Source organism: Ictidomys tridecemlineatus, chromosome 3 (assembly GCF_052094955.1).
Source record: "Ictidomys tridecemlineatus isolate mIctTri1 chromosome 3, mIctTri1.hap1, whole genome shotgun sequence".
Classification (NCBI taxonomy): Eukaryota; Metazoa; Chordata; class Mammalia; order Rodentia; family Sciuridae; genus Ictidomys; species Ictidomys tridecemlineatus.
This window is the reverse complement of record NC_135479.1, coordinates 160672394-160744482: the sequence shown is the minus strand read 5'-3', so window position 1 is coordinate 160744482 and position 72089 is coordinate 160672394. Positions and strand designations below refer to the sequence as shown.

The 72089-nt window shown below is 36.5% G+C and overlaps 1 pseudogene; it reads left to right on the top strand.

Annotated features, from left to right (window-relative positions):
- The first annotated feature begins 13293 nt into the window (after nucleotides 1-13293).
- Nucleotides 13294-50316, top strand: LOC101967809 (serine/threonine-protein kinase PAK 2-like; annotated as a pseudogene).
- Nucleotides 50317-72089: the final 21773 nt, after the last annotated feature.

The window sequence follows — 72089 nt, the reverse complement described above, 5'->3', positions numbered from 1 at the left end:
ACGCAATGGAGGAATTATAAGGAAGAAAAAACTTAGATGTAATGAACAACAAACAAAACAAAAACAGAGAGAAACATTAGGCTGATGGAGTACTTGTGTTGGGGCGAGTGGACACTAACAGGGGCTGGGCTATGCTGATATGGGTCGCCAGTGTTATCAGATAAGAGAACCTTCCATTTAACTCCTAGCTCTGGGTGCTCAGGCTCAACCATGATGTGTGCCTCCCCCCCCCTCTTTTTTTTTAAGAGAGACAGAGAGAGAGAAATTTTTTTTAATATCTATTTTTTAGTTCTTGGCGGACAGAACATCCTTGTTTGTATGTGGTGCTGAGGATGGAACCCAGGCGGCACGCATGCCAGGCGAGCGCGCTACTGCTTGAGCCACATCCCCAGCCCATGTGTGCCTCCCTTGATACTACACATTTGGTATTGCTCACCATTGTATAATCCATGAGCTCTGTGGTCATGTCTTTTTACTCTTTTACTCAAATACCTAAACAAAACTTGATACTTCCTAAATGTTTCCTGATCAACTCAAAACAATCGAGAGAGGTCCTATAAATTCATCTTCACCCAGAAATCCACAAATTCCAATTTATAAAATTGTTATTTTATAAATTTTAATTTTTAATTTATAAAATAACAAGAATTACTTGGAACATGTTTATTTCCCCCTTTTGTCATTATTATTAGGGCTTGGCAATAATAATTCAGCATAACTGGAGACAAGTATCAAAATACTTGTATATCTGTAGGTAGTTGAATTTACTAAATGTCAAGAACTTATCAAAGATTGTTTCTACTAAAAAACAAACAAAAAATTATTGAGATATAAGAAGAAGCAAGAGTGTATAATATTTTTTTTCATTTGATTATTGCTTCCCACCACCTGCTTTTCAAATGGAAAAAAGCCAAATACAAATTCACAATTTTTAAATGAAAAACACAAAAATTAGTATTAAAAGAGTCAAATATGCAAGTCACAGGAAAATGCCACAATAATTTCTTGGTAATTTCAAACTCTATACAAATGGATAAAACAGAAGTACTAGTCTTATTGAAATTAAAGACAGTTATTAAGTTATCATGCAGTATCTTCTTTTGACTAAATAATTTTAGCTTCCTTAGCATTTTTAGAGAAGTCCTTTTCCTCCCTTGAGTCATTTGGTCAGATTTTTCTGAACCAGCCAATCTCTCCACATCCTTCTCACGTAATTTCTATGACTTTACAATAACTTGTGTTTAATGGCAGAGGGGACCCAAAGGATCAAAGATTTATTTGGCTCTTGTTGGCTTGTATCACAATAGCGACAGAATGTTCTGGCTTATAGACAAGAGGAAGCAATAAATATAGCATGTCTGACCTTCAGAAAAGTTTTGGATTCTATTATAAATGCTACTTTATTCAGAAAGCCAGAAACCTAATTGTCTTCATTACACAACAGACGGGGGTGGGGCAGGGCCAGGAGGCCTCAACTTTCCCTTCCAATTCTCATAACCCTGAACCAAATAGTTGAGCCCTTCTGAATATTTGGGGCAGGGACATTTCTTTCGGTGCTCTCTTCACACTGTGGCCTTTCTGACTTATCTGTGAATGATCCAGGTGTACTTTTCAGCACTGCACCCCTGCTGTTTTTCCAGATACTAGCATTCATTTTTATAAGTTTCATATAAGTTTTGCCCACAGAAATATGGGTACAGGGCAGTGGCAGAGGATAAAATAAATAGGAAAATTTTAAGACTATTAAGAAATTAACTCAGTGATTTAAATTTACAACCTGATAATCAGAAAATTTATCATTATCTTGATCTGCACCTAAAATGGTCCCCTTTGATATCATTGCTGGTTCAAGACAGACTACTGAGGAGAAATAGAGTTAAGATATTGAATGGAGACTTAATACACCAAAGTTATAATACTTACTTTGAATTGGTAATTAGGCAACTTTTCAGTTTTCAAAGTTTCATTCATTTGAACAACATACATGGAATAATACATGCACCATATAACTTCCTAAGCAGTTGACCTCAACAAATAAAGAAGTTGACTTTGAAGACTCCAAAGTTCTTTCTCTCTTGAAAAGTGCATGCTTTTTGGCCTTACTGATATTCAAGGCTAAAGAAGTTGCTTGGTATCTTCATTTCTTTTTTGGATATTTATTTCACTTTGCTCCTACTCTGAGGTGTTTCATTCTACAATAATCACAGATTCTTAACTGAACACATACTTTTAAAAGCTTACTCAATTTACATAGGTTCTATTCAACTAAAAACAGATATGTGGCCTTTACCATATCCCAATACACCGTCCATTTTTATATTCGTTATATTTAATGATCATGGGTGTTATGGTTTGGATGTGAGGTGTCCCCAAATCTCACGTATAAGACAATGCAAGAAGGTTCAGAGAAGAAATGATTGGGTTAGTAGAGGAGAGCCTTAACCAATCAGTGATTCAACCCCCTGATAGGGATTAAGTGAGTGGTAAATAAAGTGGTAGGTGTAGCTGGAGGAAGGGGAAATTGAGACATGGCATTGGGGTATATATTTGTATCTGGTGATTGGACTGTCCCTGCTTCCTCATTATGTGAGCCATGTCCTTCTGCCACACTCTTCTGCCAAGATGTTCTGCCTCACCTTGAACCCAAGAAGTGAAGGTGACTTTCTATGTACTAAGACCCATGAAACCATGAACCCCTAGTAAACTTTTCCTGTTCTACAGTTGTTCTGGTTAAGATTTTAAGTCACAGCAACAAAAAAAGGCTGACTAAAACAAGTGTAACCCAAAAGCTCATGAGAAAAATTATTATATCTTACGTTATTTGACAGTTTGCCTATATACAGTCTATTTTGTATTGGTCCTATTCAATAATCTAGGGTACAAACCAAGGCTGCCAGGATAAGATTTCACAGCCTCTAGGGTGAGGGGTTAACCTGGGTTTTCACAAGTTAGTCTAGGCAATGAATGTTTCCCATCTATAGGTACAGTAACATTTTTTTGCCCTATTATGTGGTGATGAATGAATTAAAACTTTTTCAAAATTAGTTTAGATGCTTTGTGCCACTTATATTATATGTAATTTGCAAGAAAAAGAACTTTTGGAGTCACGAAAGTACAAATGTGATGGCAGAGATTGTTTGGTAAGTTTAGATTAGAGGCTGTTTGCTATACCACTTGTCATTTTACTTAAGGATATATTTAATATCATGCAGAAAATGCACATCTCACCTTTTTGATGTAATAATATTTCAAAAAAATTTGATTTGCATGAAGTCAATACTGTAAATAAAACATGGATATTCTGCTTAATTTTTTTAAAAAGAGTGATGAATAGCTTTTCTTGAGCTTATTTAAGTTTCTTGAATTTAAAACTTACATAGCAGGATGAACTAGCATGATGGCAGATGCCAGAGAAAATTAAGATTTTATGGGCATAGAAGAGAACTCCACATATAGCATGGAAATAAGACAAACCACAGATTTTCAAATAAGTTGCTAATCTTATTCTCTGTTCATATCCACTCTCTCTGTTTATCCTGACCTGAAGTGTTTATGAGGTTCCAGTTTTATGCTTCACTAAAACAAAGACTGGCAGTAATGCTGAATCTTATCATATTGTATTATATTTCATTCAGGTAGAAAAATGGTCATAAGGGACTAAAATAAGAAAAATTTATATCTTAGAAAGCTACTATGAATAGGATTTCTAACCTAAAGACCCAGAACGGAAAAGTCAAACATTTTATAAATAAGTTTGTGTGCGTATGTATGTGAAAGAGAGAGAGAGAGAGAAAAGAGGAAGAGAGGGTGGGGGAAGACTGAGAGACAAAATAGGGCAGGGTAAATGTAGAGAAGGATGCTTCAAATATACTTGATCTAGAGGTTCATAATGAGAGCACAATTAGTGATAGACAATAACTGCAGTCATGAACCTCATTTCCTTACTAGTTAAGCAAATTGTTTAAAAACACATGTGCTAGAAAAAAATTACAAAAGCTAATAAGTTTACAATTTATGCCTATTAAGAAATATAGACATATACAAACACTTTGTTTCAAAAAATTTAGAGAAAAATAATTTATGAAGTATATAAAGATAATACAAATGTAAAAGCCAGTGATTAAATAAGATGACTTTGTGAATCAAACAAAAAGAACTTTATGTCTCTCTCTCTCATATATTCATAACCAATCCTCTCTGACAAAGACACAAGCTAGTATAATTGTCAAAATGTCAATGATTACTTTAAACCAAGAAACAATATGTTTCATTCATTCTAACTAAGAAAATAAATTATTATACTTAAAAATATAGCAACACCATGTGCAGTGGTGCACATCTGTAATCCCAGCAAATTGGGATGCTGAGACAGGAGGATCACAAGTTTAAGGTCAGCCTCAGCAACTTAGTGAGGTCCTCAGCAACTTAATGACACCCTATCTCAAAATAGAACATAAAAAGAACAAATAACAAAAATAAAAACTAAGGGGATATAGCTCAGTGTTAAAGAACTCCTGGGTTCAATCCCCAGTAACCCTCCAAAAAAAGTATAATGACAGAATGGATTAAATTCCCTTCAATACTTCATTTAATTGCTGAGGTAATTAAAGCTGGAATGTTGAGTAACTTATCAACTCACATAGTTAGTAAGTGACTGGTGTAAGATACGAATTAGTGTTCTGTTGTTCTTGAATTAGAGTAGCAAAGTGGTCGATCTGAGCAATTTGGTGAGAAATAAAGCTCAAATTGCCATTCAAATGTTTTAAAAGAATGAAGGCAGGTCAGTAAATACACTTTGCTGAATCCCTTCCAATTATTGATCACTACGTTAAAAATTACTTCAAAATGAAATGTCTTGAAATCATTGAACATTTTCTTTTGCTCACTCTTTTACAGATCAGAAGATCAGGAAGTACTCATGTGGGTGGTCACCTCTTTTCCATTTGGCATCAACTGGGGTCACCTGATGATGGAAGATCAAATTCTGAGAAGGCATTTTCATTCTTAGGCACCTTAGTTTTTCTTGGCTTTTATATCCCTAATGTGGCCTCCTACCCTCCAGGTCCCTCCACTTAAGCTTGGGTATGGGTAGCTGCACTTATTATATGGTGACTACTTTATGACAGCCACTTAAGGGTTGTGTTCACCACTGTCAGTCGTGCATATTCTACTGGTTCAATAGACACTAGGCCATCAGAGTCAAATATGTATAAAAATAACTTCTGCCTCTTGATGGGAGAATTGTAAGGACTAATTTGCAGATGGAGATATTTTGTGGTGACTTTGGAAGACAAACTGTCACAGGCCTCAAGCCCTGACATCCCAGATTGCTTTAATTCTAGCTTCTTGAGACATTTAATACACTTGCTGTCCACAAAAGGACTTAAGCTTCTGGTTATCCACAAAAGATTATTTTAACATTTACTACTAATACATCTACTTCTAATTTTAAATGCTAACTATGTTTGGATAAATCAATCTTGAAAATATAAATGATAAAATATGCACAAAAATACAAAACATGAAAATTACATTAAAAGATTACAACATAAAATATTAACAAATCATTAGAAGTAAAAAAAAAATTAAAGTTTTGGATACAGGGATAACAACAGATTAAGAATTGTAATCAGAAAAACCAAGAATTTTGTATTCTAAATGATACTACTAGAAGTTTGAACTTGAATAGTGTCAGACTTTACTCTGATGAGGACCCATGAAGGAGATAGTACATACAAAGTTCTCATAGAGTGTCTAGCACAAAGTTAAGTTAGGACCCAACAAATTTTAATTATATTTACTTTTTAACTTGGAGGATGGTCTGATACTTTCCAGTTTTGGGTGCAATATTTTATGTTTGTATATATAAACTTGTATCACCTAATTTTTAAAAATTTGTTCTAATTAGTTATATGTGACAGTGAAATGTATTTTGACATATAAACTTAAATGGAGTATAATTTCTCATTCTTCTGGTTGTAAATGATGCAGAATCACATAGGTTGTATAGTCATATATGTATAGTGGGTAATAATATCAGATTAATTCTACTATTTTTCTACCTCCATACCCATCCCTCCCTTCACTCCTCTCTACCTAATCCAGAATGATGCTATTCTTCCCGTGACTTGTGAATTAGCATCTTCATATCATACAGCCTTTGATTTTTTGGTCTTCAACAACCAGCAAGCCAGGTCTACAATTCTTTAAGTAGAAGTACTGGGTTTTAAATTTCATGTCTACCTTTGTACTTACCTTACCCCTTATATTTAATTGGGCTCAGTATTAGTACTGAGAGTCAGACTTACATCTTCTCTGTCCTATCAATGAAGGTCTAGCATCTCAAATTAACTCAGGTTGTTATATTGAAGGTTGTACTTGAGTAAGGCATCAAAAGAAAATATTATGAAGTTTACAAGAAAAATATAAAATGATATTAGCAAGAGTAAAACCATATAGAGTTTGTATACTAGCTACAATGCAAGAAGCATGAACCAAATCTTTACTTCAAACTTCAGTTTGAAGAACAACAGCTTGGTGATATACTCTTCTAAACCTTATATTTAAAATATTGTATACTTGAGAGAAATAAATACATCTAGTATACCAAGAAGCAAGTAATAGCACCATAATTACACTAATGTTTTTATATTAACCAAGTTTAGACTTAAAGAAAAATTCAGAAAATTTAATGTACTGTAATCCTCCAAACTAACAGTTGTTCTTTAACCACAGTTGTAGAAAATAAAATACTTTTTTTTTAAAGAGAGAGTGAGAGAGAGAGAGAGAGAGAGAGAGAGAGAATTTTCTCAATATTTATTTTTTAGTTCTTGGCAGACACAACATCTTTGTTGGTATGTGGCGCTGAGGATGGAACCCGGGCTGCACGCATGCCAGGGGAGCGCGCTACCGATTGAGCCACATCCCCAGCCCGAAAATAAAATTCTTAAGACTACTTTTTCTAAGTAATAAAACTTAACACAATAAATTATCTCGATAGATAAGAGCAGATTAATGTTTTAAGAAATCCTTGTTACTTTGACAAATAGAAAATTAAACATTGGTTTATATCAGGTCATTAATATTGGACCTTAGTCGTTAGCCTTAAAGAACTTAAACTGATTGTGTTAATTATATATAACCAATTTAGTTGCACACAAACTTTTTGAAATTTACCTTCACAAACTTTCTGCAACTCACTTAGGCAGTATATAACATTTCACTTTACCAAAAAAAGATTTGCTGATCCAGAAACATTCTTTTCTTGTACTTTCCATACTAAAATATTTTCCATACATAGAATCTATCTATATCTCTTCCTTAGTTTTTGCTCTTTTAAAATTCATATTCTTAAATAATATTTGTGAAATTTATGAATTTAGACAAATTACTTGATGGGATTTAAGAAGTCAAGAGAACTTGATTTTATTTCTAGCAGTTGCTGTTTTAGCACTATAACTATACAAGTTAATTAGATGTCTCAGCTAACCAGTACATTTATGACTAATCCCATTGATGTTAAATCTAATTTACTCATTTTTAACTGTAAAAACCAAGATATTAGGCAAGTGTACTTAACAGTATTAGCCTTCTCTTCCCTGTTGAGAAAAAAAGCTAGAAGCAATGGATATTATATTCTAGACATTTTATTGAAAGCAACACTCTGTTAATTGTCTGACCACCTAGGAACTTGTAATTTTTTTTCTTTTTCTTTTTTTAGTCATAGATGGGCACAATACCTTTATTTTATTTGTTTCTATTTTTATGTGGTGCCAGGGACTAAAGCCAGTGCCCAAATATTTTCCCATGCCATGCTAGGCAAATGCTCTACCACTGAGCCACAACTCCAGCCCCATGATTTAGTAATTTTAAATACATCATTCCTCTCATTGGTTTACCTAATTTAAATTGAACTTTTTTTAAGTCATGTGAACTAAAAGGTATTTGGATCCATCTTTCTTTTAAATTTTGATTTATGAGCACTCATTTATGAGCACTCATTTACCTATATTCCAATTTGAATACAAGGTACATGATGTATGAACACACACATATGTAGACACACGATACAAAACAAAATTGTGCACATATACATAAAACAGACACGAAAGAGAAATCTTGTATTTTTGTTGGAGATCTTCACAGGTATGAGAGAATGATACAGTTGTTTTTTAAAGCTTCTTTTAGATTTAACCTGTTAGAAATTAAAAGCTTATCAGACATTTACATTAGATCTTAAATTTAGGGCAGGCCTATACAGTTGGAAATGCCAGGCATAAAGTCTGACAACCATGGTGGGCACTGAAATCAAGGTTTTAAGTGGCCATCTGTCCTTGAGGGCTATCAGATTTATTGCCAACATCACCATGTGTATGTGGGGGCAGGGGAAGTTTGCTCACAGAAATCACTGGAAACAGCCAGAGCCCCCATTCCAGAACCTCTCTGATGTCACACTTGTCATCATGGCACTCTTGGTACAAACCCAGAAGAGCCATCTGGTGGCTTTCATTTGTTTGAGAGCAGGTGACCGAGCTATGACTGTCTCAAATCTTTTCTCACCCCCACCCCAAACACCAATCATACATGTCTGGCTTTTCCCAAGCCTTTTGGTTTCATCTAATATGGCAGCACTGGTCACTATGAGTGTCATATTTTTCACATTCCCTTGAGTATCCCATGCAAGCTGTCAGATTTCTTACAAAGAGCTAGAAGAGAAAATTGACAGTGATAGTGAAGAGTCAGGGAAGTGGAGAAAGAGAGTCAGGAGTGGGAAGAAGGATATATAGTTAGAAGCACAGAGATCTAGAGTGCCTGATGCATTTAGGAAACTATGGGTAATGCTAGTGACATTTGGTGGAATGTCTGTGATGTGTCTCTAGCCTAGATATTTAAATCTGTCCTTAAGGTGTGTGAATCCTGTCTCAGGTGTGCCAGGCCTCATGGGGCACTTTGGGTTGCCCCAGACTAGAACTGAGTCTGGCTATGTTTTCAGCTGCTGAACCCTGGCCCAGAATGGAGAGTGGACCTTTCCAGTGGCCACTGGGCTCCTCTGTCTCCTCTCTTTCTACAACCTCATTTCCATGAATATATTGGATCCAGGCATTTTGCACAGAGGTAAGGTCCCAGAATCTGGGAGGAGGAGGTGGCAGCCCAAGGGCTGAGGCCTATAGGGGTGATTTCTAAAGTGTTAATTCCACCTATGGCCTCAAATTCCCTTCTCTCCATGTCATCATTAATTAGGCCCTAGAACTTCATTTCCCAAGCCACTGAGGTATGATAAAATACAATACTGAAAGTTTTCCAGTTGCTTGTGACTACAACCACTGATCACTATTCCAAAGGGTTGAGCTCCATGCAGAGCTCTTCTGGCTGGAAACCCCCTTCTCTTTTACTGTCAGTCCATGTGAATGGTCAGCTTGCTCAACAGGGACCAGGATTCCTGTGTCCACCTCCTCCCTACCCTCTTATTGCCCGGTGATGCTATGGGACTTCCTCAAGCAGCAGAGTTCTGGAAGGGCCTCCTGCCACTGCCCAAATGTTTTCCCATGTCAGGCTCTGTCCAGCAGGACCCAGAGGCACCCTATATGGCACAAGTGAACAACAAATCTTTCCCAATGCCATAGTGTACCAAATGTAATTTCTACTGCCTTCCATGAATCTACCACTGTAAAACTTCTGACATCTGTGTGGAAGTGAGTACTCTTCCTCCCTGTTCACTCACCAACCCATCTATAGGTATCTGGCCAGGACTAGGAATCCTCCCATAATAAGGGGGCCAGGTGTCAGTATGAGACCATCTTCCCACACTGATAAAAGTAGCACTTAGACATTGTTGGTCACTTACATATGTCATCAGCTCTGTGTCTACACCTGTCCTGAGAGACTGGCCTTGTTCACAGGTGCTAACATGCAAAGGGCATCCCATTCATGGTGACCCGGTGGAGTCAGGGGGAGAATAGGCAGTGACTGTCCCATCCCCTGGTTTGCTGATACTATAGACCCAGACCTTTAGGCCAGATGATGGGTGTGTGCACCTCTGGGTTTCTTTGTGTGTCCACCTCTGTGTGTCCCAGCTGAAGGGTTTCCTGGGTTCTGAGTGCTTTTCTCTCATGTACACACCCTGCACAGGTTTACAAGTGAACAAGGCTGGCTGGGCAAGGGTGTTTCCTTCATCCTTATCCAGTATCTGAGAAAATAGAGACCCAGATTTATTCTACATCCTGTTCCAAGTGACATGGGCAGGTCTTGTCTCTAAAGACCTCAGTCATGACAGGTGACCTGATGAGCCATGGAGTCCTAACTGTTCTCTAGCAATGGAAATGCTGCTTTCTCCCTGGAGATGGGAGCTCAAGTGTAGGGCCAAGAGCAAGCGGCCCAGAGGGCTGGTTTGTGGGAGGCCTCAGGATTTGGGGGTGCTGGAAGCCAGGCCAGATAGACCCTCAGTGCTGCCTCCTCTCCCCTAGGAATTCAACCATCACTGCAGGTGGGTAAACAAATGTGTGGGGCACCGCAACATCAGCCTCTACATGCTGCTCCTCCTCTCATTGTGCCTCTACCTGGGTGCTGTGCTGGCTAGCTGTGTGGTATTCCTGGTACACAGGAAGAACATGCCCTTCATGGACCGAGCCCTGACGTATCCACAAAGTCCCAAGGGCCCACACTGGGACCAGCTCTGGTGGAGGGGAGAGAGAGGCTGACAGCCAAAGGGCTGGGTAACCGAAGGCGGGGCTGACTAGGCGGGGCTAGAGGGAGAAGACAGTTGAGAGGACCCTTGAAGGATACATTGAAGTCCAGTGAGATTGGAACATGATGGCCTGTGGAGTTGAGAATCCAGGGGGGCACTGAGTTGGGTAATGAAGGTTGAAAAGGGACAGGAGGGACCACAGTGTGGTGCCGTGAGGTTCAGCTTGCATTTACTGGACTAAATGTCCAGTCCAGGGAGAAAGAGCAGGTGGACTTGGCTAGGTGGGGCGCAACAGGGAGGGATGAGTTGGTGGAAAGGTGGGGCCAGGGAGGAACTGTCCCCTGCTTGTCTTCTTAGCCTGTGCACAGCTTCATAGTGGCTGTACCTTCCATTGGCCTCCTGCTGCCACTCATCCTGCAGCTGCTCATCAAGACCAGGGCAGTGAGCACTGCAAGGTGCCCCTATGAGGACCAGGTAAGCTGGATCAGTGTGTGTGCCCTGATATCTGGCTAGGAAGTGACATCCTGCACCTCTGCCACTAGGCACTATCTGTACTTTCTCCACTGCCCTTGGCCCTGATGGTTCCCCTGAGTCCTTCCAGACCCACCTCTTAAGATGCAGCTCAGATCTCTCCTCCCCATGGAGCTGGGTGGCCATGCTCCCTCTTAGGTGCATTGCATTGAAAACCTACTGTGAGCTATGCTGTGTGTTATTTGAGAGATGGGTATAGAGGTGAGTAAGTACATCCTGCCCTCGTGTGGATAAGCAGCTTGCAATCAGAATGACACCAGCTGACACCCAGGAACACTCGAAGAGATGGTGTTGGTCCTGAGTGTTGTAGCAGACAGGAAGAAACTGGGAGTTTGGCGAGGCATGTGCTGAGAATGTGCTAGAACATGCCACTCTGTGTGACCTAGGTGTGATTTTGGATTGTCAGAAGGCCGGATGGCATTGCCTGTGAGACGCACATCTATGCAAAAAAGGCATGGAAACAGGGAAGTAGGATGTTAATAGAATGATGAAGAAATGGATCTAATTGAAGCACAAGGTGGCATGGGCAATGAGGTTAACCCATAGGGTCAAAATTAGAAAGGCCCAGAAAATCAATCTTGGAATTTAGTTTTGATGAAGTACAAACCTGGAAGCCATGGTAAAATTTTGTAAAGATGTCATTTATTGAGGAATAATTTGCAAACAGATTTCCTTTTTAGACTATAGTTTGGGAATTTGACAAATGCATACCATTGAGTACTCCTCACCATGATCAACGTTAAACCAGTTTCATTATCCAGAAAACCCTTTCATCTCTTGTCAATTTCTCTCCCTACATCCTTATGGGTTTTTGCTTTCCAGAATCATATATAAGTGGAGTTGTGGCTTTTTAAATCTGGTTTCATTCATTTAACACAACACATTTGAAATTCATCTATGTTGTTGGTCATATCAGTAGTCTGTTTCCTTTTACTTCTGTGTAGTAGTGTATGGATGCCCTAACTATTATTATATATTCACCATTGAAGGACTTTTACAGTGTATCTAGATTTTGGAAGTAGTTTGTTATTGTTCTTGTTTTGTTTTGCCTTTATACATGTGCTCTTTGGGGGGCCATTACAATTCTTAATACACATATATACCACAATTTTTGTAGTTCTGTTTGTTTGTTTGTTTTTGCACCAGAAATTGAACCCAGGGGCGCTTAATCACTGAGCAAAATTCCCAGCCCCCTCTATTTTTTTTTTTAATTTGTTAAATTTTTGAGACAGGGACTCTCACTAAGTTTCTTAGGGCCTTGCTAAGCTATAGAGGCTGGCTTTAATCCTCCTGCCTCAGCTTCCCAAGCTTCTGGGTCTACAGGCATGGACCATTGGGCCCAGCTAGTTTAGGGGCAGTTATAAATAAAGCTACTACAAACATTGGTGTACAGGCATGTGAACACAAATTTTCATTTCTATTGAGTAAAGTTTTAAGGGTTCAATTGGTGAGTCATAAAGTAAAAGATGGAACTTTATAGGAAAAAACTGTACAGTTTCTTCTTTCTACCAGCAATTTATGAGAATTCCAGTTCCTCTGCATCTTCATCAATGCTTGACACTGTCATTTGTTGCTATATTTTGTTTTCAAATTGTAACCCTTCCAATAAATGAGTAGTCATATCTCATTAGGGCTCCAGTCTGTGTTTTCCCAATGAGTAATGGTGTTGAGCATATTTTCATGTCTTATCAGCCATCTGTATGTCTTTGGTAAAGTGTTTTCTCCAATCGTTTTCCCATTTAGAAAACAATAGGTTGTTTTCTTATTGAGTTTCAGGAGTTCTTTATACTGGATTGAGATCCACGTCTTGCAAATCTTTTCTCGTGATTTATCATTTCATTTTCTTCATAGCATCTCCAAAGAGCAGGAGTTCTTAGTGGTGTTGTTTTTCCAGTAATGGGGATTGATTCAGGGGTGCCCGACCACGGAGTTTCTTCCCCAGCAGTTGTTATTGTTGTTTCTCACTCTACATGGAACATCATGTCACCTGTGAGGAGCAGTTTCATTACTTTCTTTCCAATCTCTGAGTCTTTATTGCTTTAACTTTTGAGTGTGGAACAGGAATGAGAAGGGTGGTCATGACGGCCTCGGGACACTTTACTATGACAACAACTCCTCTAAAGGCTCCTTCAGGAAGACAGGTGGGCAGTACCACTGGGGGAAGGGGAAAGCTGCAGACCCAGGGACAGCTGAGAAGACAGAGGAGCCTGTGGGCTCAGCACTTCCCATCCTTAGTCACCCTTTCACCACAGCCATATCTGGTCCCCTCCCCCCTGTGACTCCTCTGCTTGGCCCTTACTCCTCAGCCCTGTGGCCTGCCCTTCTCCTCCTCTCTCCAGCTTCAGTTCATCATTTAGTTTTCCTGGCAGCATTTTCCCTTCCCCCATCCTGTGGTTCTTCTAGATCCAGGTCAGGCCTTAGGCCATTGCCCTTCCTCCTCTGCTCTGCTCAGAATGAGGCTCTCCATGTCCAGATTGCCCAGTCTCAAGGGACCTAAATGTGGCCTGCACTCTGGGATTCACAAGACAGGGCTCCTTTCCATTATCTGCAGCACCTGAAACAGGCACTAATTCCATGCTCCACCTTGCAGTCCCTTCCCTACTCCATTTCCTGACCAGAGCTCCTCCTAGAGCTGTGAGCTGGGTTGCCTACATGGGTCCCATGATACCTTCTTGCTGCATTACCTTGGCCACTCCCCAAGGTGCCCAGGGCCTCATGTTGAAACTGCCATTAGCACCCTGAGAGTAGGGTGGCCTTGCTGTTTAGTGTGTTTTCAACATCTGCTGTAGTAACTGGAGTTTATTTTTTTGCTATTGGGTATTGCACCCAGGGGCACTTTACCACTGAGCTACATCCTCAGTCGCTTCCATTTTTTATTTTGAAAAGGGGTCTCGCTAAATTGCTGAGTCTGGTCTCAAACTTGTGATCCTCCTGCCTCAGCGTCCTGAGTCACTGGGATTGCAGGCATATACTAAGATGTCTGGTTTGACTGAGGCATTTTTGATGCCCTGAAATATTTCTGGGTGGAGTGTATCTGAGTGTAGAGCATGTACTTTGGAACAAACAAAAGAATCAACATTTAAGATGGAAGAAAAGAGATAAAGGAAGAGAGAATCCTGATGCCCTGAGCCCCCAGCTTCAGAGGAAGAAGCAGAAGGAGCACAAAGTTGGGCAGAAGATAAACAACAAGAAGATACCACTTGATTTTGGTCCTGTTGATTATGAGGTCTTTTGAGACACAGAATGTGATCAGGAGCTCAGGAGTGGAATCAGCATGAGAGACTGCTCTGCCTGCCTCAGAATTGTTTGATTCTCTTCATGTCTGATAGTATTCCCTGGGGTGGTGGTGGGGGCAGTAATAGAAATTTAGTGCTCAGTTCTTAAAAATGCATTATCATTCCTTTCAACATTTTTCTATACATTTTGTGCAATCCACTTTTCTATATTTTATCCATATTTGATTAAACTTTTTTTCTCTAAATTTAAAAACTCATTTTTTTTAATACTCTGCCTTTTTTTTCCAGCAAGAAATATTACTTTAATGCAAAGGATTTATTCTTTCCTACATGGTAGGTACTATAACATTCCCTGGGAATACAGATATGAATAAAGTATGTTCACTCCCCTCAAAAAGTGAATAGACTGGTGGTGGGGAGTAGATGTTTAATTACAATAATAGCTACAAAGAAAAAGCCTTTTTTACAAGGCTTGTCTTAATTGATTCTTATAGTCTCTCACCCTCTCATCTGCTATATGTCTTTTTTCTCTTCTTTTAAATTTTATTACATGAGCTTTATTATTATTATTATTATTATTATTATTATTATTGCCTTACATTTCTTAATACACCTTTATACCACAATTTATCATATCTCTGTATACAGATTATGTTGACACCATAATTCACATCTTCATACATGTATTTTGTATAACAATGAGGGTCTCATTCCACCATCCATGCAATTCCCCTTCTCCCTCCCTTACCCTTCCACCCCTCTTCCCTATCTAGAGGTAATCTTCTTCCCATGCTCTTCCTCCCTACCCCATTTTCCCATTTTGAGTCACCCCCCTTATATCAGAGAAGACATTCGGCATTTGTTTTTTTGGGGATTGGCTAACTTCACTTAGCATAATCTGCTCTAATGCCATCCATTAATTAATTTATTTTTTCTGGTAGTACAGTTTGAACTCAGGAGTGCTTTACAACTGAAGTTACATCCACAATTCTTGATATATCTTGTTTGAGATAGGGTCTCACTAAGTTACTGTGGGCCTTGCTAAGTTGTTGAGGCTGGCCTTGAACTTGTGATCCTCCTGCTTCAGCCTCCCAAGTAACTGGGATTACAGGAATGCACCACTAGGCCTGGCAGGATATTAATTTCTTTAGTGCTGTGACCACCTTAAAGGAGGCAGAACTTCATAAAACATGATGGTTCGTGTTGCTGTTTGGACGCATTCCAGAGGTGTTCTGATGTGGAATCCTTTCCTTCTTGAGCAGAATAGTGTTGAAAACCACTGTTTTCATGTGTGCGCAATGGAAAGTTGGGGGTAAACAGAGGTGCTTCTGGGCCATTTCCCATTGTTCCAGAATATGTGCTAGCTAAAGCTCTTGAGGTAGGGGTGAGACTCAACCAGGTCTCGGAGCAGGAGGAGATGAGGCTGATGGATAAAGTCAAGGGAAAGAAAAAATAGAATAAGGGAGAGTAGAATCCAGTGAATGTCCAGGGGAGGATTTGACTTTGAGCTTGCTGTTTTCTGCTTTGAGTATTGAAGGCCTTCAGCCCAGGTTTTCCTGGACCATCTAATTTGTGACTAGGAAAATATGATTGGGTTTTCCTGCTAATACTGCCTTTTCAAATAGTGAGATTCAATGAAGGTACATTTTTAGAAAAAATCAAGAGGTGAGAAAGTAAAGTGGGAGCGGGATGGAGACACCATCTTTGCATCAGTTGAGCAGAGCAGCACTAGAAATGTCTTGAAAGGTATCTGGAAGGACATAGCGGGAGGACATGTGTGGCCAATGGACATAAGGCAAGGATGTGGCAAAGGGAGGTAAAAGGTGATGAGGGAGCCCTGGGAAGGCAGGAGATGTGGGTGCAATGTCAGCACCGGTCTGAAGAGAGCTGCTCACAAGTGGGTCGAGGGAAGTCACTCTTCCTATGAGCCTGGGAAGGCGGGAGGCCCTGGGTCACTCTTGGGCTCCCCTGCTATTGAAGTCTTGCCACAGGCCTGGGTTGAGTCCTGGATTAACTGACCACCTTAGGGAGGGTCACTGGGAGATGGCCTTGCCCAGTCTTGTTGATTCTGAGCTCCTCTTTCCATCCCCGTCTCCCTCCAGCATGACAACCCCTTTGACAAGGGCTGTGCCACAAACTGTTACATCACGATGTGTATGCCACTGGGACCCAAGTAAGTTGCTAAACCAGGGGCTCAAAGGGTGGACCCTAGGGTTGGTATGGTGGGTGAAGCTGGGTCATTTTCCTGTAGTCCTTTACCCCAGCTCCCAGGCCCTGACACTCATGTTCCTTTCCTTTGGGGTTTCTACAGGGAACTCTGGGAGCTTCTAGGAGTTTTACTCTTCATTGCCTTTAGAGGTTCTTGCCCCCCAAAATGGAGGGGAACTGTAGCCTAGATGAGGTCAAGGTGGATAGTGACCCCTTACATTTGGCCTCTTGTTCCACAGGTACATGTCAGAAACTGTGAGTCTCCAGATAGAGCTGGGGACTGAATTGGAGCCAACAAAGATGTCCTCCCCAGCACAACATTCCATAGAGATCCCTGGGCCCAGGTCTCCAACTCAGGGTCCCCCATGTGGTGTTGAGGCTGCACCTTTACAGGAAGTAAGGAGTAGTGGGTGTGCATTGAAATAGAGGGTGCCTGTGGGCTGTGCATGTATTAGAAGAAGCCATTCAGATTGGGCTGTCCCTGAAGCTGATGCCCTTGGAGCATAAGAAGTGGGATTGTGGACCTGGTACCTGGTCAAGATCATAGGGCTTCAGAGCTTTGGAACGTGTCCCTGGATAGACAAACAGAAAAAAATGGAAGCACTTTCTGATTGGCTTTGGGCCAGTCCTTTACCTTTCTAGAAACTATTTTTCTAAGCTATTACTGAGGACTGAGACTAGGGTAATAGTTGATGCTTTAAAGAAGATTCTAATTTTTTTCAATGGAAATAGTTACTTGATGTACCATGTGAAACATTGGAGTGAAGCATTAGGAATGCAGTGGGGTGGGTAATATATAGTGCCCCCCGCATGGGCCCTGGTGTTGACTTGTGTTCCAGCCCTTTCTTTGTTCTGTTTCCAGGCACCCAGGGACATGACTCTGAACTATGAGGTGGACATTATGGAGAGCCCCTATGTACTGACACTGTGTTTAGCTTCCCATCAGTCCAGTGCTGTAGTGGGAGGCCCTAAGAGAGGCTTGGCCTCCCATTCATGCTTAACACCCAGCAATGCAAGGATGTGCACCAGAAGTTCATCTCCTGAGCCTCACGTGGGGGCCTCTCATGCCTGAGTCCTCATTCACTCTCCTAGTGAGAATGCCAAGACCCCATGACTGTTATATACTCATGATTTTTCTTGTTCCTAGGGCTACTCTGCCTGTCTGCCCTAGATTCAGAGAAGTGTGTTTCCTGGGAGTGGGGGAAATGTCTGGGGGGATGGAACAAATCCCTCCTGGAAGGGAAGATCATAGCTTCCTGGAGACCGAAGTTCCTGAATCAATACTGCCTGACGCTTTGACCTTGGACCAGACATTTAGCATTTCTCTGATCCTAAAAATGTGGCAACAGTAATAATTGCAGTGACTGACCTTTTTGCCTTCCTGGCAAGGGCTGGAAAGGAGAGGAGAGAACACCCAACAGCCTGAATAATACCAAGTGCACCTGAAACTATTTCATAAAATAGAAAGGGAACTTACTTATTATTAGTTCTAATAGGCTAGTATATTAGTCATAAATTACAAAGTTTCAGTTAAACATAAGTAAGTTTTAGAGAGATGATGGTCAGTATGGTAGCTGGAATTAATGTATGGCATACTTGAAATAGAGTTGGGTGCAGGGGTGCACATCTACAAGCCCAGCTACTTAGGAGGCTGAGGCAGAAGGATCACAAGTTGAGGATCATTAACTTAAAAGAGAATTGTTTTGTTTCTCCAAATGAAAACTAAAACAAATCTTAAAAGTCCTGAGGATGTAAGTCAATGGGAAAACACTCTTGGATTCAATCCTCTGCAGTGAAAAAGAAAAGATAAATTGACAATCAGTTTTGTAGGATTTTTGTTTGTTTGAGATGGAGATCCACTATGTTGACCAGGCTAGTCTTGAGCACTTATGATCACGCAATGCTCATATATAAATGTCCTGCATGCTGGAAGATAGGTGTGTGCTACTGTACTAGCTAGAAAGTAGATTTTAAACTAGGTTTGGTTAATTCCAGCACCTCAGGAAACTGAAGCAGGAGGAGCACAAGTTTTAAACTAACCTCGGCAATTTAGCAAGACTCAGTCTCAAAATAAAAAAGGGCTGGGGTTATAGCTCAGTGGTAGAATGTCCTTTGGTCAACCATTCAGTACTGTAAATATATATGTACACATATACGTATACATATTCCATATATATATACCATTGTATAATGGATTTGGACAGTTGTTTAGATTTCTGCTTTTGAGCTACTAATATGAATAAGGATAAAAACTTGTAGCTTTGAGCATGCTAGGCAAGAGCTCAAACCATTGAGCCCGACGAACATCCCTATGTATAAATTTGGGAAATTTTCTCACTATTGGTTATCAGAGTATAGCACTTCCCACCCCCCTTTTGTTTTGAGCCTTTGGTGGGGATTCCTGTGATGCTCAGACTGGTCCCATAATTTTTGGCTCAAGTGTTTCTCCTGCTTCTGCCTTATGAGCAGGTGGGAGTACAAGTACATGCCACCACACTTGGCTGTATAATCTCATATTGATAAGACACTTTACATATCACAGGACATCCAGAATAAAAAAACAGCAATTTAAAATGACTGAGCACAGTGACATGCCTATCATCCCAGCAGCTCAGGAAGCAGAGACAGAAGGATCATATGTTTGAGACAAACCTAGGCAGTTCAGTAAAACAGTATCTCAAAATAAAAAGGGCTGAGAATGTAGCTCAGTTTTATAATATTCCTGCCTTCAATTCCCACTAATGCAAAAAAAATGATAATAATAAAATTAAAAATTGGAACATAAAAGCTTGATTTGGTGACACATGCCTGTAGTTTCAACTATTCTGCACACTGATGCACAAGGATCTCTTGAGTTTGAGTTTGAGACAAGCCTGGATAAAATGGTGAGACATTATGTCTCAAAAAACAATAAAATAATAATAAAAATAGTAACAATTGGTGAAGCCAGGCACTGTGGCTCACATCCGTAATCCCAATGACTTTGGAGGTTGAGGTAGGATGATCACAGTTTTGAGGCAGGTATTGGGATCTTAACAAGGCTCCTGTCTCCAAATTTACAAAAGAATCAGGGGACAGGGATGAAGCTCAGTGATAAAGCACCTCTGGACCTCTGGATTCAATCCCTGTTACAGAGGATGGGGGATGAAACAAACTAATTTGACTACATAACATTAAAATCTTGGGACTGGAGGTATAACTTATGGTAGTGCTTAGCATGTGCTTAGTGTGCTTGTAGCCCTAGGTTCAATCCCAAACAACAACAATAACAAAAATAAAAACCAAACAAATTAAAATAAAATCTTCAAGTATATATCCCAAGTCACAAATGAATTTGTTAGTTGAACCTGTATACCTTTTGACTCCAAAATGCAATTTTTAAAAAGTGTGTAGAACAGCATAGATTAAGGATTTTGTCTCATTATTTAGATAGCAAAAAGTAGCAAAAAATCAACTTAAATGTCATTAGCGGTAAATTGGTTAAAATATGGCATGACCATGTAATGGACTACTAGACCATTTTGAATGGATTTAGGGGGAAAATACTATAATGTGTTGCTTGGCACAATGGAGCATGACTCTAATCCAAGCAGTTTGGGAGGCTCAAATAGGAGGATACCATGTTCAAAGCCAGACTCAGCAACTGAGCTAGACCCTAAGCAATTTAGTGAGATCCTGTCTTAAAAAATAAAAAGGGCTGGGGATGTGTCTTAGTGGTTGAGTGCCCCTGAGTTCAATCCTTGGTTTCTCACTCCTCAAAAAGCTATGAAACAGAAAACACTGTATAAGTTAGGTTCCTATTTTAGAAGCTCTACCTACATTTTTATTTCCTGAAATGATGAAGTTGGAATGGGACTGCCTTCCTGTGTTCTGTATTTGTCTAAAGCCTAGATCAGACCCAGATATAAGCAAGCATCCTTTTTCCTGGGTACTGTACCCTGACTTTTGCTCTTGGATTAAGCCATTTAAATTAGGAGCCACTGTGATGGGTGAATAACAGGAAGACATACAGGTTTTATACTTGTCCCTCTCTTCTGCAAAAACCTAGCGCTCCATTCCCAGTACTCTGTTTTGTTTTTTCCTGCTCATTTGCAAAATAGATACAGAAAAGTAGACAGTTTAAAATATAGTCAAATCTAAAATTACGTATACTGGTTTGTTTCTTGTATTTTGGTATTTATCTCTGAAAATTGATTTTAATAGAGCAATTCAAACCATAAGACATTTATTAATTTCTCTTTATTTTAGGGTATGCCAGAGCAATGGGCTCGATTGGTACAGATCTCAGTATCACCAAACTAGAGCAAAAGGAGAATCCTCAAGCTCTGCTGGATGTCTTAAAGTTCTATGACTCCAACACAATACAGCAGAACAGTCTAACTTTTACTTCTCCTGGTAAGACATCAGATAGTGGTAAAAGACTGAATCACATGGAAAATTGTGAAGGACGGCAAAAGAAAAAGATTATTTCTGGAAAAATAAAAGGCTAAGCTACATTTTTGATTCCTACTTTCTCCTACATAGATTCTGCTTTTTGCAAACTGGTTGATCTTGAACATCATTTGGAGTCTAAGAATTACATTGATCTCATAGTTTTGTTAGAAATGGAATGTTTTTAATTTTTTTCCATAATTTTTATACATTATAATTAAACATGATAGTGGGATTTACATTTGTAATATGTTATTACCTTTATTTGGAGTTTTTTCCTTCCTCATTGCTTTAAATGATTTTCATTTCAGTAGGAAAAAGTCTGGATATATAGGCATGTTTATGCTAGAGATATGTTTATTGTCAGTGGCGTAAAATGAAGTTTTGCTATATAAATGCATTCACCTTGGAGTAAAAAAAATATTTTTCTACTAAAAAATGAACTAAAAGGATTTATACCTCATTATTAGAATATCTTTGGGTAAGAATTGGAAAATAATGGATTTTCTTTAAAAAAAATAGCTTGTTTAAATCAGCATCAGAATCAAATTCATGTGTTTCAGTTAGTTTAGCAATCTCTGGGATGTCTTTTGAGATATAGATTCCCCTTCTCCACACTGGTTCTCATGCTTTCTCTTCCTTGCATTGTACTTTAAAGATGCAAGATCCTTTGTCCTGTTTATCTCAGTGTAGATTTTGCCAATTACATCTCCCAATGTTTCTTTTATTTAATGTGTTTCTCTGTCTCTAAAGTCATATATCTAGTTTCTAAAAATAATATAATGAAGGGATGGGGTTTTAGCTCAGTGGTAGAGCACTTACCTGGCATATGTGAGTTTGATTCTCAGAACCACATAAAAATAAAGTAAAATACAGTTCTTGTATCCATCTACAACTTAAAAATATGAATATGTGTCTTGAATTAATTGTATTTTATATGTTTCCATCATCACAGAATCAAAGGTTGTGTTCAAAGAAGAAGTAGACTTCTTTGCCAAGTAATACTGATCCTGACCTTTTTTACTTTAATCTGGTATCCTTAGGAAATCAATTCAAGTTTTATCCTTAGACTTTTACCTAAAACTTTTGGTGTCAACTAGTAAGTAATTTACATTTTAGAAAAAAAAACATGTTAAAAATAATGCTTTTTACATATGCCATGTTTGGTGACTTTATATCCCCTTGTTCCTTGGTAGGCAATTCACTGGAGAGAGTATCTTAAACAATGAATGTTTTATTTTAATACAGATTTATAGGTATAGTTTCCATTACATTTTGGGGTAGGCCCTGGAGATTAAACTTAGTGGCACTCAACCACTGAGTCATATCTCCAGCCCCATTTTGTATTTTATTTAGAGACAAGATCTCACTAAGTGGCTTAGTACCTCACTAAATTGCTGAGGCTGGCTTTGAACTCAAGATTCCCCTGCCTCAGCTTGCTGAGCCAATGAGATTACAGGGGTGTGCCTCCACACCAGGCCTCCTTTACATTTTAATAACTTTATTGAGGTAAATTCTGCAGACCATAAAATTCAGCCATTTTAAGGATCAATTCAGGTTTTATAAAATGTATTTTTAAGGTTTCATTATGATTATAGCGTTAATAGCTGAGTTTCTTTTGAATGATATCAAAGCTTTCAGAGAAATGTAGAAATGAGAAATAAAAGAAGCAATCTGAACAAGAGAAAAGATCCAAGTTTTGGGTGGGGTTTGTACTGGAGATTGAACTCAGTGGCACACAACCACTGAGCCACATCAGCCAGGGGATCTTGAGTTCAAAGCCAGCCTCAGCAATTTAGTGAGGTGCTAAGCCACTCAGTGAGATCTTGTCTCTAAATAAAATACAAAATGGGGCTAGAGTTGTGGCTCAGGGGTTGAGTACAATCTCCATTGCCCACCCTACCCATTCAAAATAGATAGTCTTAAACTATCATTTATATTACTCTTACTGTCTTTTTGTAAAGAGGATTTAAAGTGAAATCAGTTTAAGAAATTTCATGTGCTCCTCTTTTATGATATTTTTCTTTTTTCATGAATTATTATCATTCTTTTTTTCATATTCAGAGAAGGATGTCTTCCTTTCGGGAGCACCAGTAGTAAGTTAAAACTGGATTTCTTATACTTCTTGCTCTAATTTAGGTTCCTGAAAACAAATCTGTTTTTATCTTGCTTTCTAAAATAAATTCAGCCATCAGAGGTAAATACTTATTTAATATATTTCTAAAGAGTATTTATCAAGAATAGTTATCAAATACATTTATTTCATGTATTTACTTTTCCATATTTTATAAAATCACCTTCATTTTTAATTTTATATTGGATCCAGTGAGGTTTAATCATTTAAAACTTAGCTGTTAAAAAATAACTTCTTAAAGTATGTTTATAAACAGAGAGCTGTTCACATTTTAACCTTTTAATTTTACTGGCTTCTCTTCTTTTGCTCGTGTGATGAATGCAGCTGAATACCAATGGCTCAGAAACATTAGCAGTAATAACAGAGGAAGTTTATAGTGATGAAGGGGCCACCCCTCCTGTCCTTGGCCCAAGACCAGATCATACAAAATCAGTGAGTGATTGACTAATGACCCATGTGCTTATCTGTGCATGTGTGTTTCTGAAAACAGATGTTTGCTTTTGACTTTCAGTGGTAATTTCAAATAGCCTTCAAATTTAAAATATTTTAGTATGAGAAAATTAATTCAAAATGAAATTAAGATTTTTACCTAAAGAGGACTCATCAAAAACTTACTCTTTTCAAAAATAAAAATCTAATGGTCTCTTTAAAAGTTAGAATACTTACTAGGTTTTTGCTTTCTATATTTTTCCCTCTTTTCCAGAAAAGTGATCTCTTTCTCTGGTTTTTCTGTTTCATAATGTGGATAACTATTATACCTACAACTTGGATCTTTCCTCTTGTCCAGATTACATATTTTATTTTTCATTTCTACATGTCTCTGAAAGCCTTGATGTCATTCAAAAGACAGATGAGCATGAAATTTCTCACCAGCTAAAGAGAATTTTGATAGTAATGACCTCAGATGGAGCCAGGAAGGAAGAACTACTAAAGAAACTTGCAGGGGACTGTGATGTGGTGGCACACAGTGCATTGCACGGGCAGAGCTTTGAGGACTGCCATGGGATCCTCATCTCATGACGGATGGCTATGTTTTTTTTTCATTCCTTACAATTGGCTTGTTTAGGTGAAAGGGAGGGTAGGCATTATATTTGTGTAAAATGTTTTGTGAAAATTAGTAACAGTTATCTCAACATTAAGGTTTCTCATTTTTGCATTTTATCTTTTTGTATTAAAAACATTATTTTTGAAGTGTGCTACTGATTTACTATGTTGTTATACTGTTTTTTAAAATTTTCTTACATTTTAAAAATGTTTTTAGTTGTAGATGGACGCAATTATTTTACCTATTTATTTGTTCTGTGGTGATGAGGATCAACCTAGTACCTCACACATGGTAGGCAAGCACTCTACCCTGTTATACTATTTTGGATCTGGGAACACATAAATTTTATTTATGGGCCTGTGATTTTGGCAGTTAAACTTTTCTTTCTTTCTTTTTTTTCTTTTTTTTAATTTTTTAGCATTGTGGATTGAAGCCATGGGCACTTAACCACTGAGCCACATTCTTAGCTCCCCCCAACCCCTGCCCTTTTTTTTTTTTAATTTTCAGACAAGACCTCACTAAATTGCTTAGGGCCTCATTCAAAGCCACTGAGGCTGGCTTTGAACTTGGAATTCTCCTATCTCACTCTCTCAAGCCACTGGGATTACAGGCACACACCACTGCATGCAGCTGCTGGTTACACTTTTAAATTCATTCATGTTATGGTAAAAAAAAAAAAAAAAAAAGTCTCACATTTTTTTAATACATGTTTTTTGTTTTCTGAAAGTACTGTGTGTTCTTTAGAACAATGAGATAACTTAGTTTTGGTTAAAAATTAAGGAACTGAATAGTGTGTCAGTAAGAATATCTGAAAATAATGAACTATATCTCTGTAGATTTCCACAGTCTGTAACTGACCCTATTCCTGCACCTCTTGGTGATTCAAATGTTGACAATGGTGCCAAGTCTTGAGAAAAACAGAAAAAGAAGACAAATTTGACTGACTAAGAGATTATGGAGAAATTAAGTATGTTACCTACATTTCATATTATTCATGAATTAATATTTCTTAAAACAATTGGCCCAAGTCTGGGGACATGGCTCAGTAGTAGAGCACTTACCTAGTGTGTGCAAGGCCCTTGGTTCTATCTCCTGCACTGCAAAAAAGAAAAGAAAATATCCACTTGGATTATAATATATGCCTTTTATTTTACCTTAAGTCAGAAAAAAAATGTTTCCCTATAGGAATAATTACTTCCATTAAAATGTAGTGAGCTGGGCATGGTGGCACATAGCTATAAGCCCAGTAATTTAGAAAATTGAGGCAGAGGATTTCAAGTTCAAGGTCAGTCTTGGTAACTTAGTGAGACCTTGCCTGAAAATAAATATAAAATGGGCTGGGGATAAAGCTCAGGAGTAAAGTGCCCCTGGATTTAACCCCCAGTACCACCCCAAAGCAGTGAAGTCAAAGTAATATTTATTTTGTTTGTCACAGTATTTGAAACTTAGTATGTATTCATAGTAAAGTCGGTCTCTTTGGGAGCAATACTTCTTTCCTATGAACCAAATTTCAAGGATATGTACATGGGTGTAGTTGGAAAACTTATCAAAGAGGTTTGTATATATTTGTCCAAACTGACAGCTTTTCAAAATAGAAATTTGTAGTAATAGGATATATTCTAAGGAAAAACATGTTTTCCTTGTCTCTTTTAATTCATTTACTGTCAGTGGCCTGAATCCAGCATTATAAATAATGTAAACAGTTCCATGAAGGAGTAACAATAAGGTTTGTTTACAAGGCTCCAGTAAGTATAAAGAACAACGTGAGGGCTGGGGATGTGGCTCAAGCTGTAGCACCCTCGCCTGGCATGCGTGCGGCCCGGGTTTGATCCTTAGCACCACATACAAAACAAAGATGTGGTGTTCACCAATAACAAAAAAAATAAATATTAAAAAAAAGAGAGAACAATGTGACCTAGAAGGCTCAAGGAAAAGTACTTTATACGTGGGTTCCTACAAGCATTTACGTGCTTAACATTTAATTGTTCTTAATTCCTCAGTACTTTACAATATGAAACTGCTTTGACTGCGGTATCCTATATATATTTGTATATAATATTCCTTCTCTTAGGAGGGCTGCTTTTATAAAAAAATAAACCTGAATATTATTTTGACTATTCATTTGTTACCATAGTTATCACATCCCATATTTTTATGCCCTTAGCTTCTTGGCTGGCACCTTAGTAGCTAATTTCAGATTAAGAACCTACATAAGATTATTCATGGGAGTTTCCTTGATATTGTCCATGTCTTCTTTGGTCTTGAGTAAGTAAAAATTTAATGTGATTTTCTTATGTTTTGACTTACTGGTCATAAGAATTTACATTATGTTTTCATATCCAACCTCCTAATTCTAGCATTTCTTGGCCTTGATGTTGAACATTCCTAAAATAGGTACAGGATTAATTCTTATTAATCTCTACAGTAGGAGGTGGTTTACTAAATATATTGAAAGGAGATATACTGAAATAGTCAGAAAAACCAGTTAGAGTTATTCATTTGGCTATCATTTATTACTACTGATTGAGTTTCATAACTTATCACTAGTGTTAAGACAGGCACTGGAGAAGGAAAAATAGGGTGAGGAATTTCCCATGAATTGCCAAGTTTTTGTTTATTTCTATTCTTGGGGTTGAACCCAGGATTACTTTACCACTGAGCTATACCCCAGCCCTTTTTGTTTTTGGTTTGAGACAGGATCTCACTGAGTTTCCAAGACTGGTCTCCAGCTTGTGATTCTTTTGCCTCAGCTCCTGAATAACTGGAATTACAGGCATGTGCCACCACATCCTGCTGGAATTGCCATTTCTTTTTTTTTTTTTTATTGTTGGTCATTCAAAACATTACACAGTTCTTAATAAATCATCTTTCACAGTTTGATTCAAGTGGGTTATGAACTCCCAACTTTACCCCATATACAGATTGAATTGCCATTTCTTTAGTGTTTTGTTTGAAACAAATTATTGTTGAAACTTGATGTGTTTGAAAACCACTGTTTTAAAATCAGTAGAGTTTATTAAGCAGGGTTAATGATACCAAAATTAATTTGTCTTTAAAATGCTTGAGTGAGCTTTTAATGTTTTGTTGTTATTGTTCTTTAAAATAGGAACTATTGTGAGCATTGGTGACCCTAAGACAAAACATACAACATATGAAAAAATTGGACAAGGGTAAGTATTTCTGATTGTATTGTCATATTGTTCACTATTTACAGGTATTCAGCGTGAGCTCCCTTTTTCCCCCTGACATTGAGCGCTCACTGTATTCTAGGAGTGGTACCTTATTGGATTTGTGTAAATACATAATGCAGTTATTAAAAACTCAAAACTCCTACTTGTTAGCAATGACTTTATATCATTGCTTCTTCTTGAATGTTATTTCTCATAGATGGCAAAGGATTGTGAGATTGAAAAATTGCTCATGATATATTTAAGAGACAATTTTATTGCAGGGTGATAGGCCATAAGTCATTGATTTGGGGCTGGTATGTAATTCAGTATAGAGCATTTGCCTAGGATACATGAGGTCCTGGGTTCCATCCCCTGCATTGCAAACAACAAAAGCAAAGCAAAGCAAAAACCCATGCCTTTAGCTTGTATGGTGGTACACACCTATTATCCCAGCAACTCAGGAGGCTGAATTAGGAGAATTGCAAGTTTTTAGCCAGTATCAGCAATTTAGTTAGATCCTGAGATAAATAGGATTAGGGAGTTAGCTCAGTGGTAAGGCACCCTGGGTTCAATCCCCACTACTAAAAAATAAATAAATACATAAAATAGCCTTGAATACTATCATTGAGTACTGATCTTTGAGTCTGCCTTTCTGATTTTGTTCAATAATTTTTTTTAAAGTATACTAAGCTCTTTCCTCCATTGCTTGAGAACAATGTTATTTCTAGAAAGCGTTCTGTGAATTTAGAATGAATTAGTAGAATGTAGAATGAGAACTTTTGGAAACTTGCTTATAAATTTCCTTTTAAAAATAAAATTCAGTTCAACACTAATTTTAAAAATAATAAAAACATTGAAAATCACCTGAATATTTTGAACAGGATAATAGATGTTATATGTTGAATATTAATAATGAATAAGAATAATACCTATGTATATGGATAGATATCAGAAATCCAGGTGAATTTATTTGTTTGTTTGTTCGTTTATTTATTTATTTTCTTTAGGTATTGTGTAATGAACTCAAGGTGCTTCACCACTGAGCTGCCTCCCCCGCCCTTGTATATGCATATGCCACCATACTCAGCCAGATAAATTTTAAAAAGCAAATTGCAGAGAAACACATAAACAGAAATGTCATGGTTTAAAGTATAGAAAAGTGCATGAAATGATGCACATCACATACAGGATAAACACCAAATTCAGGTTGCCTTTGAGTGGAGGGGGAATGCCATAAGATAGGACATACCAAGAACCTTCAAGTTTATTTGAAGTTTCTTGTTTCTTTATCAGGGAACTGTATTCATGAGTGTATTGCATTTATTCTTTACCTTTTACTCCTATATTTTTGTAGGTCTGAAATATTTCAAATAAAAGTTCTGGCTACAAGGATTGCCTACTCCTTTCCCTTTCTTTCTTTCTTTCTTTCTTTCTTTCTTTCTTTCTTTCTTTCTTTCTTTCTTTCTTTCTTTCTTTCTTTCTTTCTTTTTGTTGTTTTTAAGATGCTAAACCTTAAGTGTTCTTTGATCCTTTTTCAATTGTGAGAAGGGCAAAGTCTTTGGATATTATAAATGGTTGTGATTTAGACATCATAATTCTGACTGTGTCTTTTTCCCCTAGGTTTTCTGGTACATGTAGTTTTTATTGCGATTGATGTGGCTCTGGGTCAAAAGGTAGCAACTTTTTTCATACTTCTAGATGTGTATATTAGCTTTTTGTTTAGGAGAAAAACTAGATAAAGCTAAGCAAAATCAATAGGAATATATTTTTTAAGTTGGATATGTTGTAAGAATTAAACTATGTAATTTTATAACCATTCTCACATTAGGGGGAACAAATAAGGAATCATGTCATGAATATGCAAGCATTTAAAAAATATTTTTCCAGGTTGGAGTGAAAAGAGGATGAATTCCTGGCACTGGGCTGAGCTTAGGTTGGCTAATCAACTTCAAGAAAAATTAGAAAATATTTAGGGTCTGGGTAGTATAAAACACTGTGTATAGTCAGTGTGCAAGTAAAAATATTACTTTGTCAGTTATAATCTCATAATTTCACTATATAATAAATATCATGTGGTACTATAAATTCTTAACTGGTTGATGTTTGTTACTTCCTGAGAGAATGAGGAAAATCATTGATTTGTTTTTCAATTTCGTTTCCATTATAGGTTGCTATTAAACAGATTAATTTACAGAAACACCCACAGAAGGAACTGATCCTTAATGAGCTTTTGGTGATGAAAGAATTAAAGAATCCCAACATAATTTACTTCTTAGACAGCTAAATATGTTTGAGATTCTTTTAATCATTAGGATAAAAACATGGAAATTTGTATTCTGGTGGTTCAATGGAGGCTAGCCACTTTGAAGTGTCAATACTGAGAAGTTAACTTAAAAGAGAAAGAGAAGAGGTGAAAATAGCATATTCCAAATCAGAAGGTCCTTTTGCTACAAGGATATTATTTGGCTGCTGAGAAAAGGCAGGCTAAATGAAGGACATTGCTGATGGTGTGTATATTCATGCAAATGATCAGAAGCAGAAACATTAAGGAATGATTAGCTGAGATTCATGTCTTAACCCACAGAAGTGACTAAACACAATTCTTAAATGTTTAGATCAGTTTTTATATCAAATGCTGTTCTTTGTAGGCAAATTGTACATGTTTATAAGACACTCCTGTAGGCCAGGTATGATAGTGTAAGCCTGTAACCTTAGTGACTAGAGAGGCTGAGGCAGGAGGATCATGAGTTCAAAGTCAGCCTCCATAATTTAGCAAGGACCTAAGCAACTCAGTGAGACCCTGTCACTAAATAAAATACAAAATAGGGCTGGGAACGTGGTTCAGTGTTTGAGTATCCCTGAGTTCAATCCATGGTGCAACTCATGAAGTTTACAAATTGATGTTTAAAAGAAATAAAAAAAATGATAGAATGAAAAATTAAGTATAAAATTCAATACTCTACAAAAGTGGTTACACACATGAATGAAAAAATGATACTAGTGTTTGTGTTATAGGGTTACAGGTGATTTTCTTCCATATATAAGTTTGTTTAGAGTGAGGAATTGGTAATATATTTTGAGATTTTTTGACCTATTATTTGATCTGCATTCATGGAAATAAATTTTTAGGTACATTTATTTGCTTTCTAAAATAATATTTCAAGTCAGCATGGAATGCTGGTTAAAATAAGCTATAGGCCTTGGAATCATTAGAACTTGACTTTAGAAGCTGATTCTGTCACTTATTATGTGATCTTAGATTAATTAGTTAATCTCTCCAGCCTCTGTCTCTGTATTTGTAAAACAAGACCAATAATCTCTGCATTATAGGGTTACTTTGGTTGGAAAACTTCAAAATATACACCTAGACTACTATTATGGGCAATCTATGAAGTAAAAATCATAATGAATATCATAATGACCCTCAGATATTTTTTGTGCTGTTACATATTAACTTTCCAGTTTTCTTGTTTATTCTCAAAACTATCATCTCTGTCATTTTATTATTATGGTGCTTAACATTTGCACTCTTGAACATAGAGTGTCATATGTTCAAAAAAATAGAATGTCAGTTTTGTATGTTCTATTTTTAGTTACCTGGTAGGAGATGACTTGTTTAGTATCAGAGTACCTTGCCGGTGGACAACTGACTGATGTTGTTACAGCAACTTGCATGAATGAGGCATAGATTGCTGCTGTGTGCAGAGAGATGAGTTTGCTTTCATCAGGATAAAGTAGGATGATGTGGGGTTAGCAAGAGATACTTATAAAAGGAAGGTTTTCCTACAAGGGGAATTGTACACATTCTCTGCAAGTTATCCCATATTATTTCATCTCAGATGAGAGTGCCAGTTCTTAATATATAGGATACCTTTGGAATGAGTTATGGCACTTTTTAATTTTTTTGTAGTATTGGGGATTGAATCTAGTTTGCTGTACCACCAAGTTACATCCTCAGCCCTTTTTATTATTATTATTTATTTTGAGACAGTCTTAAAAGATGCCTAGGATGGCCTGGAACATATGATCCTCCTATTTTTGCCACTAGTGTAGCTGGGGTTACACACATTGCTGGTTAAGATTTTGAAGAATGAAATTCACCAGCAAATCTCCTCATAGTCATCATAATAGTTTATCATCCAGATAGGCTACTTCTGAGAATAGATTGGGGTACTTTAAAAAATATTCCACTCAGCGAGCTGTGGTGGTGCATGTCTGTAATTCCAGTGACTCAGGAGGCTGAGACAGGAGGATTGAAAGTTCAAGGTCAGACTCAGCAAATTAGCAAGGCCCTAAGCAACTTAATGAGACTCTGTCTCAAAATTAAAAATAAAACCTGATGGAGATGTAGCTCAGAAGTAAAGTTTCTTCATCCTAAAACCATAGAATCTTTCCACTTGTACCCTCCCCTGCGTCCTGAAAATTGGGAACTAAAATTATCACAGAAAAAGCAAGACACGTGTCTAACTTTAATATCAGTAAGTCTGCTTCTAGTTTCATTGAAGGTGAAGAAATTGATCATTTCTTATATTTTTAAATGGATTTCCAGATGTTCTGTTTCCTATGGCTAGTAGAATTTTCCAAATTACCTAAGTCTGAATCAAAAACAAGTGTTCCACCTGTCCATCTGTAACTTTTTCTATAGAGGAGACTTAGGTTACTAGTTTGCTTATTATCACTGAAACTAATATTATGCTCTCCTGATGTCACAGGGATCATTGTCATAAATAACAAAATTATAAAATTTTATGAGGAACTATTGAACTATTGTATAATACATAGTGAATTATTTTTGTTCAGGTAAAATTCTTGAAAATTTAATTCTAAGTTTTGTTCTACCTAAGAAGGAAGGAAATAAGAACTTTTCATAGTTCTGAATATTATGTCCCTTAACAAAGTAGGTTTGGTCACCTAAAAACTAAAACTTAACAAGAATTTATCTATTTAGACTTAATTTGTTTTTTTCATAGTTGATATAAAATCAATTTCAGGAATTGTTCTAACTGCATTCACTTGGGTCTTCTTTTCTGTGCCAAAAATTTTAAATTGTGACAAGTTAATTTCTACTTATTTGTACAGTACTTTTCTATTTATTTTTCTTAACAATCTGATTAAATGCCTCTAAATATAATATGATCATACCATATTTTTCAGTTTTTTTATAATAGTAGAATATTTTGAATAATAATTTTAGTAGTTACAAATAATGTGCAGACTTTGTTGTTCTATTCTGATGAGAATAGGAATAAAAATACTACAACTTTTCCCAAGTGTATGACTTATCCTTTCAGTTTATATTAAAAGACCATGGGGCAAAGAATTTTTTAAAATCTCATTCTTGTTTTTAAGAAAAGGAGGAATTTATTCTTACTTTTTTCTTTTAAATATTTTTAGTTGTAGATGGAGATAATAACTATATTTTTTTTTAATTGTGGTGGCTTTGTTAGTTTCAGTTCTGGGGAACAGACTTCGGGTCTCGCACATGCTAGACAAGTGCTCTACCACTGAACTCTACCAGTAGCGATATTCTTTCATTGTTGATGTCAGATTGTGGATAGAGCTTGACATAAAATCTACCAGAGAAGAAACAAAGAAGACATAATACATTCCATTGACAAACCCCTGGATGCAACAAGACCACCCTCTATTTTACCTGCTTCTCTCAGTGGCTCACATTGATTAGACTTCTGGGTACCTAAGGTTTCAACTGCAAATAACCACAAGTTTATTCTCTACTATTGAAATAATCTCTAAATAACTTATGCTTATTTACCTGCTGTGTACTATTAAGCATTTAAACCTGAAAAGGCCTAGAAGTATATGGACTCATCCAGTATTTTATAAGAAAGACCATTGAAGTCAAAGTTTTAAAAATCCATGGCAGAGACTGGGGATGTAACTCAGTGGTAGACAGTTTGTCTAGCATGCACAGTGCCCTGGGTTTGAGGCCCAGCACTGCAAGAACCAAAAAAAAAAAAAAAAAGAGAGAGAGAGAGAGAAAGAGGGGAGGAGAAAAGCAGAAAGCAATCAATCAGTGATAGATGAGCTGGACATGTGGCAGACGTCTGTAGTCTTAGTAGCTCAAGAAGCTGAGGCAGGTGGATCAAGTGAGGCCAGCCTGGGCAACATTGAAATGTGCTGTCTAATAATAATAACAACAACAACAACAACAACAATAATAATAATAATAATGGGAAATAAAGGACTTAATAAGACATTCTTTAATGATGTCTCTAGATGAGATCTAAGTGTAGGAGGAGATCTTCTTACTAATTAAGGGATTATATTGTCATAATACTGCATATGAGATTTTTTTTATAAATGTTAAGTATTGCAGGGTTTTGGCTGAATACTACAGGCAGTGCTCAAGCCACAACTACTATTATAATGATCCTGTGAACTAGTGAATGGGACTTTCAAGGACTGCTTCATTGATACCTGTTTTCTTTTGTTCAGTGTTTACTGGCATTAGAGTTTTCACATGCCAATCATATCATTCACCAGGACATAAAAAGTGATAATATGGTTTTGGAAATGAAAGGAGAAGTTAAACTTAGTGAGTAACAAGTGAAGAAAAAAACATTCATTTTTTTTTACTGTACTTTCCTACCTTTTATATATTAAAAAACCCTCATCTGTTTATATTTTTGAAAATTAATATATAGAAGGGGAAAGAATCTATTCTAGAGGCAAAGACTACAAACTAGGAACTAGATTGGATTTAAATAACAAACCTGCTATTACTTACTAAGTACTTTGGGTGATAAATCTCTGTCTCTCTTTTCTCATTTATTCACTGAGGAAGATAATAGTACCGATCTCAGGATTCTTTTTGGAGGTTAAAAATGTAAAGGACTAAGAAGCAGTGTCTAGGACTGTCCTAGTGTTGATGCTGTCTTAAAGGGATCAAGTTGAATTTGTTTATGCCATCTGTTAACATTGTTTTTTTTTTTCATTGTACTCTTCAGAATTCTCTAAGTTTTATAGAGTATAGCCTAATAACGAGAAGGTTATATGACCCTGACCTCAGAGATGACAAGAAAAATATCCCACTTTTCTAATGTTCTTCTGTATGAGACACAGTAGGGTCATAAAAAAACATCCTGAACTTCTTTCCTCTGTGCCCATAATCTTCGAATACCTTCCTGCCCTCTGGAGAACTCAGGCAGAGCTATTAAACTACATACTGTAAAGGTTACTCAATCAGGTCATGAAAATATAACATTCTATATTTAAATGATTTTAGTGGGCAATTGGAAATAGATAATCATATACATTTTGGTGGAGACATATGAAAATGGAATTAGACATATTGGTTAATGTTTTGTGGTGACTCTGACACTAGATGAATGCTCTTAGGTAAATTAACTACAAATATATATGCCTTGGATACCCATTTGTAAATGAGAATAATCTTAATAGTAAGCATACCTGGGGCTCAGCTTAGTGGGGCATGCCTGTAATCCCAGTTGTTTGGGAGGCTGAGGCAGGAAGATTACAAATTCAGAGCCAGCCTAAGCAATTTAGCCAGGCCCAAAGTAACTTAGGAAGACCCTGCCTCTAAATAAAATATTGAAAAAGCCTGAGAATGTGGCTCAGCGTTGAAGCACCAAGGCAAATTACCCAGAACCAAGTGTTTTAAAACTACCTATCTCATAGGGTATCATGAGGATTAGATGTTTTTACAAGGTACTTGGAACAGTACCTGGCTTTTATAAACACTGATTTTCATTATAAATATTATTTACCCTAACAGTTGCTCTTTTCTGTATTTACTCCTATAGAATTACTAAATTTTATCTGCAATATGATAAAGAAAAACTAAACTATATTAAATGTCAAAGAGTAAAGAAATGGAAATTAGGTGTGTATATACACTATAATATTTATAGTTTTTAAAATGAAGCAGATAATATATTAATATGAAAGGATATCTTCAATAAACAGTTTACAAAATCTCCTAGTTAGGTAAAACAAACAGGAGTTCATAGCTATTATTCATTCTTCTGTAAATACAAAAGAGTCTAAAGCTTACAGACCTGAAACCAGTAGTTACCTAAGTAGTTGAATGGCTTTAACAATAGAAGTGAAGAAAAGATTGTAAATTCTCATCCTGACCTTTCAACAAAATTACCATCAAGTATTAAAGTAGGTTTTCTGTTCCTCAGTTACAATAGAGACAGGTGGGGTAGATTAATGCTAGTGAGTACCTTGTCAGTACAATTGCACTCAACTGTGTTCTTTTTCTAAGCACTCTGCTCAGTTGTATGCTTAGGGATTCTAGCTTCTCTTTATTTTATTCTAAAGTAGTTTCAATGTCTTAACCTTTGCCTGATTCACTGCATTTAGATTTGGTATCCAACTTTGGTGATTTTCCTCCCTTTCTGGTAAAACATCTCTCAGTTTTACTAAAACTTGAAGAATAAAATGTATTATTAAGAATGAAAGCCCTTCTAATAATTTGTACTATGTTGTAGGAAGAAAAAGCAAAAAGTGGCAGTATGCAATGTTTTCTAAATATTTTAATCCCAGTCTGGATTACTTTATTGTTAAATTCTTTTTTTAAGAAAAGAGCCTGAACATTCAAAATGTAATTATAGCATCTGAAGTGAAGTCTTTTAAAAAACCTTCCCTAGAAACTATTAACTCTAAATGTTTTGTTTTTGTTTCTTAGCTAACTTTAGTTTTTGTGCTCAGATCACCCCTGAGCAGAATAAACGCACTACCATGGTTGGAACACCTTATTGGATGGCCCCAGAAATGGTTACGTGGAAAGCTTATGGTGCTAAAGTTGACATTTGGTCTGTAGGTATCATGGATATTGAGATGCTTGAAAGAGAGCCTTCATATCTGAATAAAGATCCCTCAAAGGTAAGACCAGTTTAACACCAGCTTTATTTTTTCTCCTTACAGCATAGTTCAAACTTCCTTGTGTTGTTCATTGGTCAAAAGTTTACAATCAAAATATGATTGTATTCTGCCCTTTTTATGTATCTACAAATCACACAGCTTCTGAGTTAGAGAGCTGAGAGTGTTAGCTGAAGAGTGTAGATTTTTACTGGTCAGCAGTGTGGTTTCTTGTTTTGGGTATAAGTAAGAACATATTCAGCTTTTTACATAGTTGAAGTACCCTAGTTAGTTGCCTTTTTCTATAGAGTTAGGGTATTTTTCTTACACATTTAAGTACCCTGCATATAGAAATGAGGTTATCCACTTTGAATGTCAGCCTCTTCACCCCAAAGTCCAGAAAAGAGAAAAGCAAGGACACACCTCTGAGAAAGGTATATAACTGAGAGTGTTCAAGCCCATTTTTAAACAGAGTAGACTTTGAACAAGTAAATATTCTTGCATTTGAGGTGAAGAATTTCAACCATCCTCCAATCTCCATTTATATTCCCATATGTGACACAACATCATTAGTAATTAAAGACATACAAATCAAAACCACAGGACACCACTTTCCACCTCATTTCAGACAATAATCAGCACTGTTGAGAATGTGGTAATATTGGAATTGTTGTTCAGGCACCGTGGTGCACACCTGTAATCCAGGGACTTGGGAGGATAAGGTTGGAGGATTAGAAGTCCAAGGCCAGCCTGGGCAACTTTGTAAACTCCATCTCAAAATAAAAAAAAAGGTTATAGCTTAGATGTAGCACACTAATTAGTTCAATTCCTAGTACTATAAAAATGAAAATTAAAAAAAAGTTTGGAATTCTCATATATTGCTAGTGGGAATGTATTATGTGGCACTGCTTTGGAAACAAATTTGACAGTTCTTCAGAAAATTACTATTAAGTTAACATATGACCTAACAATTCCACTACTAAGTATATATCAAGAGAATTGAAAACCTATGTCCATGGAATGGAAAATATAGATCAATGGTAGAGTGCCTAGCATGCACAAGACCCTGGGATCAGTCCACAGATCTGCCAAAAGGAAAAAGGCAACATGCCAACAAAAAAGGTGCACAAAGTGTTCATAGCAATATCATTTAGACTATAGAGAACTAGAAACAACCCAATTATCTGTCACCTGATGAATAGTGGAATATTATTTGGCCATAAAAGAGAAGGAAGTGCTAATACATGTGCTATATTGACCCTTGAAAGTATTATACTGAGTAAAAAAGCCAGACAACAGAGGGGATTGGATTTAGATATTCTTTGCTGAAAGATTTTTCAGAACCCTGTACTTTCATTTATTTATTTAGCCAATATTGAGTTTAATACCAGTCTTGTGCTAGGCAGTGTTTAAATTGCTGCCCAGAGAATCAACAAAAATTCCTGCCCTTGTAGAACCTACACTCAGATGAGAGGAAAGAAACAATAAGGTAAATCAGAATAATAAATTAAGCAATAGACTCTTTAAGTGCTAGATTGGCAAGGAGAGAGAGCGGCAGGGGAGTCAGGGATTTTCTTTTAAAAACAGTGCTTTTGGAGGGTTTCACTGAGGTGACATTTGGACACAGATGTAAGAGAGTGATGCTTATTTACCTAGGGAAAGGCATGACAACAATTACAAAAACCCTAAAGCAGGAATATTCCTGGGGCATTCAAAGATCTTGAAGGAATTTATCAGAGTCAGAGTGCATTGAGCAAACAATTGGCAATAAGGTAGTCAGTGAAATGAGGCCCTGTGTAGTGCTGTGTGGGGATTCTGACTTTTTATCTGAGATGAGAATTCTGGCTTGTGTTCTAAGATGGGGAAACCACTGGAAAGTTTTGAGCAGAGGCATAAAATAGTCTTACAAAAAATTTAACAGGTTCACTCTGGTCACTTTGTTAAGAGGAGATTCTCAAGGAAGGCAAAGGCAGAAGCAGGAAGACAATTTGGAAGCTGTTGCAATAATTCAGGCAAGAAACAGCAGCAATGTAGACAAGGATGTTTTCAGAGGTGGTGATAAAATAAATAGCTAGATCCTGGATATATTTTGAAAGGAGAGTTGATGTAAAAAAAAAAAAAAAGAGTTTAGTCTAAGCAAAGGGAAAGATGTTATTGAAGTTTACCTTAGTTGATATGGGAAAGACTGCAGGACAAGTAGAGGGGTTGGGATGGTAGGTGGGAATTTAGCTGACAACATTCTAACATTTTAGGCATTTTAAAGTTAAGACACCTACTAAGATGTTCAAGTGGATATATTGATGAGGCTGTTGGGAATGCAAGTCTGGAACCCAGGTTAGAGAGATCAAACTGAGGTTCTTAGCTACAAATGTTTTCTAAAGCTATAAGGCAAAATGACATCACAAGGTCCAAAAGGGTATAGACTGACAAAAATTCAGCTGGTACCCTGACACAGTCCATAAATAAGAGTTGATCAGGCAGACCAGCAAGGAGACTAAAAAGGAATGGCAGGAAAGATAGGGAAAACTAGATAAAGAAATGCCCTGAAATCTACATGCAAGAAGTGAGGGAGAGATCAGCTAGGCAAAAACTGCAGTTATTTCAATTAAGATGAAGACTGAGACTTGATCAATTTAGGCATAATGTTGGTGAAAACTTGAGGAATGGGAACATCTGCTTTCTGTCAAAATGAAGTAACACAGACCAGATTAACCCACCTTGCCTAAATGAACCCTCCAAAACAAGATTCTGTGAACCAGTACTTTTCAAGACACTGCATCAGACAATAAGTGAAGGGCAATAAGGAACAACTGAAGTGAAACTTATGGCTGCCCCAGTTGCCAGGCCATGTTCAGAGAGGGATGACTGTGATGGGACATTGCTGGAAAAGCTGTGAAAGAAGAAAAGATGAAGACTTTCAAGATCTGTGTGGAGAAGCCCCCCTTAAGCATTCAAAGGAGATTGGTATGAAGAGCCAATGTAAAGACTAAGATAATTATCTGACAAGATTGGAAAGGAATGGGTTGGGGTGTAGTTTAGTGGTAGAGTGTTTGCCTAGCATTTGCAGGAACTTGTTTCAGTCTCCATCTCTAGGAACAAACATTGGGGTTGAATGTGATGGTGCACATCCATCGTCCCAGATAGTTGAAAGGTTGAGGACTACTTGTATGAGGAACATAGTGAGATCTCCAGCTCAGAAAAACAAGATTGGAAGGAGCAGTTCATGCCACATTTGAAAGCTTGGGAGTAGTGCCTGTTTCTCTCAGCCACTGTGGAAAACCTTATCATTCACAAGAAGATGAGTAGAAGACATTGAATCTAATCTCAGTGATGGTAAATAACTACCATTAAGTTAAATGCTACTTCAGTTCCACCTAACAAATCTTACAAATGAGACCCAAATAGCTTAAAACTGCATCCCAGCACAAAGCCTAAGAATATTTACAGGGCCACAACCATAACCATGGTTATACTCAGACCTCAGAAAAGGATTTTCAGCATCCTCTGCCTTGGATCTGGTTGGACCCAGTGAAATCAGTCATTTCCCAAATGTCATTCAACTATCAGCAGATCCGGAAGATGATCAAAGGAGGGATTTTCATCTATGAGCTTGAGACTGTTCATTCCCAGGCTAAATCTGGAAAAACACCATGGCCTGAAAGAAGGGGAGTCATATGGGCATATGTTAGAAAAGGTAACCTGGATGAGAAGGGTAAGAATTGTGCAGTGGCTGCTCAAAAGATATCACGAATCTGAAAAGATTGACATTTGTACCAGAGCCTGTATCTTCAGATAAGGGAACATAGCCAAAAATAAAGCAGATTCTCATGGAACATACCCCCAAGCTGAAGGCAGACAAGACCTGTGAGAATCTTGACTGACCTGGCTGAGGTCCATGGGAGAAGGGAAGACCACTAGTTTTGTGCAAAGCACCACCAGGCCAAGAAAGACTGTCAAAGGATGAAGTTACCCAGAAATAAATAAGGCTCTACCTCCTGTGTGGCCTCCATAGTTACATAGATCAGTTGTTCAAATAAAAGAAGCCTTGATCTACCTGGAGAAAAGTAAACGAATATTGATACAAATCCAGATGTGACCAGAACCCAACAAGTATCCAGACATCCCATAAACATTTTACCAGAGAGACAAAGGAGAGAAAAATCTTGTTCATAATGAGGTAAAAATATTCAGCTGAATCCAACCTAAAACTAACACCAATCAAAGAATTAGTACAGAAGAATTCATCATTAAAATAATATTTATAATTGTGTTCAAGGTATTTAAAAGTCAGATATATCTTTAAAAGACCCAAATGAAACTTAATCATGTGTTATGGTTTGGATATGAAGTGTCCCTGAAAAGCTCCTGTGTTAATATTTCTTAAGTGAAATGATAGGATTAGGCCAGCTGTAATCCAATCACTCTATCCTAGTTTGAATGGGCTAGATGGAAACTGTAGGAGTGTGGCTGGGTGACATGGGTCACTGTAGGCTGCCCTCGAAGCATTTGTTTTCCTCGCACCCCTTTCTTCTTCTCTGTGCTTTCTGGCCACCTTGAGCAGAGCAGCATGCCTCCATCATGCTCTTCTGCCATGACATTGTGCTTCACCTTGAGCCCAGAGTATTGCAGTCAGTGCACCATGGATTAGCAAAATGCATGTTCCTCTAAGGTTTTCTTGTCAGGTGTTTTGGTCACAGTGACACAAAACTGATGAACACATTATGGAAACTAACATCTGAGATTGGGTTAATAGTAGATTATTATAGAAATAAAGAACTAGCCACAGTGAAACATAAACATAGAAATGAAATAAAATCAGTGAGCTGTGAGACCATTTCAAGTGTTTTAGTAATATATAATGAAGTTCTGAAATAAAAAAATCAACCCAGAAATCTATCTTTCAAAAGCTAAATAACAGCTATCTCAAAAACATTCCAGTTGAAAGTACTTATAACTATTTGGGTAAACATGTAGATTTTTGTTATATAAACAAACACCTTTAAAAAACAAAACTGTTTTAAAAAATAATAACAGTAGAGGCAGGAGATATGCATATGTAAAATGACAATAAAAGACTCAGGGCCAAGGGGAAGAACCCTCAGAAATTTGTCCTATGTTGCATGTTGTGTCAGTTGATGGTAGAATGTGTTCATTAAAAAAATGCAAACATGAAATAATAAAAGACAGAGGGTACCTAATAAATAAGGAACCATTTTTAAAAAAAAGGGTTGGATGGGGTGGGGATATAGCAGAGTTGGTAGAGTGCTTGCCTCACAGGCATAAGGCCCTGGATTCAATCCCCAGGACAAGAAAGAAAGAAAGAGAGAGAGAGAGAGAGAGAGAGAGAGAGAGAGAGAGAGAGAGAGAGAGAGAGAGAGATATGGATGGAGGGAGGAAAAGAGAGAGAGAAAGAGAGAAAGAAAGAAAGAAAGAAAGAGAGAGAGAGAGAGATATGGATGGAGGGAGGAAAAGAGAGAGAGAGAGAAAGAAAGAAAGAAAGAAAGAAAGAAAGAAAGAAAGAAAGAAAGAAAGAAAGAAAGAAAGAAAGAAAGAAAGAAAGAAAGAAAGAAAGAGAAAAAGAAGAAAAAAAGACTGGAGATGTAGCAGTGATAGAGTACTTGTGTGTTAGTGTGTATAAGGCTCCGAGTTCAATCTCTAGCACTAGAAAAATAAATAATTAAGTAAAAGGCATCCAGCAATGTGTACAAATATCAAAACATCATATTGTACCCTATAAATACATATAATGACTATTATTTAATTAAAAAAAACATTAATTTTATTAAAGGCCACATTGAAGGAGATATATAGTAAGGGGCAACTGAAAGAGTTCTCAATAACCAAAACTGGGACAATTGGAATGACAAAATAAAGTAGTAAGGAATTAAAACTTGAAATTTAAAATAAATATTTATGAATCTATGCTGACATAAATGATTGAATAAATAAATTTGAGAGAAGAGACCTATGTAGAAGAATTCTAAGTTTATGTGACTACTCCACCTGCAGGAAGTAGAGCATAACTCAAGAATGGACTGCACATAGTGACTTCCAGAGAACACAGTATGGGAAGGGATGAGGAACTTCACAGTGGGAGAAGTTAACAAGCCCTTGGCCAGGTGATTAGGTCAACATCAGCAGTCATAAACCATGTTGCTAATAGGTACCTTTAGTATGATGTAATGCAAACAGTACTGTTTCCAGGCATCACAGCCCAGCTATTTGGGAGGCTGAGGCAAGAGGGTCACAAGTTGGAGGCTAGCCTCAGCAACGTAGTAAGACCCTATCTTAAAATCGAAAATAAAAAGAGCTAGAGCTGTAACTCGGTGTTAGAGCAATTTTGGGTTCAATCCCCAGTACTGCAAAAAAAGAAACAGAAAGAAAAATTTGTGATTTTCTCCCCAAAACCCATTATTTTGATATAACCTTAAAAAAAAAAAGTCAGACACATTTCATTAAAGGGGTAATCCTACAAAGTATGATATCTTCCCTGACCAGTACTCCTCAAATCGTCACAGCCAAGAGTCATCTTGGAGACATGACAACTAAATACATATGTCTTAGAACAGGAAAGGATAGTGGGAGAGTAAATGGAATATGGAAATCCAGTATGCTGCTGAAAGCACTAAGAGCCCATATGAGGTTAATGGATCTCAATCTCAAGTGATACCAGTCATTGTGGATGAGTGGGGTGTATCCCTCTACACTCGGCTGCATGGATACAGGAAAGGAATACACAGTTTTAACCACATTTAGCTGGATAAATACTGTAAAGTGAGTGGGAGAGGGTCATGGAAGTGACATGTGAAAAGAAAGATGGACACTAAAAGACCTATGGGATTTTCAGTCCCAGTGGAGTCATAGGATTACTGACTTTGTAGTGCTAGGAGTACAAAAGTACAACTTAAGAATGACAGTTGCTGGTATCTGTCCTGGCAGAGGGCAGGACATGGTATATATGGTGAGAAAAGCTAGTGCATAAGTACGTCAGAGAAGAAGGCAAGGAACCATAACATGCCTCTGTGTAGCTATTAAAATAGCCATGAATTATGACAGGAGTAATGGTAGGGATGACAGTGCAAAGAGCTATGATCTAAAGGAGTGAGGGGAGAATAAATAAAATAAAGGGCAAAAAATCTAAATAAACAACTCAAGAAGATACACAGGTGGCAAACAAGTATACAAAAAGAGCTAAACATGCTTGTAGTTAGGGAATTGTTAAGTCAATATAACAATGAGATACACCTATTAGAATGCTTAAGTTAAAAAAATCTGACAATACAAAACACTGAGTGAGGATGTGGAGCAACAGGAATACACATTCTTTGGTAGGGATGCTCCACTCCTGAAGACAATATTTTAGTTTCCCACAAAACTAAACATAACCTTATCACATAACCCAGCAATGTGTTCCTAGGAATTGACCCAAATGCATGAACATGTCCAAAAAAGCCTGTACACAATTTTTATAGTATCTTTATTCACATTTTGGTGTTTTATATACACACACATACATACATACACACACACACACACATATATAATTTAGATTAATAGAAGTATATCCATATCTTTTTATTTGTGGTGGAGTGCTTGCCTAGAATGTACAAGTCCCCACAGAGCGCGGGTTCCCTTGCAGGGGACTGCCAGGCAACTCCAGAACCGTTTTTGCCAAAGGTGCAGCAGGGAACACGCAACCGCTGCGTTCGGAGTCGTGGTCCCGCCTTCAGAGGATAGGACTCGGCACACAGCCCAGTTCCCGTCTCTAGGTGCGGCAGCAGGACGATGTAGTCAGAGCAGGAAGCAAATGGCGGCTTCCGCGGAATGGATTTTCGGCCCCGAAACCACCGCCCAGCCAACAATCCCAATCCACTAACTCTCTTTGCATAGAAAATATTCAAAAAAAAAAAAAAAAAAAAAAAAGGTGTTGTACTGAGGTTTCTTTGTCAGGTACTTACAATCCGCTGATGATTACTATTCAGCTCCTCTGTCTCAGAAGGCAACTCAGAGATGGTCTCTATTGTTTGCTTAATTTTAAAATCTAAAACTTCTATAAAAATCATTAATTAGAAATAATTTCATTTCTACAAATTTAAATGTAATAATCAAAACTTAAAGAATATAAGATTTTCTAAGGGGTATTTGTTAAGAAAACACCCATATTATAAGGTACTATTTAATTTAGAATAATTTGTAGGAATTATGAAGCTGACATATAGCTAGTTAAAGAAGAGTTACCGTAGATCCAATTGTTTTGAGATGTGACTTTTAAAAAACTTGTGGATGTTTAACAAGATTGTACACATTGATAGTAGAATTATCATCATTTTTCTTTGTACTTATATGTCACTCAGGTGGGGTTTTTGTTGTTGTTGTTGCTTTTGTTTTCTTTAAGCAAATGTATTGTTATTATACTTCAACACAGAAAAAATAAAGCTGTCAGGCCTGGTGGCACACATCTGAAATCTCAGATTTGGAGAGACTAAGGCTTCAAGTTTGAATCCTTCCTGGGCAACTTAGAGATAACCTGTCTCAAAATAAAATGAAAAGAGGGCTGGGGTATAGCTCAGTGGGAGAGCACTTACTTGCCTAGCATATGCTGCCTGGGTTCAATTCCTACAGCACCACTCCTCAAAAATAAAAAAGAGAGAGAGAAAAAGAGAGAGAGAGAGAGAGAGAGAGAGAGAGAGAGAGAGAGAGAGAGAGAGAGACAGAGACAGAGACAGAGAGACAGAGAGAGAGAGAGAGAGAGAAGAAGAAGAAGATGATGAAGAAGAGGAGGAGGAGGAGGAGGAGGAGGAGGAGGAGGAGGAGGAGGAGGAGGAGAAGGTGGGGGAGAAGAGAGAAGAAAAAAATAAAGGAAGAAAGGAGGAGGATTCAAAATCCAAACAGGTAGAGATAATGATAACTTTACTCACTTTAGCATTCATGGTGAATGCCTTTGAAGCATTAATAGGGGCAGGAGATGTTGTTCAGTGGAAGAGTGCTTTCCCAGCATGCACAAGGCTCTGGGTTTGATCCGACCACCACAAACACAAACAACCAACCAAAAAACAAAAAAGAGTTCTATAAACTTGATAAAGCAATAAAGTACATTATAACTTTGCTGAGCTACCTTAAGAATGTCACAAATATTGCATCAAATTGTTGCACACCTATAATCCCAGTGACTCAGGAGGCTAAAAAAGAAACATAACAAGTTTGAGGACAGCCTCAACAATTTGTGGAGACCTAGTCTCAAAAATAAAAAAGAAGCTTTAGGGATGTAGTTCACTGGTAAAGCAACCCTGAGTTCAATCCTTGGTAACAATAAAAATGTCACAGATATTATTCAATTTTTAGGCCTTATACCTGATTGCAACAAATGGAACTCCCAAACTTCCAAATCCAGAGAAACTTTCCCCAGTATTTCAAGATTTCTTAAATCAATATTTGGAAGTGGATGTTGAGAAAGGGGGTTCAGCCAAAGAATTGATACAGGTAAATTTGAAAATAATGCCATTTTTGAAAAAGTTTGACTCTATTTGAATAATCAAGAGAAAATTTTCACAGTGTTAATAATATTTCACTATTCATTAATCACTACCAGTAAGGCAGCTGCTACATTTTAGAGTTTCGTCTGTCAAAAATAAAAATTTAATAGTTATTGTACATTCTTGTATATTATTGAATATTGTATTAATTGAATGCTGGCATGAGTATGTTTATGGACTGCCTAACTGTAGATATTTGGAAAGTAGAAAAACTAAAACAAAAACAACTCTGTTTTCAACTATGAAAGTTACATACTGATTATGAAGGGTTTGTGCAGATATTAAAGTATGTGTTGTTTAAGAAATTGTATTCTTAAGTAATCTTCAGAGTTTAGTTGAAAGAAAATGTTTTGCTTCTAAATTATGCACTTCTCTGTTCCCTCTTTTTGGTAGCACCCATTTCTGAAACTGGCAAAACCATTATCTACTTCATACCACATATCCTGGAAGCTAAAGAAGTATGAATAGAAACTGTTGACTTCATTGACAAGGCTTCATAGTCTTCTTTCATTTTCTGAAAAGAAAAAAATAATGAAATGTAATAAAGTGTTTGTTGTTTCAAAAGTTATGTAACATAAAATTTGCCATTTTAACCATGTTAAGTAGACAGCTCAATGGCATTAATTACATTCACAAGATTGTATAACCTTCTGTTTCCAGAACAATTTTGTTGCTCCATACAGAAACTCTGCCACCATTAAGTAATAATTCTTATTTCTTCTCCTCCACCCACTGGCAGAAACCATTCTTTTTTTCTTTTTTTTCTGTTTTATTGGTTCTAATTAGTTATATATGACAGTAGAATGCACTTTGAAACAGCATACATAAATTTAAAAAATATTTTTCTGATTGTACATGATGTGGAATCATTTAGTTATTCATGCACATAGAATAATGATGTCCAATTCATTCTTTATACTACTATACTTTCTACTATTCTTCCTACCTCATACTCCCTCCCCTCCCATCACTTCCCTCCGCCTAATTTAAAGTAATTTTATTCTTCCAGCCCTCCCCTTTACTGTGAATTAATGTCCACATATCGTTGACAATATTTGACCTTTTGGGGATTGACTTATTTCACTTAGAATGATATTCTCCAGCTCCATCTGTTTACCCACACAAATGCTATCATGTTATTCCTCTTTAAGGCTGAGAAATATTCCATCCTATATATAAACCACATTTGCTTTATTCATTCATCTGTTGAAGGACACATTCATTGGTTCCATGTTTAAACTATTGTGAGTTGAGCTGCTATAAACAGTGATGTGGCCCCCTCACTGTGATATGCTAATTTTAAGTCCTTTGGGAATAGACCACGGAATGCAATAACTGGGTGATTTTATTCCAAGTTTTCTTAGCAATCTCCATACTGCTTTATAATGGCTGCAACAATTTTCATTCCCATCAGCAATATATTAGTGTCTCTTTTCCCCTACATTCTTACCAACATTTATTGTTGCTTGTCTTCTTGATAATTGCCATTCTGACTGAAGTGAGATGAAACCTTAGTTTGGATTTTCATTTCTCTAATTGCTAGAAATGTTGAATATTTTTTCATATATTTTTTGATCAGTTGGATTTCTTTTTCTGTGAAGTGTCTGTTTAGTTTCTTAGCCCATTTATTGATTGGGTAATTTGATTTTTGGTATTAAACTTTTTGAATTCTTTATATATCTTGGAGATTAATGCTCTATCTGAGGTGCGCAGGGCAAAGATTTTTCTCTCATTCTGTAACCTTTCTCTTCACATTGGTGATGTTTCTCTTTGCTGAGAAGATTTTTAGTTTTAATCCATCACATTTATTCTTGATTTTTATTCAAGAGCTTCAGGAGTTTTTTTTTTAAGGAAGGCAGATCCTAAGCTGACATGATGGGCCTACTTTTTCATCTATTAGATGCAGTGTTCTAGTTCCTAAGTATTTAATCCACTTTGAGTTTTGTGCAGGGAGAGAGACAGGGGTTTAATTTCATTTTGTTACATATGGATTTCCAATTTTTCCAGCACCATTTGTTGAATAGGCTATCTTTTCTCTTGTGAACGTTTTGGTTGCTTTCCTCTATTATGAAATAACTGTATTTATGTTGGTTTGTCTCTGTCTTCTATTCCATACAATTCATCTACAAGTCTATTTTGGTGCCCATACTATCCTTTTTTTGTTACTATAGTTCTGTAGTATAGTGTAAGGTCTGATATTTTGATGCCTCCCGCTTCACTCAATTCTTGATAAGAATTGCTTTGGCTATTCTGGGTTTGTTGTTTTTCCAAATGAATTTAATGATTGCTTTCTCTAGTTATATGAAGATGGTCATTGGTATTTTAATAGGAGTCACATTAAATCTCTATAATGCTTTTGGTACTAAGGCAATTTTGGCAATATTAATTGTGCCTATTCAGTATCAGGGTAGCTCTTTACATCAGGTCTTTTTCAATTTTTTTCTTTAGTATTCTGGAGTTTACCTTGTAGAGTTATTTCACCTCTTTTGTTAGATTGATCCCTCCCCTTTTTTGTGGCTTCTGAATGGGGTAGTTTTCCTAATTTATCTTTCACTAGGTTCATCACTAATTTATAGAAATGTGTTTGATTTATATTTATTGATATGATGTACTGCTACTTTGCTGAATTCATTTATTAGTTCTAGAAATTTTTAGTAAAATTTTTTGATCTTCTAAATATAGAATCATGTCATTGGCAAATAGTGATAGTTCGAGTTCGTTTCCTATACATATTATTTTAATTTCTTCCTCCTGTCTTATTACTCTGGCTAAATTTTCAAGGACAATGTTGAATAGAAGTAGTGAAAGAGGATATCCTTACCTTGTTCCAGTTCTTGGAGGGAATGCTTTCAACTTTTTTCCATTTAGAATAATATTGACCTTGGGTTTAACATAGATAGCCTTTACAATGTTGAGGTAAGTTCCTACATTTCTAGTTTTTCTAGTATTGTAAACATGAAGGGGTGCTGTATTTTGTCAGATGCTTTTTTCTGTATCTATTGAGGTGATCATATGATCCTTATTTTAAAGTCTATTGATGTGATAAATTACATTTGTTGATTTTTGTTTTTTGAACCAAACTTGCATCCCTGGGTTGAACCCCACTTGATTGTGGTACACTATCTTTTCAATATGTTTTTGTATTTGATTTGCCAAGATTTTATTGAGAATTTTTGTGTCTATACTCATCAGGTTATTGGCCTGAAATTTTCTTTCCTTGATATGTCTTTGGTTTTGGTATCAGGATGATATTAGCCTCATAGAATGTGTATGGAAGGGTTTCTTCATTTTGTATGTCATGGAATAATTTGAGGAATATTGGTATTAATTCTTTTTTGAGGGTCTTGTAGAGCTCATCTAAAAATACATCTGTTTCTGAGCTTTTCTTGATTGATAGGTTTTTGATGGTGTCTTGTATTCATTGCTTGAAAATGATCTGTTTAAATCATGTATATCCTGATTCAGTTTTGATAGGCCATATATCTCTAGAAATTTGTCAATCACTATAAGATTTTCAATTTTATTGGAGTATAAATTTTCAACATAGTTTGTTATGATTTTCTGTATTTCAGTAGTATCCATTGAGATGTTTTCTTTTTTATCACATATTTTAATAATTTGAATTTTTTCTCTCTTAATTAGAGTAGCCAGAACATTACCAATTTTCTTTATGTTTTCAAATAATCAACTTTTTTTGTTTTGTCAATTTTTTGAATAGTTTCAATTTAATTGAGTTCAGACTTGATTTTAATTATTTCCTGTCTTATACTGCTTTTGGTGTTGATTCAGTCCTCTTTTTCTATAGCTTTGAGATATAATATTAGGTCACTTACAGGAAAAGTACCTGTCTTAGATAAACTTTGTCTTACATCTCATTTGTTTAGGGATGAATTTTAATGCTATCAGCTGTGAATCCATTCTTAATAAGCCCACAGTATATATTTTTAAATGTGTATGTAAACGGTAAGACACATAAAAAAAAGTCATATATATAGATCAGGAGGGAAAAGGGAACAAAGATTCACAGGAATCTATTCCTAAGAGTTAATGGTTTAATATTCACTCATTCAGTGTTTGTGGTAAATGTGTAGAATGTGACTCCTGTAAATAATGATAATTGGCTGTATCTGTTCTTTAGATACACAGTTTATCAGGGGTGACTTACATAATATATAATATCCAATGCAATATAAAATACCATGTAAACAAGAGCCCTAAGAATGATTGATTGGTAGACATAGTTACAAAATAATACATCTCAAGCCAATTTTCCAGGACTCAAATATCCTGTAATTATCTGGAGCATGGCCTTGAGGCTAAAATTAAGAGAAAAGAACTTTGAACAGCAGAGCTTTGTTGGCTCCCCTCTTTTCCCAGCCTATGCCAGCTCACCAACCAGGGCTCTGCTTCACACATATTGTGGTTTCTAGGACATTAGAATGAAGGCTTTGAGTCTTTAGGATTGTGAATTAAGAGGCACTGAAAAGCAACAACTGAGCAAGTGTGAGTTGTTCTCTGAAGTGAGGTTAGAAATCAGTCAGAGCTAACTTGTTTTGTCTGAGCCTGGAAAAGTTCATGGTTACAAATGTGATTTTTAAAGCATTTTATCATACAATGCACAAAAACATTATTACTTTCTCATTATAGACATTAATGCAGAATAAGATAAAAATCAGAATGGTCTTGATTTGCATTTCTCTGACTGCTAGAGATGGTGAGCAGTTTTTCATGTACTTATTGATTGATTATATGTCCTCCTCTGAGAAGTGTTGGTTCAGGTCCTCAGCCCATTTGTTGATAAGGTTGTTTGTTATCTTATTGTTTAGTTTTTTGAGTTCTTTGTATATTCTGGATATTAGGGCTCTATCTGAAGTGTGAGGAGTAAAAATTTGTTCCCAGGATGTAGGTTCCCTATTTACCTCTCTTATTGTTTCTCTTGCTGAGAAAAAAACTTTTTAGTTTAAGTAAGTCCCATTTGTTTATTCTTGTATTTAACTCTTGGGCTATGGGCGTCCTATTAAGGAATTTGGAGCCGGACCCCACAATATGTAGATCGGAGCCAACTTTTTCTTCTATCAGGTGCAGAGTCTCTGATTTGATATCTAGCTCCTTGATCCATTTTGAGTTAACTTTTGTGCATGGCGAGAGAAAGGGGTTCAGCTTCATTTTGTTGCATATGGATTTCCAGTTTTCCCAGCATCATTTGTTGAAGTTGCTATCCTTTCTCCATTGAAAGCTTTTAGCCCCTTTATCAAATATAAGAAAGTTGTAATTTTGTGGATTGGTCTCTGTGTCCTCTATTCTGTACCATTGATCCACCCACCCGTTTTGGTACCAGTACCATGCTGTTTCTGTTACTATTGCTCTGTAGTACAGTTTGAAATCTGGTATCACTATACCTCCTGATTCACACTTCCTGCTTAGAATTGCTTTTGCTATTCTGGGTCTTTTGTTTTTCCATATGAATTTCATGATAGCTTTATCTATTTCTACAAGAAATTCTGTTGGGATTTTGATTGACATTGCGTTGAACCTGTAGAGAACTTTGGGTAATATCGCCATTTTGATGATGTTGGTTCTGCCTATCCATGAACAGGGTACATTTTTCCATCTTCTGAGATTTTCTTCTATCTCTCTCTTTAGGGTTCTGTAGTTTTCATTGTATAAATCTTTCACCACTTTTGTTAGGTTGATTCCCAAGTATTTTATTTTTTTTGAGGATATTGTGAATGGAGTGGTTTCCCTCATTTCCATTTCAGTAGTTTTGTTGCTGATATACAGGAATGCCTTTGATTTATGCTTGTTGATTTTATAAGATTGGCAGCCATTATGAAGTCAAGCAACAATAAGTGCTGGCGAGGATGTGGGGAAAAGGGTACACTTGTACATTGCTGGTGGGACTGAAAATTGGTGCGGCCAATATGGAAAGCAGTATGGAGATTCCTAGGAAAGCTGGGAATGGAACCACCATTTGACCCAGCTATCGCCCTTCTTGGTCTATTCCCTGAGGACCTTAAAAGAGCATACTATAGGGATACTGCCACATCAATGATCATAGCAGCACAATTCACAGTAGCTAGACTTTGGAATCAACCTAGATGCCCTTCAATAGATGAAAGGATTTAAAAACTGTGGCATTTATACACAATGGAGTATTACACAGCACTAAAAAATGACAAAATCATGGAATTTGCAGGGAAATGGATGGCATTAGAGCAGATTATGCTAAGTGAAGCTAGCCAATCCTTAAAAAACAAATGCCAAATGTCTTCTTTGACATAAAGAGAGCAACTAAGATCAGAACAGGGAAGAAGAGCATGAGGAAAAGATTAACATTAAACAGAGATGAGTAGGGGGAGAGAAAGGGAGAGAGAAGGGAAACTGTATGGAAATGGAAGGAGACTCTCATTGTTACACAAAATTACATATAAGAGTTTGTGAGGGGAAAGGGGAAAAAAACAAGGGAGAGAATTAAACAACCGCAGGTGGGGTAGAAAGGGAAGATGAGAGGGAAGGGGAGAGGGGATAGTAGGGGATAGGAAAGGTAGCAGAATACAACAGTCACTAATATGGTATTATGTAAAAATGTGGATGTGTAACTGATGTGATTCTGCAACTTGTATTTGGGGTAAAAAATGGGAGTTCATAACCCACTTGAATCAAATGTATGGAAGATGATATGTCATGAGCTTTGTAATGTTTTGAACAACCAATAAAAAAAAATCAGAATGGTCATCATTAACCTACTGAAAAAAATTCATTTTTCTTTCGTTTTTGAAGTGAGTGTCTCCCCCAAGCTGAAAGTAGTTTCCAGTTATCCATGTGACGTGAACTAAGTGCTTATTTTGTGTAAGCATTATCCTGGAGGTGAAGGATGAAAAGGAACTGCTATTGCTCATCCCTGGGAGAAGGGATGACCAACAGATACTCTCTCCCATCCTAGTTTTAGAAGAAAGTAGCAGTTTGGGAATGTGTCTTAATAACAGAAATTGGAAAACACATCCTTAGACATGTTAATCAGTCTGAAATTTAACATAGTATTTTATATGTGAAAGCCTGTGAGAAAAAAAAGGAAAGAAAAGGGACTTCATGAAAATAGAAGAGAGACCAGCAGAGTAGGGGAAGGGAACTGGGAGAGAGAGGAGGGAAGGGAGGGAAAGGAATGAAAAAGACCAAATTATGCCACATGTATGAATATATCAATGAGTGCCACTTTTACATACAATTACAATGTACCAATAAAACATTAATAAAAAACAAAATGTAAAAAGTAAAAAAAAAAATGCTATTCCTAATACATCAGTATTGTGATTCACAATTCTAAAGGACCTTGCTTAAATGCAGATTCTGATTAATAGCTCTGAAATAGGGCCTGAGGCTGTGTATTTGCAACATTCAGGTATTGTTGATGCTGATTATCTATAAACCACTTATTGAAAATTAATTGATTCCTGAGCCCTATCCCCAGATAATCTGATCCAATATTCCCAGATTGGATGTGGCTATCTTGTTTTGACCAGCAATGCAAGTTGTTCCAATACAGATGGTATTCAGACACTACTTTCATATAGTACTGATTTATGAGTTGTTCATTAACAGTCTCTCCTTCTAATATTAACACATGTTTTTTAATTTCTGCCACCTGGACCTTTTTGTAATGTATCTTGTAATATTAGGAAGATGAAAAATAAGTATTAAAAACTAACACGTTTTACTCAAAATTAAAATGGAATTCAGGAAGCACAGCCGAACTTGCTTATTTGGAAAAAACATATTTAGTAAAAATTTATTATTAATTAATGCCTCGGGTGTTAAGTGCTAGGGTTACAAAGCTTGAGAAGAAAGTATCCCCTTTCTTTTACATAGCTTTTTCAAATGAACAAATATGTACTGAATGTTGTGGAAGCCACAGAGGCATCTTATTTTTTCTGGAAACTATTGCCTTGACAACTGAAATTTCCTTGTGGATCTCCTATTTTATGTGTGCCAGACATTACTCTTTTTGCCCCTTTGAACTGTGACCACCTATATGCAAAATTCAAAGAATATGTTCAACACATCTTGGTTACATTTAATGGAACTGAATTTCTGAATTCCAGAAATTATTACTGAATTGCTTTTCAAAGATAAAATAACTTTGTACTGTGTGTAAGACTTGTCTTTAAGTCTTTGCTTCATGTGTAAGACTTTGTCTTTAAGTCTTTGCTTCATTCCTGATAATCAAATTTCTATAATAATGCTGGTATTTTTCTCTTTTATATTAATAGAAGAATTAAGAATTAATTAATAAAGGAATGCAAATCCATGACGGTATTCTTCCCTTCCTATCTCTTATTTTATTTCTAACTCATCTCTATAAAATTAGAGCACAAGAGACTCTACATTTAAGATTGCAGCAGTCATCTGTAATGAGGCTTTGCCCAAACAATAAGTTTTCTTTCTTTTTTTTTTTTTTTTTTTGTCAGATAGCCACATCAAATAATGGGAACAGAGAAAACAATTCCAATAAAAATCATTTTAGTTGCAAATAAAGAACATAGTTTCTTCTGGGCAAAGTCTATGATCTGTAATATTGCTAGCTCAAGAAAGATGAAAACTATTCTGTTGTTTTCGTTTATGTTTCAAACATGATCAGTTAACCTTAAAAATAACAAGTAAATGCCACAGAAAAAGCAACTACCCCAAAATTCTTAGTGAAAACATTTTCAGGTCTATTTCTGTAGTTACCAAAAAAAACAAAACAAAACTGGATGTGGTGGGTTTGGGGTAATAAGTCACTGAAAGATGCTGGACTAATGAGAATTTAAAAGAAATAAAGCACAGGAAGAGAGCTGCAGCCATCCAAAGAAGCATAATTTGTAAATGTCCTTCCAGGCAGCAAATCACCCTTTGTTTTTACCCTGACATCTGCCTTACAGTCTGGAAATCCCCAGGCTGCAGGAGCTCAGATCCAGAAGGATTTTTCAGTCTCTGATTAGAGAAAAAAAGTTTTCTCCTTAAACAAGGTCATATAACAGTGTAAGTCTTAATTTTTGTTCAAACCTGATACATTGTTCAGCTCTAATCCAGGAAATAACTATGGGTTTGGAGAGGCATGCTGTTTACATGTTCTCATCCTAGCTCACTTGGGAGTAGCCAACAATTATTTCCACTTTAGGACTAATCCTTGGACAAAGTAAGACCTATATACAAAATTTCATTCCATAAATAAATGTAAATGTGTATTTTACCTCATTTGGTCTTTAGTTGTCAAAGTACAGGAGGATCATTTTGATAATATAGCAAACCAAGTAGTAGCTATCTCAATGCATACGTAAAAAACCTACAAAAGAATGGAAAATAATGTCTTAAAAATGGTGATTCATTTCCACATAGATTTGTCAAATTATCAACTTAAATATTCTAAGTTTCAGTCCATATTTTAAGCACAATAATTTTGTGACTTCTATTACACCCCCTATTTGTAGTAACAATTAGTGCTTCTGATATGTTTATTATTTTGTTCAGTGCATATTATGATAAATTATAGCTATTAAAATCCTTGAGCTTTTTAAAACTTGTAGCTATTTTTAATATGTAGAAATTATTTCATAGAACATTAATTCTTTCCCACATTTTAAGGACAAAAATGAAAACTTTTAAAACTACTTACATTTTAATGTGAAAATGTGTTTAAAAGTAAAATTTGAAATATGGTAATATAATTATACTGACATCTTTTGTAAGTGATAACACATGATAACACATAATTAAATGGCTCCTGTACCAGAAGAATCACAACTAAGGAAAAAGACAAAGAGCCTAATTTATTCTAACTAATCAGGATTGATGTTAATTAAAGAAGAGTGCAAGATAATGACTTCTCATTACTACCTGATAGATGGAAATAGATTATTCTTCTTCTAGGTAAAATAGCAATTAAATAACTTTTTAAGCAGGATTTATTTTCAGAAGGCTTTCTCCTATAATTGGTGGAGCATTTGTACAAAGGTATTTTTGAAAAATCATCAGGAAAAAAATGGATTTAATCTAAGGCTGTTTTTTTTCTTTAGTATTTTGTCAAATTTTGGTAGGTATGCACAAGAAAAAGACAGTATCTGAGCAAGTGGTAATCAGAACAAAACTGACTTGCATTATTCTGTGGAATGTTTTGCATTGAAGTACATAATCTAGTAAAGTGATTAAAGTACAAGTTCAAATCCTAATTCTTCTATCAACCAGTTCTGTGACTTGCACCAAGTGTTTGAACTTCTGTAAGGTTTAATTTTCTCATCTTTAACATTTTAAAAATAATAGATTCTGCTTCATAGGGTGGTGTATCATCCACAGCATGGAGCTTAGTACATACAAGGAGCTATATAAATGTTAACAACCATATGAGAATCTTATTGCCATGTAAAAACTCAACACAATCTTGGTGGCTTAAAAGAACAAAATTTTATTTTATCACCAGTTCTATGAGTGAGTAGTCTGGGTATAAATTAGATGTGTCCTTTACTCAGGTCTTCACTGGAGAAAATCGAGGTGTTATCCAGGGCTTCAGTCAACTGGAGCTCAGGTCTTGTTACAGAACCCAGGGCCTTGCAGGTCAAACACTGAAAGTCACACACCCATTCCCTGACACATGGCACTTCTGTGACATGATGGTTTCGTGAAAGCCAACAGCAATGCATCTAATGCTGCTTCTCTCTCCCTGACCTCTTCATCTCTTACTTTGAAATTATTGATGAAGAGCTCTCACCTCCTCAAATTATTTTTATTAACTTAAAAGTATCTGATAATAGACCCTGATTACATCTGACAATTGCCATCATCTTCACAATATTTTAATTTCTTGAGGATTCAGCACTTCCTTTTAGAAAAAAAAATAGTAACACTAAAAAGAAGCCACAACATTTCTAAATATCCAAATACAGGCTTAGAAGACATTGTTTCTGATATAGTAATGAACTAAGCTGCAGGAGGTTCTCTGAAAACTGAGATTTTTTTTTTCTCCAGAGAGTTAAATAAAATGATTATGAACTCTCCTAGATTGCCAAAGGAAATTATTACCTACAAAATAATTTTGTCTCACATGTATACACATATACAAATGGGCTTGCAAAAAATTAATGATATTTTCAAAATGAAAAAAAAACATGAAAAAAATGTTGGAGAATTACCTTTGGGAAAGGAATGTGAAAGCTTCAAAATAAAAAATGGATTTGCTGATGTGAACCCCATAAAAAGTAAATAACAAGAAAGCTGGAGGCGATGAAGGAAGGGTTTGTGTGCATAATTGCCTGATAGTAACTATCACAAAAGATTCCACCAGCTGGGGGTGCTGTGGTGCATGCCCATAATCCCAGTGGCTCAGGAGGCTGAGGCAGGAGGATCAGGAGTTCAAAGCCAGCCTCAGCAATTTAGTGAAGACAAAAACAACCCAGAGAAACCCTATCTCTCTTTAAATAAATTATAAAAAAGGGCTGAGGATGTGGCTCAGAAGTTAAGTGCCCCTGGGTTTAATCCTCAGTACCAAAAAAAAAAAAGAAAAAAAGAAAGAAAGAAAAAAAAAAAAGACTCCACCAGAACCAGGATCACACAAAACCTACGGAACCCATAGCAGCCTCATATAGAAAGAGCTTCCACAAGCAACTGTCTATGAATCTTTACTGATGTCACTCATTATTAATCATTGTGACCAAAGATTATTGTTAGAAAATATCTGAGATGATCCTCCTCTTTGTCTTTAAAAACTTCCCCTTACCTCAACCCTTTGAATGTGCCCATAGATTACCATGCCAGACATACTCCCATTGTAGTGTTATGCTATTGACTTTGTAATGCTCTGCTGTTCCCCAATAAATATCATTATTCCTTGAAGACTCACTTGCTGATTGGCATCACATTGGCACCTTTATGAAAATTAGACCTACTAAGAAAGAATGGTTGATTTATGCTAAATTAACGTATAACTGGAGAAAACTCTATAGTAATGTTTTGGAGAAAATTTTTCAAATGTATCAAATGGAGCCCTTTTATTTGTGATAAGTACATGATGTGTATCACAATTAGTGCCTTTTATGGAAAAATACTTAGGTCAAGAAAATCATTTCAGAAATTCCTGCAGGAAAAGGTAAGTTGTAGAATTGATTGGATGAGGTTTTTGAACTAAATAAGGAAAAAGAATCAAATAGTTAGGAGTTAAATGAGTTAAAATAAGAAGTTTAGGGAGGTATATTTGGGTCAAAATGGCCTTGTTAAAAAAATAATGATAATACAACAAATGAGGAGAGAGAACAAATGCAAATTTTTTTTTATATTTTTGCTCCTATAAAATAAAGTAGAATGTCACCAAATAGAACTCCACCCTCAATAGCAGCAAGCTGCACATTTACCTTCTCACCTGAACTCAGTGGTAGGGTCTTTATTCCATGGTAATGATTTATAAAGAGGGAAAAATCTCCTGCAAATGAGCTAGTTCTTAACAATAGAACCTAATCACACCAGGCTCAGGCTGAGAAAAACTTGGAAGGTTTCAGAGGTTTTGTGCAGCAAAAGAATGAGACAAACAGGAAATCAAGAAAAGTGATATATGTATAAAATTAAGCTTGCATAGCTGTGAGATTGCAATTACTGAGGGGACTTAGTGATAGAGGCTTGGTCAGTACTATTGACTCATATATTCTGCCACACAATGTTTTCCTTGTCTTCCTGTGAACTTTGCTTCCTTAAGGAACTCTGTCTGGGGAAGGGTGAGAGACCATTCTGTTTGTTACCACCATACATAAACTTAGATTGGTCACAAAGGTCCTTAAAAATAGAGAATCTTTTCCTGTGGCCATAGGAAGAGATGTGATAATGGGTTTGAGAGGAATAATTTTGTTGGTTCTGAGATGGAGAAAGGGAGCCACCAGCCAAGGAGTCTGAAGGTTCCTTTAAACTGCACAAGGTGAAGAAATATTCTTTTGCAGATGATCCAGAGAAAATCCTAGCTCTGCTGACCCTCTGACATTATCCTAAATAACCCCTGTGTCGGACCTCTCTCCTACAAAACTGTGGGACAATAAACTTGCGTGGCCTTAGGCACTCTCTTTGTGGTCATTTGTAACAGCAGCAACAAAATACTAATGAAAATGTTGAAAAATCTATATAATTTGAGTAAAATATCATTCTTTCAGTAGAGGAACAAAAAATATGGTAGGAAAAAAGGAATAGTGAAAGGTAATTATTGCTCCCATCTGTTCTCCTGGTTTAACCAACACTAACTGCAATACCTCTTTAGGAGTAATTACTCTCTTGGGACACCCAGAAAGTCTAGAGAGGTAAGGTGTTAATAACGGGAAAGGCCTATGCTAAAGAAAAAGAGCAAGCACGCAAACAAATGAGAAAAACATCAATCGAGGTCTGAATTCCAACTTTTTGTCATAGAGGACTTGGGATACTGAAGTGAGTATTTAAAGTTCAATTCTCAGTTGTGCTACCTTCATGATGAAGATAATTACATACATAAGGATTGTAAAAATAAGCAAATGAGTGAATATTTAACTAATAGCCAGTGCATAGTATAGCATAACTGAAGGAATTTTACCTATTGATTATTAATTTCATTTCTGGTAATATATGTAAACCATAAAGAAGTTATATGATATGTCAAAAATTCACATTGAGGAAAACACAGGATAGAACTAAATTTCAAGGTCTCTGACCTCTAATTGCTTTTTCACTATTGACTGCAGCCTCTTTTAGTCAAAAGGTAGGTTTTATTATATAAGAAATTTCCTCAAATCATCATTTTAAATATAACACTTCACAAAACAGTTTGGACACATTTCTATGCTTTAATGAATGAAATATTTTAGTATCATTTATAGAATATGTGTTTACAGAGGCTATAGAAAATGATGTTTAAAATACTCTGTTCATTACTACTGTCAAATGTAAAACTCACCAGTATTCATAGACCATCTTGAAGTCTATATGAATGATTAATCCTTAAACTGAGCATTTTATCTGGCATCTCCCAGGTAGTAGGATTCTTGTGACAGCAGTTTATTGGGAATATACTCTCAGGAGAAGGGGAATATATTATTATATATATATAATTTTGTTTTCCTTTATTTAAAGATGAGGAAACTGAGGATCAAAGATGTTAAATTATCTGACCAATTCTCACTGGTATACTGATAAATGTGTAAAAATCAGCTTTTTGAGTGGAAGAATATTGAGGAAGCCTTGGCTTATATATATATATATATATATTATATTTAAATATATATATATATATATAATCAGTGGAAAAAAAGCTAAACAGATGTGATCGATCATGGAGACAAGTTTCAACCTGGTTAAATGGGGTTAAATGGGGAGTTATAGAGTAGTAATTGAACCATAGATTGGGCTCACCCTCGGACACGGGGACATTTTGTACCCCAATTTCACTTGGTCAAAATGAGGACATGTGAACTATTAAACATCAACAGGTTCAGTCATCCCTGGGATGAAGACATTGGGACAGTCATACAGCATCTACTACAGTCACAACAGCAACCATTCAGCCAGCATCAAAAAATCTGGATAAGAACAAGGTCTTAAATTCAAGTTAAAGCACAATCTCTAGAGCAAAACATTAACTTTTAAATCATACCCTTCCCAGGAGAACACAAATGCATTGATCTTGTTTATGAACAACTTCAATATCTGGTCGAGACTGTGGGCCGATCTTTGAAGGAGGATGAGTTTAGAACAAACCAGTATATCAACTAGTTAACTATCACTAATCGTGATAGAAATCATGCTATGACACATGTTCCTCTAAGATATACCAATACTTTCTAGCATCTTATAAATCATTATATTCTGGTCCCATATGTGTAAGGTTAATTTTAAAATTTCCTTTTAGCAAATATGTATACAAAGAAATTTCTAGAACTATTTGCATTGCTTTTTTTCATTGTGATGTCAAGAATATACATCCAACAGTGAACCAGGAACCCCACATGAAGCCTGAGAGGTGAATCCTTCAAGCACAAAGTAACATAAAACCACATTGACTGCAATAATAAATATAAGAGTTACTAAAATACCTTCATCTTAATAACAACACACAACAATTCATACATATATATATCTTATTTTATAAAGGACAATGAGCCTATTTTTGTTCTGCATGCTAACTCATATCAAAGAAACTGTCACCAGCCACTGTTTTTGGTGGTTTAGGTTTTTTTTTTTTTTTCCTTCTCCTAGCTTAAGAGTCTTTTTTTCCAGATTCTCATTGGCCTTTAGTTTACAGGAACATGACAAGTCTACCTTTATCCATGGACACCTGTTACAATGTTCTTTTACTTAATATTATTTTTTTCCATTGGCTCAAAAATGAAAATAGTTAATTTTTCTAAGACTGTACAAATTTATGGAAATAGCATTAAAATAAGATGATCTTTCTTTTTTAAATCATTGGTCTTTTTAAATTAATTTAATTAACTTTATTTTAACATAAAAAATAAATGACTCATTGCTAACCTTTGAAAATAAGTACATTTTTACTTATGAATTCATAAGCCACAAAACTTAATTTGCTGACACAAATATGAATGCAATCTCAGCATGTTGAATATTCTATTTCCAGATAGGACCATGTAATAAACAAGCACATTTTCTACAACACAGCTAGATTTGAAAATCAACCTGAACAGCAACATAGAGGGAGTTGTTTAATAACACCCAGAGTGCAAGACCCATCCTGGGAGTCTTCTTAATGAATCATCTCATCTCATATTCTTTGTCAAAACCTTAAATGAATTAAGTGTTTGGCTTGCTGATAAGTGGGATGCAGCAAAAGTAATTGAATGTGGTAATCAAAGATTTGTTAAACCTGTCACTGCACATCATTATCAGTTTTAAATCCAACACAACACAATTAGCTTACAATAGTTATAGTTGAATCAAGTCCACGATATGGATGGATGAGTAATGCACACTCTTCATTAAATTAAATTAGATTCCAAGTAGGTGAACAGAATAAAGGTTGCATGTGTGAATAGTAAAAATAAGGTAAAGCACAGGATTTATGGAGTGCTAAGCCTATTTCCTGAAGCAATGTGGGCTAAATAGCCTTCATTACTGCCTCTTAGCCAGCAGACATGCCATAGATCAGGCAAGAGCCTAAAAATTAAAATGTGCTTAACTCCAGCCCCTGGCTTATGATTGATTTACCAAAAGTAAATAATCTGATATTTACCCATTAGTAAGTGCTAGATACTTTCCCTTTTCCATTTTTATCAGTACTAAAAATTGTAAGAGTGAAAATTAACAACCTGTTATTTTTGTGGGAAGAAGGTATCATCCAGTTCTCTCAGCTGATTAGTAGTTAAAAACATTTTTTAATGGCTAAATTCTTGACAAAAACACTACTCAGATTTAGTCAATAGTAGAAAATCATTTGGAGTTATTTGTAAAGATATTTGTTTAACATAAAAAATAAAATTGTAATGGTTATAGGCTATATTCACATATACACTCATAAAAGATTTCAGGGAAATAATGTTTTGGGAGATGACTATTTGGGAAGCACAGAGATAAGAAATGTAGGACAATTGTGCAAATCCTGGCTATAACTCGGATACATTCTGTTAGACTAAAGTCTGAAATTTTTTGATATTCAAAGGTCGTCTGAATTTCTTATTGCAGATATGGAATTGCACAAACTTATACTACTATGCTGGAGTGAACATTTTGATTAATTTGAAACTAGAGGTAAACCTTATAAGAGGACTAGAATGGTCATAGTTCCTATGAAGGTCATCTACTTCTCAGTATCATGTTATCAGATAAATCAACTTAGTAATGTTTTCTTGGCAATATATTTATGGTCTTGGTGAATATTTTATTTCATTCATGCTAAGTAAAAACAGGCAGGTACTTTTGAGTTTCTAGAGATCAGACTGATTTTATCTTAGATAAAATATTTGGGAAATATTAAATATTAACCAATTTTTATTTCTGCCATCCACCCTTACTACCATTTCCTAGCTCTCCCGTATCTCTGACATTTCAGAACATTTTCACCACTTGTCCATTTTACAGTGTGTTCCATGGTTGCATCTTCATTTGTCATTTCCTATGGCCTTGTAACCAGCCTCCTTAAGCCCTTCAATAATGTGACTGTTTTATTCAGTTTTTTTCCCCTGCTATGACTAAAAAAAACTGACCAGTACAATTTTAGAGAAGGAAAAGTTTATTTGGGGGCTCATGGTCCAGGGACAGCTGGATCCATTCCCCAGGGCTCAAGTAAGGCAAAACATCATGGTGGAAGAGCCTGTGGGGTGAGGGAAGCAGCTCACTTAATGACCAGAAAGAAGAGAGAGAGAGAGAGAGAGAGAGAGAGAGAGAGAGAGAGAGAGAGAGAGAGAGAGAGAGACTCCACTAGCCAGATACAAAACATATACCCCCAAAGTTATGCCCCCAATGACCCCATTTTCTGGAGCCACAGACTACTGGCCCTTAGTTACCCCTCAGTTAATATCATAGGGGACTAATTCAAGGATTGGGTTAAGGCTTTCATAACCTCATCACTTGTCCTCTAAACCTTTTTTCAGAATCTCACACATGAGCTTTTGGGGGACATCTCATATCCAAACCATCACAGTTTCCAACCCCAGTACAGACCTGAGCACTTCTGGGAAAAGATGCTGAACACATCTAAACTCATCCTTCTGACTTTCCATGCTTTGCAATCACAACATGTTGGCTCTTTGGTGAGTGTTCTGGTATTTTTATGATTTGTAATTTAGGCATGTTTGGGGATTTTCAAATTAGAGCTCAGCTAACAACTCTGTGGCTTACTGACTTTCAAATGAATGTATAATTTATTTAATGGTCACTTTTACCTACTGATAAAGGGATCTTTTTTACCTGAGACATGACCCTGAACCGCTTATGTAGAAAGCAGGAAATTGTTCTGATAGTTGGGAAATTAATGCAGAACCTCTCATGCTTGTATATAAAATACTCTGTCTGTCTCTCTCTCTCTCTCTTCTCTCTCTCTCTCTCTCTCTCTCTCACTTATTTTAAGCATTTCTACTAGCATTTTGAAAGGTGATATTTTAAGGGAATATCATCACTTTGAGGCTATGAATCTGCATACACTTTTCTTCATTCATTGGCCATTGATGACATGTTATCTCTAGTTGTCCTTGAAGTGCTCAAGTCGGTACTGGGGTTTGAAACTGTGATGGTTTGGATATGAGGTGTCCCCCAATAGCTAGACTTGGACACTTGGATTCACCTAGATTTGGACACTTGGCTTCACCTGGATTATGACCCTTCTTTGGAATCATTATGCCAAAGATTAGGTTAGGAATGTAGGAGGACCTTACATCTAGTAAACATTCGTTATTGATATTTTTCTTCTCTATAAAAATGCAATCAATACTTAATGTAAAACATTTTCTGATCTCTACATCACAGATTTGTTTTTTAAATAAAGATTGTGTAGTTGGGGGCAAATACAAAATCTTAGATCTAGCGATTTTGAGTAAATTAGGCATTATTGTATGAGGGTCCTGGTCTCACCTGGGTATTTCAAAATTTTTCAAGTATAAATAATAGACACAATTATCATTTAAGTATTTCCTGAGTTTGTGGCACTGTACCATATTATCTAGATAGATCATGCAAAATAAATAAAAGGCAGACCCTACCAAGAAAATTACAACTTAATCAAGATGAACATGTATGAAATATAAAGCAAATAAATAAAACCATATGTACATTAGTTCTAGATAGTATGGTTCAAGCCAAGCTAAGTTCTGTTGAAGCATGTTTGTTTCATCACACACAGAAAGACACTCAGCCATCACACAGGCCATGATAAACTGCAAGGAAAGAGAAGGGTTATAATAGTAAATCCAAGCCAGTCAGCTTTCCTCAGTTTTTAACACTGGAAATGTACCCATACTATGAGTGAAGCTACATAAGCTCAAAACAGACCCTCAGCTCTCAACATTCACACAAAACTAGAACTTCAAAATGATAGCAGGCCAGGGAATGGTTTGAACAGTTTTAAGAGAAAAGAAGATTTGAAATGGTTGGATAACCTCAAAAATGTTTTCAATTTTTTTTATAAAAATCTCCAAAAAATTAGTAAAGTTGAAAAATAAATTTGTTATCCAGTATCTTATCATTCAACTAATCTTAACAAGTGTATAACTTGTGTAAGCTAAGCCTTTATTTTTAAAGGGTTACTCTTAGAATTTTGGTGTAAAATATCAAATGATAATGTAGAACCTCATGGGGAAATTAGGGGGAAGTATATTCTATTGACTTAAGTGAGGCAGTCCTCAAACCTCCTGTTCCCAAGGACAACCACTGTTGTTTTTTTTTTTTAATAGTTTTCCACCAAAAATTAGTTTATCTGCTTTAGAACATAAAAATAAAAAATAGAATTGAATAGTATGAACATTTTATGGTTTCTTTCTCAATGTGAATTTTTGACATTCATCCTGTCATTGTATCCAAATATGTTTTCTTTTTCTTTATCATGAGTGGTGTTCCATCCTATGAATATGATGTACCTTGTTTATCCATGTACCTACTGATGAACATTTAATTTGTTTTCACTTTTGGATTATTATTGTTTCTAAGAACATTCCTATACAACCCTTACTATGCTTATATGTTTTGATTTCTCTTGGAGTGGAATTGATGAACCATAGAAAAGGCATATATTTAGTTTTATAAGATCCTAAGAGACTCCTATTTTATGCTCTCACCATCAATAAATGAGAGTTACAGGTGCCCTATATACTCTCCACATTTGGCATTTTTCTACACACACACACACACACACACACACACACACACAATTTTAGTCAATCAAATATGTTTGTATAGTTGTATCTCTCTGTAATTTTAATTTACACTAATAAGCATATTAGTCTAGGCTCAAACAAGACATAGAAGCCATAAAGTAGGTTAAACTACAGAATCTTAATAAAATTTTTTTGAACTATTACTGCCCCCCCCAAAAAGAATTAAAACTTAAATAAGAATTCTGTAGAGTTCCCTAGGCCTGAGAGAGAGTAGTTCTAGAAGGAAAAACTTGAAAGGGGACCCTCTCACCAAGGATGGAATTCAGCCCTTGTCAGAGAAGGTTTACATTAGCCCACCTAATAAAAGAAAACTCCTTGGTGTGTCCAGGCTAATGATCTTCAAAATCAGGTCAGATTGGTAATTAATAGACAGCCATGAGTGGTGGGAACATGAGGTTAAGGGGATCACTCTATAAATTGAGTCTATTATGCTGACCCCCATATGTTTTCTTCTAAAAACCAATTTACCTGGGGCTGCACCTGGGTTAAGTCAATAAAATATGCTCAGCAAACCATCTATTGTCTGCCGGGGAAATGCAGGCCCCAAAGGCTGCTCCCTGCAGATAAGAACAACACAAGTTACTTTGAAGGGAGTGACTTTGACTTTTACCCAGACTGAGATTTCAGAACTGAGGGAAATAAAATAATCAGAAGCAAATACCCCTAACCATAAAATCTGTGCCCCATCAGTATGGGCCAAAATGACCCAACTTTGCCTCGGATTTTTAGCCTGTCATTATAACAGTAACATTGTAACAATCCCAGTAGCCTCAGTGGGATACAACAATGCATACTGGGGACTAGCAACTCTGATGCAATCCTGCTGGCTGTCAGTAGTCAAGATAAGGACCTGGGTAGCACTCCCTGGAAACTTCCCCATGTCCCCTAAAAAACTGGAGAGTAGGAGGGGTACACTGTTATTCTCTTTGAGAGGACTCATTCAAGTTCCTCTAGAGTGTTCCCCCTTATCCCTTTTCTCCTATCCTTTCTAATAAATCCATCCCTTACAAGGTGTGTCCTATCTCTTCTAATAAATTCATTTGTGAGCATATGCTATAATGTACAAGCACCTGAAATTTTTCCTGTGCGATCACAAAAACCAGTAAACAAGGACTTCCATGGTCACTTCGTCTCCATGGTGAACCCTTATTCTGTAAAAAGCACCCAGCAGCTCACCAGAGTGGGGTGGGGAGCAGACCACCAGTAATCAGCACTGGCCATGCAGAAGGGTGGGAATCCTGCAGGCCCCAAATCATAGACTTTGGACCAGCAGAAGAAACAGAAGCAGGGTAGGAAGATATGGGTCTCAGAGGAGCCACACTGATTCTATAGAGGAAATCAGGGGTTTGTGCCAGCAGAATGTCTTCAGGGCACTGTTTCCCTGTGCAACCTGGGGAAAGTTACCATCACAGCAGACTGAGGCCAGGCTTGGTGGTGCAGGCCTGCAGTCCCAGAGACTTGGGAAGATGAGGCAGAAGGATCTTTGACAACTTAGTGACAACTTCGCTTTGACAACTGTCTCCAGATAAAATGTGCTAGAGCAGTGCAGTGGCACATGCCTGGCTTGCCTGTAATCCCAGATGCTCTGGCAGCTGAAACAGGAGGATCAGAGACCAAAGACAGCCTCAGCAACAGGAAGTGCTAAGCAACTCAGTGAGACTCTGTATCCAAATAAAATTTATAATAGGGCTTGGGATATCCTTCAGTGATTGGATGCCCCTGACTTCAATCCCTGGCACCAAAAAGTAAAATAAAATAAAATAAAAAGGGCTGGGGATATAGCTCAATGGAAGACCACCCCTGGGCTCAATCCCCAGTACTACCAGAAAAAAAGAAAAAAGAAAAAGAAAAAAAGAAAAGAAACAAAATAGTGAGAGAGAACAGCTGAGATTGCCAGTCTAGATGAAGCTATATACTCCAGGCCTGGAATGTGGTGATGATCCACCTCCTGCCTTTCTAACCACTTTTCAACAACCAGAAATTGCAGAAGGGGCCCTTCTACTTGCAACACTCCAAGAGCGCCCTCTACTGGGAAAGCTTAACATTGAGCTTACTTTAAAGGAGAAATGCTTGAAGGAATCCTATGGTCACACAGAGTATACTGAAGGGGGGATCCTATGGTCACACAGCGTATACTGAAGGGGGGGATTTGGAGATGAATGGCAAAATAAATAAATAAATAAATAAATAAATAAATAAAATTGATAACTGGTATAATAACCAATGTTATACAATTTTCTGTGTGCAGTGACTGTTTACCCGCCCCCAACACACACACACACACCTTTCTCTTTTCAAGAATCCACCCTTTGCACTTGGTCTTGCTTCAGCTCTATCTGGGTACATGACAGCAGCATTAGAGAGCGCCACCCCTCGTGCATTCTTATGCTTCTTCTAAATGGTTTTGATTTCACAAAGAATTGCTTCAAAAGACTTTGGTATGTAATATATATATATATATATATATATATATATATATATATATATATATATATATATATATAACAATGCTTACTGTATAAAATACTTTGGGAGAATGTTATGGATTGTGAAAGTTGTCAGAATCCAAATGCTGTCACTTTTGTCACACCTCAACAAAGAAAATGATAATAAGTAAAGCCTGAAGGATATGAAGGAAGGGCTGCCATGCATGAAAGCCCCACGCAAAATGTATCACAGAAGACTTTTCCAGAGGGCTGGGGGTGTAGCTCCATTGGTAGAGTGCTTCCTGAGCACGCATAAGGCCCTGGGTTGAATCCCCAGCACCACAAAGAAAAAAAAAAAGAAACCACAAACACCACCTTATAAGAGTGCCACACCTGTAAATATAAAATACTTTTCTGCAAGGACATCTGCCCATCTGTTTACTCTTATGCTGACACTACCCTTGTTATTGCTCCTTGCAGCCAGATAATTGTTTCAAAGTACTTCATATAATCTCCTCAATATTCCTTGGAAACTTTTTCTTATCTCAGTTTCCTTGAATTCACAAGTTGTTTACTATGTCAGGAGTATTCATTGCAGTGCCACTCCCAAATGAATTTACTAATCTTTGAAGTCTCCCACTCTCCAAAGAGACTAAACTGTCTAAAAGACAATTGATATAAACATTAGAAAAGCAGCGTAATGGGCTGAGGTTGTGGCTCAGTGGTAGAGTACTTCCCTAGCACTTGTGAGGCACTGAGTTGGACCCTCAGCACCACATAAAAATAAATAAATAAATAAATAAATAAATAAATAAATAAATAAAGGTATTGTGTCCATCTAAACACACACACACACACACAAAAAAAAAAGCATAATAATCTGACTTTGGAACCAGATCTCATGTATAGAAATACTGCTTCTATACTGACTATAAACTTGAGTAAATTGCTTAATTTCACTCTGTCTCAGTTTCTTCCACCATAAAATACAGGTAATGATTAGACCTCATTTGACTCTTATGAGGAATAAATGATGAAATATAACAGTTTCCAACATATAATAGTTTTGTTAAGTGTTTAAATATGTTTTATATATTTCATATTCACATACTTATTTTAATAATTATATTGTTAATCTGGACCAGTACAGTACATAAAATATTTTAAATCTGTCAGTAACAGAAATTTGTCCAAAAAATATATCCATACTTTCTTTATAGTCTTATTCTCAGGAAAACATCAACTTATAGAAACTCATATCCTAAAGGATCTAATTTATTTTTCTAGGATTAAATTACAATTTGGACAAGACTGTCACAAAACCAGATGTTATCTACTATGTCTCTTATTATTTTTACAGAAGAGAACTTTAAAGTTGTTGTATCAACTTTATATCAAGAGACTTAAGACAAGATTACAAAATATATTTCTGCATTAGTTCAGTGTTGAGTTCATAATATGTCTACTAGATTATATGTTGTGTGGATAGTCTCAAATTTCTAATAGTGTTTTTCTTTTTAATGTATATTTTACATCCATCTGAACTAATGCTTCTTTGCACGGAGAATGGTATCTCCTTTTTGCCTCAGGTAAGGTTAAATTTTGAAGACTTATTGATCTCCTGGGGAGGGATATTGGCCAAATTGTATTGTTATATTATGGTCATATACTATATATACACCATTATCTAGAACCATAATGCACCAATAAGAAATAAAATAAAAGATTCACTCATTTCAAAGATTATTTGAACCATGTCTTTATCTCTAGAGATTATCTCCAAATTAGTGCAGATTGATGACCAATTTTTGACATTTATGCTTGAATATATGGAAAATGATGCATACTGTGTCTTAGAAATACTTACCTAGAGTTAGTAATGTCAAAGAAAGGTTGTATCTGATGGAGTTAAATAGGCAAGAAAGACTTTATTCAAGACTCTTACAATAGGGGAGGAGATAGAACCCAAATCCATTGGAATAAAGTTGAAGAGTTTTTAAGCTCAGGGATGAGCTAGTGGAAAAATACTGCAGAACTTTAAGGAATAGTTGGTTAACCAATTGGCACATAGTTAGGCTCCCACCCTCCCACAGGGACTGGGAGATAGTGCCTCTATCTTCCTTATGTTTACATTTCCAGGAGATGGCTCCCAGGTCCTTGAGAGAGATCCTCTTGGGTTATAGAAACTGGCCAGAGACAGGAGGAGTTTTACATCTCAAAGAGACAGAGCACAGACTTTGTAATATTAAAAATATTTTAAAGTAATTTCTCTATGAAAAGGAATGTAAGTCACCTACAATTAGGAAGAATCTTGTCTAAAATTTAGTCAAGTCAAAGGAAAATTTAGACCTTCTTAGTTGGGAAAACAATCTAAAATTAATAAGTGATATTAGCTTAAATACATACTTAAATCCATAGAAATGGATACCTTGGTCTATTTAAAGATGTATCCTAATTTGTAAAGCAAGTATTTTAATGATAATGTGGAATTTTACAAATCCAGGATTCTCCTACCTTTTCCTGTATGTGTCCTGTTCTCTTCTGTAGTGATTATTTGTCTCCTATTATGAACAATGCTGATATTTTCTGGGCCCATCCTCAATAAACCATGCTCACATTTTATCTTAGATACCCACTGAATTGTGAAGCTTCAGTTACTAAAGCTACCTAAATTGACAATTTTCTACCCAAGACACTCCTGTACACCTTTCCAGGCTGTTGTGAGAAATGATGGAGATAATGTATGTAGAAGCACATTGCACATTCCCTGGAAAGTGGTTAGCATTTAAAAGATGCTTTTTTATTGGTTCAATCTTTTATGCATTTATTTCACATTTTAAAAATCATCCCTGTGCCTCTTCTTTTTTAACTTTGTTCCTTTCTTCAGCTTCCATCCACCTGTCTCCCATCCTTACCTGTGGGAGTTTATGGCCCCTGAAACACACCATTTGAAATTGAAGGCAACTTCCTGATAGCTGCTTTTGTACATCCTGTATGTCTATCCTCATACTGAGAATGGAGGCCGCACTAGGAAGCCTGAGCTGACATTTCTGATTAGCCCAGTGAAATCAATCAATCAATCAATCTATCTATCTAATCACCTGGCTTTGATTCTATAAATTGGGACCACTTATGTGGGATCTCAGAGAATGATCTCCTTGCTTCTCCTTAGTTTGATCAAACTGCATAGAAATTATTTTCTTTTTTCATCATTTGTTCATTTCTTATATTGGTGGATGGCTGAATCCAGCCAAGTGATATACAAACAGGTTCTCTGAATAGCTGCCCTTAACACCTCCACTGATGACAGTGTGAGTCTGTGGGTCCAGCAGTAGTGATACCTTTGCTTTCATAATGTGCTTCTAGTCTACCTGCTCACATGCACTCCCCAGTCCTGACTCTCTTAGCTCTCTACAATATTTAACATTGAGGAGGGGCAAGGCTGACCTGTCTGATCAGCCACAATCGCAGGGTCATCACTGGCATCCATAGGTTGACAGAGCAGTCCTTGCATCCCTGGCACATCCTGCACCTGAACACTCACAAAATGTCCTTAAAATTTTGATTCTGTCTAAAAAAAACCCAACAGGGTAAAAAATGGTTCAAAGGAACACAAATGGGGGAAATGGAATTTGTTTTAACATTGAAAGGAGAAAGGTTTTGTTTCATTTGTTTTTTATTTTGTTTTGTATTGTTTTGCTTTCAAGGACTCGAGGATTAGAAAATAACAGCATAAGAGAAGAGAAGAGAAGACACTTGTGGGTGATGACTGTCTTGGGGAGTCACTGGAGAACCAACATCCCGATAGGAAAAGACCATGCAGCCCCTGACAATGGAAAGTCTAAATTGTTTGTTTTCTTCAGTTCCTGCCTCTACAGGCACCCTCATGCCAAAATAAGTCAACTATTGGTTTACTGATCAAAGTGAGATCATTTAGAACATTTTTAATTTTGCTAAATTTCTTTTCATTCCTCCTGTTCTTCTCAACTCA